This window comes from Saccopteryx leptura, chromosome 5, assembly GCF_036850995.1.
Source record: "Saccopteryx leptura isolate mSacLep1 chromosome 5, mSacLep1_pri_phased_curated, whole genome shotgun sequence".
Classification (NCBI taxonomy): Eukaryota; Metazoa; Chordata; class Mammalia; order Chiroptera; family Emballonuridae; genus Saccopteryx; species Saccopteryx leptura.
In genome coordinates, this window is record NC_089507.1 from 65,854,241 (window position 1) to 65,917,514 (window position 63,274).

Here is a 63,274-nt window from a genome sequence, read left to right on the forward strand (position 1 = left end):
CTAGGTAGCCTGCCTGAATCCTGTCACTCACAATTTTCCAGGCCTCAATTTTATCTATGAATCGAGAAATTTGAATCAAATTATCTTTAAGATTGTATTTTCGAGTTAAAATATATAAACTAGCAACCTAGCCTGACCAGGTGGTGGCGCAGTGGACAGAGCATCGGACTGGGATGCGGAGGACCCAGGTTCAAGACTCCAAGGTCGCCAGCTTGAGCGTGGGCTCATCTGGTTTGAGCAAAGCTCACCAGCTTGAGCCAAGGTCGCTGGCTTGAGCAAGGGGTTACTCAGTCTGCTGTACACACCCCCAGTCAAGGCACATATGCGAAAGCAATCAATGAACAACTAAAGTGCTGCAACGAAAACTTGATGCTTCTCATCTCTCTCAATTCCTGTATGTCTGTTCATATCTGTCCCTCTCTCTGACTCTCTCTGTCTCTGTCACAAAAAAAATAAAAATAAAAAAATTTAAAAAATGCAACCTAACACAAAATCTAATTTGATTTTTCAAAAATATCAGTTTAGACCAGAAATTGTCCTCTAAAAGAGCTATTACCTCTTTTAGAAAAAGAGGTAAATAACATTTATATATAAAATTTAATGTGGTTTTAATTTTTTCCCCTTTTTTTAGTTTAGAAATTAAATTTAATAGGGTGACATTGGTCCACAACACATAGGTTCTGGTAAATATCTCTATAACATTTGAACTGTTCTCTATGCTGTGTGCCCATCATCCAAAGCCAAATCATTGTCTGTCACCATGTGTTTGGCTCTCTTTGCTCCCCTCCTCCACACACCCTTCCTCCAGTAACCACTTCACTCTTATTTATGTCCATGAGTCTCAGTTTTATATCCCACTTATGTGTGAAATCATACCGTTCTTAGCTTTTTCTAATTTACTTATTTCACCTTGCACAATATTCTCAATGTTGTTTTAAAACAGATATCAAATAAGTTTATCACAATAATATGTTAAGAAATTTACAAATATACATAGAAGATAAGGGCTGGGAAATGAAACTACAAGTCATTGTGAGCCTTTCCTGGTCCTGCTGCTGTCAAGAGCAAGGTAAATAAGATTAAGAAGCAGTATCTTACTTTTGTACCAAATCATAAATTATGTACCAAGCTTTGGTCCCTGCGATTCCAAAAAGGGAGTCCTGAAGAAAGAGAATTTCAATAATAACAAATGGAATGGCTGAGGCTGTAGTCTTTGAAGTTAAACTTTTTTTAAAGTAAGACTCTTTAACTCTAGTGACAAAAGGTGAAAGGAACAAAATCAAAAGTTATTATTGTTTTAAGTGGAATGGACAGCTTAAACATGAACTCATTAATCAAACCCTAAGTCACCAGAGGAGCAACTGCGATTGGAAAGAGGTTTTTGTAAAGCAAAAAAAGGAAAATAGATAACATGGAAATTCTTATTTTCAAGAAATGAAACAGGCCGTGTGTGTGTGTGTGTAATTTCAAAATAATTTGAGATATACTTTAATAAAGATGTACCTGTTATTGTGTCTAGAGCAGTACTAAATATAATAGAAACGTTTTAAATATATAGACCTTTTCTTCAAGATTAAAATCTGAGAGACATATGCATTCATAGTTGACAGTTCAGAATAAGCTGCCAAGAGAACCGAGTTATTCTAGGGACATAAATCTAACCTAAACTCTTTTGGTGGCATTGTTAGGGGATAAAAACCTAATAAAAAGGTGACACTAGGCCCTATGATAGTGTTCCTTATGTTACCATATTCTCACTGAAAACTATAAAGAAGTTAAACAATAATTTCCTGTTTACTGATGACTTTACATTTCATGAATCCAAAAAGCAACCTACATGGGAAAATAAGGAACATTAGCAAAAATGCAATTTAATATCATAAAATCTTAGAACATACATAAACCATAAAGGAACGTGCAGGAGAGGATAAATGCACTTCTGACCAGTCTTTCTGGAAAGCCAACACAGTAACGTTAACTTGGAGAAGCAGCTAGCTTAATGATGAAGAATATGTATCTTGGAATTAGGCAGCCAAGGTTCAGATCTTGGCTTTGCCATGGAAAACTTGTTTAGCCTTGATAACTCTCAAGCTCCTCATTTGTAAAATGAAGATAGATATAATAGCAACCTAACAGAGTGGCTGCAAAGATTAAATCAGATAATTCGTGTAAAACACTCAACACACTGCCAGGTACGTTGCAAACACTCCTTTAAAAAAACAGCTATTATAGAACAGACCCCTGGGGCTAACTGGGGTAATACAAAGAGCAGAGTCTCAGCTTTTCCATGAGTAGTTGGGTGAGCGGGTGGAGGGCCTTCATCTTTAGGATAGGAACATCGATTTGCATACCTACAAAGAAAGAGAATTACGATATTTGCCTCATAGTGAAAACTTCAGTGGGAAACAAAATAAGAACATGTATGGAAATTTGCTTTGTAATATATAAAGTACTAAATACATGTAGATTATTATAACACTTAATTCTTTGTGCTCCTTTAAGAGATTGCCTACCTTTTTGCCTGCTTTGTTCATACATATATCTCCTGCGTTAGAACAATGACTGGCACATGGTAGTGGTTGATGAGGATTGTTGAATGAACAAATGAATATCATGTTTCTATAATTCCGAAGTTCATTAGTTTGACCTTTTATCTCCCCAAAGTCAGTATAGATGAAGAATCTGAAAACACAGTAGTCATCTACACTGTATTCGTTTTCTGTTGCTGTGTAACAAATTACCACAAACTTAGTGGCTTAACATAACATCCATTTAAGGGCTCCTGGTTCTGTAGGGCAGAAGTCTGTGTGGTGTAGCAGGTCCTCTGTTCTGTGTCTCACAGAGCAGAAGCCAAGGTGTTGTCCAGGCTGCAGTCTCCTTTGGAGCCCAGGGTAGGGAAGAATCAACTTCCAAGTTCATTCACATTGTTGGCAGATTTCAGTTCTTTGATTGTAGAACTAAGGTTCCCATGACTTTGCTGGCTGTCAGCTGATTGCTCTCAACAACTGGAGGCTGCCTACACAACTTTTCGTGTGGCCCTTCTCTAAGCAGTTAACAACATGGCAGCTGCCAAATCCTTCAAAGACAGTAGCAAATCTCCCTCACAGTGAGTTCTCATCATACTTCAAGTCGCTCTGACTTGTCTTGTTCATCCACTAAAAAGAAACTCTCTACTGTAAAGGAAAACCTTATGCTATATAAATGTCACATAATAAAGGTAGTTATAGCTTATCATTTTCAGAGATTCTACCTACACTTAAAGAGGAGGGATCTATACAAGGGTGTCACTAGATGGTGAGTCTTGGCATTTTGCCCAACACATACACTATGTTATACAAACAGAGATAGATTGTCATAATATACCTGTGAATGTTTTAAAAGCTGGTGATAGAGCATATGTCTAGGGCAGTGGTTCTCAAAGTGTACGCCAGGGCACACTGGTGCACCCTGGAAGATTTCCAGGTGTGCTCTATGGTATTCCAGAGAAATATGTGCCTGTTGGGGACCAAAAAACCAACAGGATTTTTGGAGTTTAGATTTTTGGGGGACAGAGGTGTGGGGAATTGGCTGTAAACTGACAATCTGCCCAACCCCCACCTCACTTGCCTGATTAGGTTGCAAAAGGCTGTTAAGCTGTGGTGCTGGATTGTTTACACTACCCCCCATGTTCCTGGGAAAGACTGGAGGCAAGTTTCTTCTATCCTTTGTTTAGTGTTAAGTTAAGATGTTATGTATGGTGGGGGTTTTCTACACCTAGTAAAATTCTTGGGTTGCCTTGGAAACATGATCAAAGATCTCATTGATTTGCTAATGGTCCACTTTTCCCTATAAATAAAGCAAGATGCGGTTTTGGGGCATGCTTTGTTCTTGCCAGCAGCAATTACAGGGCCCTCCCGACCCTGTATTTTCTTATTCCACATATTTTCTCAATTCTACACCGTTCCCACTCGGGACCTGGAATTACTAGCTGCGCTGGTTTGCGGCATGTGCCCAGATATAAAAATAAATATAGTTACTCTATAATACCATTTCATTATGGAAATCCCACTCTTTTTGTTAACACATAATTATTATATTTATTATTAATATATCATTATATTATTTTTAGATAAATACACCCAAATAAAATAGATTTCTCAAAAAGAAGCATGATATTGAAGAATCTGATTCTGGAAGTGAGCAAAAGTTAAATGTAAGTAAAATAGGGCTTGAAAGTTGATGGACAGAATTTAATTTATAGCATTTTTCATCACTTAACACTGAACAATATGATTGGATTAGAAACCCATTCATGGAAGCTTCAAGTGATTTTGATTTAACATTAACAGAAGAAGAAGAAATGGCAGCTATATCCACTGATTGTGAATTGATGATTAAACATAAGGAATTGTCTCTTGAAACCTTTTGGATTTCTATAAAAGAAGAATATGTGCCAATATCTAAAAAAGCTTTGAACATTTTACTACAACTTTCAACATCCTATTTATGTGAATTAGGATTTTCTACCCTCAACACAATTAAAAGTAAAAAGAGAGGAATTCTTTAATGTATTGAAGAGAAAATGAGAGTTTGCCTTTCAATATATGCCCAAACATTGAAGAAATCATTAGGACATCAGGCTCATGTTTCTCATAAACACAAGAATGATAAAACTTAACACATTCGTGCTGGGACCTGCCGAATTTACTAAATCTTACTAAGAATGTATCTATATATATATAAAAAGATAACTTTTTTGTCATTTTTTATGTTTGTTTGTTGTTGTTTTTTTACAAAGACAGAGACAGAGAGTCAGAGAGAGGAATAGACAGAAAGGAACGAAGAGAGATGAGAAGCATCGATCAGTTTTTTGTTGCAACACCTTAGTTGTTCATTGATTGCTTTCTCATATGTGCTTTGACAGTGGGGCTACAGCAGACCGAGTAACCCCTTGCTTGAGCCAGTGACCTTGGGTCCAAGCTGGTAAGCTTTGCTCAAACCAGATGAGCCCACGCTCAAGCTGGTGACTTTGGGGTCTTAAATCTGGATCCTCCACATCCCAGTCTGATGCTCTATCCACTGCACCACTGCCTGGTCAGGCAATTTTTTTTATCTTTTAACCCCTCTTTTTTATGAATTCTAAAAAGCATAACTTAAAAATGTAACAAAAAATTTTAATGTCAGAATAAATTTAATTTTGTCATATTTATTTCATTTAATTACAATAAAAGCATGCTTGGACTTTATTTTTTTCTTTAATATTTGACTTAATTATTATAACATATTTCTCAGAAACTTGTATATAGTGCACCTACAATTATTTGTAGGATTTTAAATGGGCCCCAACTTCAAAAAGTTTGAGATCCACTAGTCTAGGGTGTTACTTTTTTTTTTTTTTTTTTGCAAGAGAGAAAGACAGAAACAAGCAGAAAGGGAAAGAGAGAAGAAGCATCAACTCTTAATTACAGCACTTTAGTTGTTCATTGATTGCTTCTCAAATGTGCCTTGATGCGGGGTGGGGGGTGTCCAGCCAAACCCGTGGTTCCTTGTTCAAGAAAGCTTTGGGCTTAAGCCAGCAACCATGGGATCATGTCAATGATCCCATATTCAAGCCAGTGACCCCATGCTCAAGCCAGCGACCTCAGGATTTCAAACCTGGGACCTCAGCGACCCAGGTAAACATTCTATCCACTGCACCACCACTATCAGGTGATCCTTTATTTTTTAATTAATGTGTTTAAATATGCAAGAAGAGCATCTGACAGTCTATATACTAAGCAGTTCACAGTGGTTGTTATCCCTGAAAAGTGAGAATGAGTCTTGCACAATAAGCAGACACAGTCCTTAAAATTAAAAATAACTGAAAGAAGAATAAGAAACTGACCTTTTCCACTTTATGTTTTTTATCTTTGTAGATGCAAATTTTAATTGTTTCTCCACAATTTTATCACCAATAATGCAACAGAGTCGAGTAATATAATTTTATTTCAATGCAACTTTCTCCAAGAGTTTTAAAGCTATTTCCTTATTAATCATTCCTAAACTCTTGCAGCACAATTCCCTAGATTCTTTCTTTAAGATTCACAAGATTCTGTCTTGTTGGTCCTAAAGGCAACAAGAGCTTCTCAGCTCTCTGCATACCCCATTCTTCCACACTATGGACTCAACACCTTATTTTTATCAAGTAAGATAGGTCTCTTTTACTTTTTTCTGCCCAGGGAAGGAAAATAAAACCTCAGAAAACCCACCAGTTCTAAGAAAATCATTGTACTGTAGCCAAGCATAACTGCATGAACCATGTTTGTAGCAGTAAATTGGATTAGCTGTATATTGTACAATAAATGAGTTAGAAATCCAAGTAGTAGATGCACTGATATTTTGTTGTAAAATTCATGTGTCAAGAAGTCTTTGACAAGCAACATTTCCATACTTAAATTGAGCAATGGATTGAAACCTGAAAAAAAGCAAAGGGAATGTATTCTGCTATTGTCTCTTAAATCATGTTACCCACTGGATAGTTTTTTTCCCATGGAAAAAGCAGTCCCTCGAATATAGAGATTGTAAGCCAAGAAAACCGGCTCTAATTAAGTTAGTTATGTTGCATTATATCATGTGAACAATGTGCGTCCACAGCAATCTTTCCATGGAAAAATTAAATATAATCCAAATGTATATATACATAGGCTCTCTCATACATTGTCTGCATTTTTTCAAAAATAAAAGAGCTGAACTCTAAATACAATGGATTCTTGGCTAGGGTGAGAGATTCCAAAGAGATTTTATAACATATTAAAATTTCATATTTCTAACCGCCTCTCAAATGAACTAGAAAAACTCTGGAATTAGTGATCTTTTGTGCCTCTTACCCTGGGTATCTACTCTCGTAGTTTCCATATTAAGTGTCTCATTGTGCTTTGATATACCCCGTCTTTAGCTACCCACACAAAGCCTAGATGGCTTCACATTTCTTTTAAAAAAAACCATAGCAACATGACATAAATCAAGAGCAGTGTAAAGCAAAGAAGAGCTCGTCACCTTGAGTAACTTCCTTAGCTGCTTATTAAAGTTAGAAATAAACAACATTTTCCGATGTGTTAGCAGTGTGTGATGTCTGTCTGTGGTTACTGTATGCAGACTTTTCATTTAAAAATGTGTGCTCGCCTGACCAGGCGGTGGCACAGTGGATAGAGCATCGAACTGGGATGCCGAGGACCAAGGTTCGAGACCCCGAGGTCGCCAGCTTGAGCGCAGGCTCATCTGGTTTGGGCAAAAGCTCACCAGCTTGGACCCAAGGTCGCTGGCTCAAGCAAGGGGTTACTCGGTCTGCTGAGGGTCTGCGGTCAAGGCACATATGAGAAAGCAATCAATGAACAACTAAGGTGTCACAATGAAAAACTAATGATTGATGCTTATCATTTCTCTCTGTTTCTGTCTGTCTGTCCCTATCTATCCCTCTCTCTGACTCTCTTTCCGTCTCTGCAAAAAAAAAAAAAAATGTGTGCTCATCTTCATAAAAAAATCTTACCTAAATTCTTCAAAAAAGAGATAAAACATACATTACATTGTACATTATCATGTGGAAGTATTTTTTAAAGCCGAAAGTGCTACATACATTTTAAAAATAATCAATATTTTTCATGTGTTCTTCTGAAATATGTTGAATGTTGAGCAAAGTTGACCTTTCTAGTTTTCTAGTTAACTAATAGGTTAGGACCAGTATTCTGTCTAGTACTTGAATATGTTCACAAATACTTCCCTCAATTCTTAATTTATTATAAAGAATTGAATAAGAGGGCTTGAATAATTGTATAATGTCCTTTCATCGCATGTAATTGCTAAAAATGGATCACAAAGAAGCTGAAAGTGTAACCATAGCAAGAAAATAAGCAAACAGCAGAAATAAACCATATATTCTAATTATTAAAGTTCTATTTTTCTGGTTGAATAAAAATTGAAATATTCTATAATAACAAGTGAGTAGCACAAAATCTGTATAATAAAGATGCCACTGAATTAATTAAAATAATAGAAAATTATTATCCAGCTGCTTTAACAGTAAAAATCTAAAATCTATGTAGGTTATCATAAAAGACATTTATTTCTCATTTAAAATTCAGAGAGAAATGAGGAGAGAAAGAACTCCACGCTGTCATTCAGAGACCCAGGCTGATGAAAGGTCTGTCATCTCCAACTATTAAATGCCGAAGTTGCCCTGAGGATGAGCAGCCAGTAAAATGGTCACACCTACCTGCAAGGAAGGCTGGAAAGCAAGGTCCAGCTCTGTGCTGAGGACAGAACAAAACTGGTTTGGTGGACTGCAAGCCAGTTTCTGTTTACAAATGCACTCTTAACTCTCATCCCAAAATAATTAATTAACTAACTAATGTTCTCTTTTAGCAGGGCAATTTAGTCTGACTTTTCTAGAACTTCTATTTTTTCCAAGTTAGTCAAACCCCAATTCTTGTTCTTCTATTAGATAGTAGTGTTCATTCATGTGACATTCAATAAAAGAAGTATCAGAAACTATGAAAAATAGAGGGCAGAGCAGAAAGCTTATGCAATTCATTGCTCAGAAGTTTGTGGGCCAACTTGATTTGCTAATCCACACTTTGTGCTTCTGGAGAAGAGAAGGGGTAGTTCACAATCCACAAACCAATTTGTGTTGTTTCTGCAACACTGCAAAAGTACAATTCATGAATATGCTAATAAAAATGCAATGAGTTTTGGCACTATTTCATTACCTCAACTGGATTGGAGAGTAATAACACTATGCGTTTACATGTCTTCAAAAACTGCTGTGATAGTAGAAAAAAAATTAGTCTGCAATATTTATAATGTAACAAAAATTACAACCATGCTACAATCAAATAATGGTAATTATTTTATATTTAAATAATAGTATGCAGCACACACAGTAAGTCACTATTAAGGTCATTCACCACTTTCAATGTTTCTGTTTCCTGGCACCAGTGTCAGTATATAGTGTGAATGGGTTTACACCTCTATGCTTATTTCCAAAGATAGAAAAGAGATTAAAAAAAAATGAAAATATTTGGAAGGAATGTATTTTTGGATAAAGCAGGAATCTTCCTTAGAAGCATTTATCACTTTTCTTTGGTCATTAATGAGGGTTCTAAGAACAGAAAAGACACAGAATAATCCATTCTTACCTTTATATGACAATTACTAATGTAATAATCATGTCCTGGGACTCTGGAACTGTCCCATGAATTCAGTCTGTTAAAGAGTTTATAAATGCATTGTTTTAAGGCAGTGACCTATTCAACAGATAGAAAACTATATAGAAGCCAAAAGATTAGAAATTAACTGAAAAGTCTTCAACAGCTTCATTAAGCAACCCAAGCCACAAGGAAGCATCTGAGCATCTTTTTTTTCAAATGATATCTAGAGTGCCTAATTTGATTGTTCAGCTGAGCCAATCCCCTGAAGTATCAAAAATATGCTTGGCCTCCAACTTCCCGTGGATGTTTTTATTAGGACCTACAAGAAGTAAAAGAAGATATGGGGAATGAAAATACATAGGCCCCAGGACCTGCAATCTTCTCTGATCCCTAAGGGAAGAGCATGCTACTGGGTCCATAAACTCAGAAGAAACTTCTGATTTTCTTACCATGTTCCACAGGAAAGAAAATAAGAGTTTTCTTACCTTTGTTTAATCGAAAGAGAAGAAATATTTTTCCAGATTAGTGAGTAGTGACTTAGTTTGTTAAGAGATACATAACCACTAAATACTTACATGTACCTTATCTCAAGTAATGTCATTCATCCCTCAGTATAAGGCTAGACATCTACTTATTATATTTGGGATAAATATTCCAAAATGATGAAATTGTAAGGTTACTTATATAAATCCTCTATCCTTCTGGTGTGTCCACTCAGTTTATAATTTTCAAAAAACACTGTGGCCAATTTCAGTGACATTTTCAGAGTATCCCTGACCTAGAATATCTTCATTTTGAGGGAAATTAAATACTATTAAATAAAGAAAATTATTTCGCTTATAAAGAAGTTCACTGAGATCTAAGAAAAGGAAATCATTCACTCTAACTTTACACAAATAATGTTATATGTTTAAACTTCTATGTACTATGTTTGTGTGTGCATGTGTGTATGTATATGTATAGGCATATGTATACACACACACACATATACATACACATAATCATAGGAAAACAAAGGAAACAGCCATATTAAAAATTACCTTTGAACTGGTATACACTATGCATTCTGTGCTTACTTTGATCCCAAGCACACACCTGATTGCCTTTGGAGATGTGCTGTCATAAATAAGCTCTAGGTTGGGACTTAGTTCATGCTCAGTCACTTTTTTTTTAATTGGTAAGATAACTCGGTTATGTCAAAAATCCCCTCCAGGTCTAACGTTCTGACTCTGCCTTTGCCTATGGAGACCAGGCCTCTGTGGCCATAACACATCTCCACATCACCTTAGATTTACGCACTTTGCATAGCTGTAAACTATCTTACCTATGTTCTACCTCACAGGGATCATCTAGGGACATAAGTATTCTTGCTACATTTGTTTATCTGAAATATTTGGGTAAATATTAGATTAATCCAGGAAGCCTAGAAACTAGTTTAAAAGCCATAGAAAGAAAATAAAAACTGTACCAGAAAAGATCACTTCTATCAATATATAGACTAATTTTTCTTGTTCCTTTTTTATCTCTTTCCAAATACAGTCCATTGAACCAAAGCCTTCCATGGCTTAGTATCAAAAATGACTTCAAGAAATAAAGACAGAAGTTTAAAACTTCAAAAACTACTAAAGGTAAAAGAGTAATCTGAGGTGAAAGGCAATGTAGAAAACTTCAAGTATACAAAATGCAGGATTTTTTTAATTGATATATCTACAAAGCAAACTAAAGGATTCATTAAAAAGTCAAGAACTTTTAGTTACAGCTGGATCATAAATAAATAGCAGATTTTTATTCTAATTAAGTAACTCTTTATGAAAAGCAGAGTATAAATGTGATTTGATTTACTATGAGCACTTAGAATATTTATACTATGTACAGTGGTTAAACTCTTTTGGTATGAACCGCTTTGAGAATATAATGAAAGCTATGGACCCTCTTTCTAGAAAAATACACAGGCATGCCATTTTGCATATAAATTCAGGACCCTACTGGGCCATAGACCACAGGTTAATAACTCCTGATTTATAATATTATAGTCCTGTTTATAAAGTACCATCGCTCTTGGATCAGAAGAGTCTGAATTTGTAGGATTATTTACATAAATTTGCATACACTAGTCAATCTGTTCTATCTCTATATTTATAAGATAAATTAATTAGTCTAACCTACTATGATCAAAATCAATATTAGTGACATTATATACATAAAATCTTTTGGAACAAATTTAAGACAATCAATTTAATCAAATCTCACCACAAGGCATAGCTAGGACACCCTGGCTGAAATGAAGATCATTATCCTAAAGGCTTTCAACCAGTGAAGCCAGGCACACTCTAGCTTGGTAGTACCACAAAAATGCCACAGCCCCTTCCTAACATCACCTGTACCCGGTACAGCCTTAGAACATGATTGAGCTGCTCTTGGTAGTTTATTTACTAACCATCAAAGCTATTCTTTCATTACCTTCAGAATGTAATGGTTATTTTATGAAGACTCATTAAATTTAATGAGATACAGCCATGTTTATGGCTATCCCATAAAAGGAGTGGGGGCATGGGGACAGGACCCATCTTCCAATGACTCTGGCTTCTGTGGAGGACCAAAAATAAAATGTCAGCCATTGCACTGGACACAGAGCAAGGCGCTTCAGAATTCAGAAGCCATTCCCGAGAGTCAAAATGGCTTAGAATCATTATGACTATTGCTGTTCTTATTAAAGCCTGGCCTTATTAATAATAACAGCAAACTCACAGAAGGGGAATGGAGGGGGGAGGGATTTGGTGTGATGCTGCCACTTCTTCCGTTTTCAGTTTCTGCAACTCTTGATGGGCTTCCAAAAGCAAAATGATGGGACAGAGCATTCCGGAGTTCAGAACCCATCATCCGTAAGAGCCACTATGGGGAGGGCCCAAAGAAGAATGTGAATTTTCATGGAAAATAAGTGGGGGTTACTAGCTATGATGACTTTGTACTTTGGATCTGAAGTTGCCCCATTATTCTTTAGAGTAAGACACCACTTGCTTTAAAAAATAAGAAGTTTTAGTTAATCCATGAAACAGATATGAAGAGGAACCTTTTAAGAGGAGCAGTCTCTTTAAAAAATGGATCAAACTGTTGAACTCAACATACTAGATGCGTTTGTAAATAAACTTAATGGCATAAAAAAAACAGTGACAGCAAATGCATACAATGAAGTATTATTCAGCCATAAAAGAGAAGGAAATCCTGCCATTTCAAACAACATGGATGGACCTTCAGGTAATTATGCTAAGTGACATAAGTTAGATAGATCAGACAACTAGTATATGATCTCACTTACCACTATTTCCCCATATATAAGACATTCCCATGTATAAGACACAGCTTAATTTTGGGGCCTGAAATTTGAAAAATAAAATATATTACATAAAGTTATTGAACTCAAGTTTTATTCATCATAAAATTCATACAACTCCTCATCACTGTCAAAACTCCCATCCATTAGCTGGGCCTCATCTGTGTCTGATGACGAATCACAGTCTTCATATATTGCTTCATCCTCAGTTCCATCCATGGCATTTGAAATGCCACACTTCTTAAATGACTTGACAATGATCTCAATCTTGATATTATCTCAGGATCTTTTCACCCAGGTACAAATTTCTCCTAGAGTTGGTTTCTTCACTCTTTCTGCTGGTGTCAAATTGTCATCAGCAATGCTTCTTACGTCGTGCTGAACCATCTTTGTGGACATAGTAATTCCAATTGCCCTTTGCTCTTCAATCCATAACTTCAATTCCCTCTCTAAATCAGGCCATTTTGCTGACTTGTCTCTCATGGCCTTCTTCTGCCACGGTGTTTTCTGTAGGGTTTCTTCTTCCCATAGCCAGTCTCGGATTGATTTCTCGGTTGGACTGGGACAAAACTTACGTTCAGCAGCACGGTTTCCATTCACTTTTGCAAACTGGATCAATTTTAACTTAAATTCAGCACTGTACGAAAATCTTTTCTGAGCCATTTCTGAGCAGAATGTGGCAAAACATAACCTACTGTAATATACTGATAACAAATGCAAAACAATGAGCGCAAAGACAACAAGCACAAAAAAGCTGGAAATGCAAGTAAAAAAAATCTACCACCACTGTATTAGATGCACCCAGTTTTTAGACCCCAATTTTTTTCAGAAAAGGGTGTGTCTTATACATGTGAAAATATGGTATATGGACAATCTAAAAAAGCCAAAACAAAGAGTAGATTGGTGGTTTAGGAGCTGGGAACTGGGGGAAATAGAGAGATGTTGATTAAAGGGTACAAATTTTCCATTATATGATAAATAAATCTGGGATCTAATGTACAGGATAGTGACTATAATTAACAATACTGCATTGTTTACCTGAAAGCAAGAATAAATCTTAAATATTCATACCATCACAGCAACAAAAATGTGTGAGTTGAATGATGTAATAACTAATCATATTGCGGTAATCATATCATGATATATATGATATATATACATATATATGTATAAAGTCATCACAATGTGCACCTAAAACTTACACTATGTTATGTGTCACTTATATCTCAATAAAGCTGGGAAAAAACAGTCATGGCAATAATAACATCCTTACTTCTTGTCAAGCATTATAATGAGCACATTATATATTGTCTCAATTTATTTATGTCATGTCATAATGCCAGTAAATGCTACATTTTCATGTGCAATCTGGAGCCTGAGTACAGCCTAAAGCAGGGGTCCCCAAACTACGGCCCGCTGAGGCCATTTATCTGGCCCCCACCGCACTTCTGGAAGGGGCACCTCTTTCATTGGTGGTCAATGAGAGGAGCATAGTTCCCATTGAAATACTGGTCAGTTTGTTGATTTAAATTTACTTGTTCTTTATTTAAAATATTGTATTTGTTCCCGTTCTGTTTTTTTTACTTTAAAATAAGATATGTGCAGTGTGAATAGGGATTTGTTCATAGTTTTCTTTATAGTCCGGCCCTCCAACGGTCTGAGGGACAGTGAACTGGCCCCCTGTGTAAAAAGTTTGGGGACCCGGCCTGACCTGTGGTGGCGCAGTGGATAAAGCGTCAACCTGGAAACACTGAGGTTGCCGGTTCAAAACCCTGGCTTGCCTGGTCAAGGCACATATGGGAGTTGATGCTTCCTGCTCCTCCCCCTTCTCTCTCTCTCTCTCTCTCTCTCCTTCTCTCCCCCCTTAAAATGAATAAATAAATTAATTAAAAAAATAAACACCTTTATATAAAAAAAAGTTTGGGGACCCCTGGCCTAAAGATTGTAAGATGGGACATGGTACCTCATAAAAGCCCCATAGCAGAGGCAAAGGAGTAGTCCTAGATCCCAAATTAGAGCAAGAGAAAATCTGAGAAGTAAATCCAAATCCACTCATAGGGGCAAATTCCACCTTGTAATTTTATCACCAGATCTCACAAGGGAAAACCATCTTGTCTTAGAGGCATCCAGCCTGCCATGTGTGACCAAGCACTAAAAAGTGACTGGCCAAGAACCACTTCAGCAGAATCGGAACACATGGGATTTGGAAATAGGATTTGCTGCCACTGTGGTCCATCAGGTTAAAGTTGAAATCTTTAGCAATGAGCAGTAACTGGCAGACCATAAGTTTTTTATGGCAGCCTTTATATAGGATTTTCAGTTTTATCATATGTAATTTATGAGAATTTATTTCTATGTTAGAAACCATGATAATTCCAGATTCTGAGTGATGGGTGTACTCGTTATATTATTTTCATTTTGTCATTAACAAAGAATAACAGAAAATTCCCTGGGCTCTGAAATTAAATTGTCTGACTATCCTTGTTTGTCTTCTCTTACATTTTCTTTTCTTTTAATGCTGTCCCAGAGGGTGTCCAACTTTACAAGCACTTGAAGAAGGCCGAGGCTGTTCGGAAGGCAGAACGGGGAACTTCCATTGCTCTCTGAGCCCAGATTCATTGCACTGAAAAATCCTCCACAGTGTATAATAAATATTAAGCATCTTGAAAATACAAATATTTCTACTTTCTAATTACTTCTAAATAGAATTTTAATGAATTCTAAATATAAGTTTATGAGAAGATTGTCCTTACAATCTGTGGCCAGCAATTGTCCCAGCAAATTACATTTCAGAGGCCAGGCAGAAAAATAAACTGGATGAAAAAAAGATAGGGTAGAATGTGTATTTCTCCCTTCAAAAGATGTAGTCTAGCCTACATGGGGAAAGCAGATTAAAACCAAATGGAATAAACAGAAAACAATATAGCACTAAGGTATAGAATCTGAATAACAAATTGTCCCAGTCAACAGAAAAAGGAAAAGTAGCTCTAAATAGGATATTTATTTGAAAATTCCTAAGTATTCTTAAATCACATTGAAAGTTACCTCTTGTCAGGGTTTTGTTCTGAGTGCTCCCACATTATTTAATATGATGTAATTGATAGTCTACCAGTCAATTTAGTAAGAAAGAAGTTTCGGGGAGCAGCAGAGTCCCATAAGAAACTTTCTCACAAATATTTTTCTTCAGGAGCCTTAAGGAATTGTTCAGTAAAGAACTTTTCCAGGACACAACTCGGCATCCTGTGATCTGCTCTTACATCTCACTTAGTTGCCAGAAAGAACTTTCTAATTGTGGAGATCAGATAGGCCATTTACATTCGTTAATGTTTACTGTTATACACACTATAGGGACGGTTTTAGTTAAACAACACTAATTATCATCATACCCAACATTTGTTTATTAAAATGTTATATGAGGTAAGTACAAAAATTCATTGAGTTTAGAATCAGAGTAGCTCGAAACACTTCTTAGGCCTTTTCCTTCTATCATAGCAAACTCTGTGAAAGACAACAGCTACAAATTAAGAGAAGAAAGTGCCTGGGGTTTTAAAATGATGTATAATATGTTTCATGAAGGCAGCATGGTACAGTAGTTAAGTTCAGAGCCTGACTCTGAATCCAGACCAATGCCCCTGTCAATCTTAGCTAAGCAGGTCACCTGGGCCTCGGTGTCCTTATTTGAGAAATGGGAATCAAAACAATAATACCTACTTTACAGGGTTATTGAGAGAATTACATCAGATGACGTCAAGTATGTGAAGCTGTGTAAATTATGTTACTCAGTGCCTGGTACAAAGCAAACACCCAATAAATGACAAATATTGAAATTTGGGCAAGGAGAACTTGAAAATTATATTTACAAAAGTTACTTTTACCATTTGAAGGAGTGAGCTAGAATCTCTAAAGAAACTTTAAAACGTATGGTAAGCTCGTCTATGCTTATTTAGATGAAGTTGAGTAAAAGTCTATTTCTGTTTTAGCACAGTAATCTAATTAACCTTTGCCAACATTAAAATGACCTTGAATTGGTCTAGTGACCTCAAATGCTTCATGTTGTTGACTTTAAGCCGGCTTTTTTGGGGATGGTCAGGAATAACATCTGGTGAAATGGTCAAAAGGTCAAATTAATTTACTTTGTAATAAATAGCAAATATATTTCACATTAGCTGCTTACAAATAGGAGGAAATGCATACATTCATTTGTCAAAGCAAGAAGGTAAGGTATTAATTACATAAGGAATTTAGAATAAATCAAAAAATTCCAAAAAAAAGATCCAACATTGATTTTTGGTCTCATGCCACTTATTTTGCACCAAGAAGTGATTAAATTATTCATTTTTATATACCAAAGAAATACATTTCCAACTAACATTAAAATGAAGTAAAGATGAATCTAATTAAACAACACTGATTTATCATCATAAACATTCCTGTCTCAGGCAGAGAAATCACTGAGCTACAGTGAAAGGGAAAAGATAAATGTAGCTTATGAAATGTCAGAACTGTACAACTGTATGATTTCTAACACTCTTCCTTGTTTTTCAAATGTTTATGTTTCAGAAACCAAAACTCTAACAGCATCTTCCACTTTATCTACAAACTTTAGGATGAGTAACTCAAAAAATAGTCTATTTTTCCAACCTGGGAAAGTCTAAAGAACCACCCTGGGAAGATTTGTTTGCAAAGAAAAGCCCAACTATAAATAATATTACATTATTTAACCAAAATTCATAAGTAATACAACCACATCTGACTTTTGCACCTTTTATTGAAATATTTGTGGGTTTTTATCAGACTATTCTTATAGCAGAATATTCTTTTACATTCTTTTCATTCATGTAATTCTAAGCTGAATTTCATGGGTATAGAGTAATCATAATTACTCTTTATACAGCAGAAGTATCCATATCTTGTTATTTACATTCATCAACTTAATGTCCATTTTCATTTCCAAAGGATATCAAAAAGAAGACATGAAAGCATTCAAATATACTGTTAATATGAATGCAGTTGAGTCTTTTTTTTAATGAAATCAAGTTCAAACAGCTGCCTGCCCAGCACTGTTAAGAAAGATTTGTAAAGCATCTCCTTATTGAAAATATATCTAGCTTCTCCCTCTTCCCTGTAATAATTGTTAAGTTATTTAGTCAATATCTGGCTTCTATGTATTTTGCAGAAGCACTTTATGCCTCGAGTGATCATGAAGGGCCATCACTCCACCTTATAGTCTTTTAAGCTCAAATGTTTACCTCTGCAGCAGACTCACTCAGTTATTATTTATATCAGATATCAGTTACAAACTGATCATTCCAATCCTTCAGTTATTAATTTTCTTATTGCATCTCAGATCATGCCCTATTTTTCAAATGATATGTCAGAGCCTAAATCATTTCTTTCTGCAAAACCTCAAGGCATAAATGCCAACTATTTGTAGTGCATTATCATTTGTAATGTCCTAATTATTTTTACATAATCAATAACATCAAGTCCCTTTTCTTAGGGACTTTCTGTTTATTTACATTTTATTCTACACCCGTCAGTTTCCATCAAGAACAAAACCAATTTTCTTGTCCTGCATCTGCTCTCAAGACAACCTTAATTCACCATATATCTATTTGTGTTCACTACCTACTTAGACTCGGTTGGTTATGTTGATATAATCCTGGAGCTAAACAGGTCTTGCTCTGCAAAACAAAACTTAAGATAACTCGGAATGCTACTCCAATGATGACCATTGTGACGGGAGGTACACTTTGATTTCATTGTTGTTATTTTTGCAGAAGTCTCTGTTTATGATGTGATGCATTTGGGCCCAAGCACATTAGCTGCATTATTCATTGGGTACATTTGTCAGAACATGCATGTGTATAAAGAACTAATGATCCATATTAAATTAATGGCGCTATAAAAAAGAAAAATACTCCATACAAGCAGCTATGTCAGAAACTACAGACTTTGATAAACCATAGAAAGGACCTAATCAGATGAAGCATTGGACTGTTCTATCTCCAAAATTACATTTCTAGAAATAAACTTGTACACAATGTTGGTTTTATTAAAACAAATTAATTCAGTCATTAAGGAATCATAAGGCAAGTGTCTCATAAGTCAGGACCTCCAGTGTAACAAATTGATTAAATGACTGTGTAATAGTCTCTTTAAACAAATCTAGTGTAACAAGTTAATAGATCTGCTCAATTACCATGCTGGGGTGATGAGGATGTGGGCGACTCTCTCATTAAACCTGAGAGATTGTTCTTAGTTTTTTCCCCTTTCCTCTCTATTTTTCTGCAAGGGCTGTGTTTTGTTTCGTATTTGGGTTTATTTTTAGGCCTCTGGAAATTGATTGTTCAACAATTGAAAATAAAAAAACTAAATGTGAAGTTGCTGCCTTCTCCAGTAGATTTGTCAGCTCCTGTCTAGATGTCCCCTCACCCTCACACCTAGGCCCTGGCTGAAAGGGCGCATTCACCACCACATTCACCACCACCGCACCCACTCAGTCCTGAAAACGTGAAATAGTGAAGTCCCTCCGGGAACCAGCTAGAGTTTCCCTAGTTAAGCAAAAGTTACATACAGCAAAGGTTCTAACCAGGGAAAGGGGCTGACTGGGGGGAGGGAAAGTGGAAGGGGTAACGCTGGCAGAAGGCACCTACGTCTCTTCTGAGTGGACAGCTAAAGGAGATGTGCTTATTAGTTGTCCACAGATTGATTTCAATAGAAAGTTTTCACCCCAGGCTTCTACACACGGGAGTCATGGCCTTCCTGGCTTCCTGGGCCTCGTTCACTCCCTCTGGGTCTTCCTACAGGAAGAGCATCTCACAAAGCATTCCAGGTGGGGTGGGGCTCTCCGTTTACCTGGTAAGGACTGAGAAGTAGCCTTGAGGCGGGAAGGGGGGCGAGAATGGTTCCAACCATAAACCCTTCATTGACATTTCTCTCTGAATATTGATACCCTCCAACCGAAAGATGGAGGCCTGATACGAAGGCGTTCTGGGAGCTTTCTCTCTCCTTACTTGAAAGATGCCTATCCGGGCCTCGTTCTGGGGTTAGAACGGGGCAAAGTAACTTCCAGCCTCTTGCCTTTTCGGAGATGTTGTTGCCCATGACACTCTCTAGCCAAAGTCCCTGGGAGAAAAATCTATTACCCCATTGCCATTTTGTTAAGTGTTTGCTCCTGCGATGTGACCCTGCCACTTTATCTGTTAGTTTTTATTTTCTGAGTGCATGTTGCCCATATGTTACTCTAATAGTTGCTATAATTCTTGAGCAATGGGGCTTGTATTTTACGGGGCTGAATTAAAAAGAATGCACTTTAATAAAAACCTGAGCAATACACTAATGGCCTGACATTGATGTATTTGCATAGAGATGAATTATACGGACCTGCTTGACACGACTTTTAATAAATGATTGAGGAGGTTATTATAGGGATGCACTTCGGTGTATGTTAACAGGTTATTTTAGTGCATCTGTAGCCAAAACTGGGAGCAATACAGTCCCGAATACAGTTTCAGGGTGTTTTTAGGTCTCATATCTTGTGACATTTATTGGGATCGCTCTGTCCCCATATTACGGTCGCAAACTACATTTTATTAACCATTAGTAATGTTCACTGTGAAAGGAATGGGGGAAATAAAAAAGAAAAATGAAGCCGTCCCTTCCCCCATAAACCCCTACCCAAGTTAGCCATCAAGGTAGTCAATAATCGGCGTCTGACGCCGGGAGCCTTCACTTCGGGAGTCACAGAGGGCTGGCTCCGCTCGCTGAGCGCCGCCAGGGAAAGGGGCCGCTCTCCCGGGAACGCGCCGCGAACTGCTGCGCAGGGACGAGAAACGCCCAGACAGAAACTGTCGGCGGCTGCGGGATGACCCAGGAAACAGTCCGCCCGGGTCCGTCAGCTCACGGACCCGAACTCCCAGGCGCCCAGACGTCCAAAGCCACAGACATTCTGTAGATAAGGCATCCGAGAGGATGTAGTAAAAGACCTGCTTGCGTGTGCATCCTTTTGTCCTGTTTGAATTTCTTTCACCGTGGGCAGTAATTAGTACCTAATAAAATATAAATGCCATTTAAAATTTATTTGTAACTGAAGGCGGCCCTGCCCCCCCCCCCATCTTTAGAAAGGCTGCTCCAATGCTCTCGCTCTCGGGGCTCCCGAGCCGGGGACGCAGACAGCGCCCGGCCCGCAGCGCCCCCGCTTTGAGCTTAGTGCGCCGCCCTTCCAACCCGCTCCCGGTCAGTGACGGGGCACCGCGCACACCTTTCCCTCAGGCGGATCAGGAGGGTGGAGGAGAGACCCCACCCCGATTCTGGTGGGGGCAGGGAGAGAACAAAGGTCCGGCGGGTGGGAGCAGGACGTGGGAGTGCCGAACGCCCTCGCCGCGCGCGCTGCGGTAGCCGCGCCTTGCCCTCGGGCCGGGGGTCCTGGCGACCCCGAACCGCATTTGCGCCCGCAGGGTCCCCCCTCCCCCTGGTGCGGGGCCGGGGGTGGGGCGTCTCCGCAGCGCGACCCCCGCCGCCTTGGCTTCCCAGCCTCTGCCCGAACAGATGTTTCGTCCCTCGCGGAGATTTGTAACTGATGTTCAAGACAGCTGGCGGACCGCACTGGCAACCTGTATTTATTCTAGAACATACCTGAAGGGAGCCTCGGGGGAAGGAGGAGAGGAAGGACTGGCGGAAGAATGGGCAAAAACAGAATCGGATGTGTGAGTCTGTGTGTGAATATAAGTACACACGTGGGTACACACTTCTCTAAATGTATCATATAAAACCTTTTTTTTAAATGGTGAGGTCCAGCGTAACTGCTTGCCTTTACCGTTTCATCGTAATAACTGAGCAAAAGAGCGAGAAAGTGGAAAACTACTCCGGGGAAGCGAGCACACTGCTCCCGGCGGGCTGTGCAAGCAGCTCTGACAGCAGGGCCCACCCTTGTCCACGGATCACGAGACCCCGAGCCGGGCTCGCCCGCCACCGCGCCGCAGCGCCGCGACCCGGCAGGCCCAATGGAACGCACCCTTCCCGGCGACGGGCAGACGCGCAAGCGAACCCCCAGGCCCAGGGAAGAACAGTGACGCCCTTCGCGTTCCACGGGGAGCGCGCGTGGGTGCAGGAGGCCCCGCCCCGCCCCGCCCGCAGGGGGCGCGCTGGGCCTCGTGGGCACAGCCCGGCCTGGAGCCGCAGCTACACGAGGGCGCGCCCGGGCCACGACGGGCCACACGGTCGGCCGCCCGCATCCGAGACTCGGTCTCTGACCTCGAAGATACGGCTAAAACTCGAGGGAGTGGGGCAGAAACGGGGAGCGCGCTATGCTCGGCTCTGCCCTGGACACTCGGGTTTCGTTCCTCCGCGAAAAGGCGCCGTGGCTTGCCTCCGGGGCAGGCAGGCAGCTCTCGGGACCGCGTGCTGAGGCTGAAGTGGGCCTTCGTGAGCCCTCGGTTTTCTCGGAGGGATGCTGTCATAGCGGAGAGAGCCCGCGTCACCCGCCGCAGCCCCACCCCCGCACGGTGGCCGCGGGGAGGGGCGTCCGCAGGCCCCGCTCCGAGAGTGCCAAGCGGTCCGGCCAGAGCCTGCGGCGCCCGTGGTGGGCCCGGGGGCCCGGGCGTGAGAGAACTGGGGCCAGGTGTGGCGACCAGCGTCCTGAACCCCAAACACACTTCGTTGGCTGGAATCAGTAAGGAATTTGCCAAAAGGCAGAACCGGGACCAGAGAAGGAAACACGGTGCCACTTCCGAACTCTCGAATTTCCTTGTCGTCCCTTAAAGAACACAGAGAACGTGGTAGCGAGAGTCTAAAGTGCAAACGGTTTTCTAGAGGTTCGCTGTCCAGTGTCAGGATTTTAACTCAATCCAAACCGTGGGAGGGACGCACAGGAGAGCACACGAGAGAAGAGGTGTACCGAGTAACGGACACCTGGACAACGAAGGGAGAGGACGCAGGGGCCCCTTCCCCGTGGAGGGTTCCTCTCTTCCTCCGCCGGGGGGCGCGCTTCCTGGGCAGGCAGAACGTGCGAGGCAGGTGTCCGCAGCTGCAGGCCCTCTGGGCCTAGAGTCGTCAATAAACTAGAAAGGAAAACCCACCCTGTGGGATGTACTTACCACAGTTTCTGCCTCGCCCACGCAGCGAGTATCACCGTAAAGCCCAGCCCACAGGCGCGCCCCTGCCCTCCCGTCCTCCTCTGCAGCCCTGGACTCCAGGCCTCGGAGGGCCAGCTGGCGAGAGAAGAGAGAACCCAGCTTGAGCTTGTGTATAGGCTTCACCTGTGACGAGCTCCTTTCGGAACAAATGAGAGTGACACCAGCAAACTGAGGCAGTATTTTGTTTATTTGCTTGTTTGTTTAACATGTCTTCCAGTTTAATTAAAGTCCATTTTGTCTCTTTGACCTTTGTGATTCAAAGAGCGCATCAGTTCCCCAAACTCTGCGTCGTTTCTTTCCAGATCCTTTTTGAACAGGAAGGACCTCTGAGAGCTCTCCACCTTCAGGCCCTGCAGGGAACCACTGTCTCCGTATCTGGGCTGAAATTTCTGGAAGGCCCGAACTAGGCACAGCCTGTCCCGGCACTGGAGAGATTACTACAGCTCCTGCCTGGAGGTGGGATCGCAGCGCACATTCCAAACTTCGCCCTTAGGAACAGTTGTCCCAGTTCAGGAAGTCTTTGCGCACCAGATGCAAGCCTTCTCGCCCGCCCGGAGAAGGCCGACTTCCCTCCTTCTCTGCTGTTATACAGACCCCGCTCTTTAAAAAGAGCCACATTTGTGCCAGTAGCACAGGAGATACGCATCCGGGAAACAACCCCTTAAAAGTGAAGTGAGTTTTCTGCGGGGCTGAATAGGACCAGGTAAAACAAGAAAGTCCAGCCTCGGGCTGTGGAACTGAGACCCGAGGACCAGCACACTATTCCCGGGTAAAGGACTTCCCGATTTCGAGGGAAAGAGCACAGCGACCAGCGCTGTTTTAGGCTGCCATGCCACTGAGGGTCAGTGCGGCAGTTAATGCTGTACTGAAGAAAGGAAGCTGAAAGAGGAAGCCCTCACAAGAGGGAGACCGTGTACCCCTTTGGGGGAAAGGAGATATACTGCAGTCTCCACTCTTATATTTTATTTAAGAAGCCTGAGGTCTGGACTTTCTCATTCCTCTTGCCTTCTTGGAACCTAAATTCATGACCCTCTTTCTGGGGGGAATGTGTTTTTTAAAACATTCTTGGAAGTAGAAGTAATCAGTAGTTGCCTTTTACAGAAGCTAATTAGAAAGAGAAAACAAAAACTAGGAACTCAAACTCCCTGTTGTTCTAAGGGGAAAGAATGGGGGTGGGCTAAACAATATAGATTATGAGGTTGGCCAATGGGTAAAGAGGAAGGTGACTCCAGCCCTCTTCCACCTGCTTGCTCCAAGTTCTGTGGAAGGCGTCTCAGACCTCATACTTCCTGCAACAATCAGTTCACCATAAAAAATCTCTAAAGATGCACAAGTCTCTCCACAATCCAGACTTTTCAGGTACTGAGAGTAGCATGAGCCGGACATGGAGGAGGGGCAAGAGAAATGCTTCTAATTCTTAGAGATAGAATCCTGTAACAGCAGGAATCTCTCAGTTAAAACATGTAGGAGTTAGTTGGATTGATTTATATCATCCCAAGTTTTTGTCCCAAAGAAAATTTTGCTGGAAATCTAAGTTTGATATTGCAGACTCTGATGGCATTAAGTGAAGGAGACATGAATCTCAGCTACAATGAGTATTTTTAAGTAGCCAATAAGTCCTCCTCTTACTTATTGTTTTATGCATAATTATAACTCATGTGGCTTGGAGAGTGATATACATTACTACAAATGAGGATTATGCTGAAGATTTTATTTCAAAGTAACTATGTTGTGCGCTAATAAATAAATGTATTATAAACCCTTATTTGAGCTTCCATTTTACCCAAAGAAAATCTTTATATTGAACTTACCGTTTTGCTAATTAAGCTGTGAATATTTATTTTTACAGGAATTTATCTCTCTCTCTCTCTCTCACACACACACACACACACACACACACACACTCAGAATTAGAAGAGACTCCTGATAGCTTGGAGATCATTTCTCTGCCTCCAGGCTTGGAAAAGAAAGCAGTTGCACTAACAGTTTATCATTTTCTTTAAAACCTTCAAGAGAACAGAAGCCTCTGTAGCTTCACCTTATTGCGTATGCGCGTGTGTGTGTGCACAGGCACATGTACTTTCAAGAAATATTCCTTGAATACCTTCTATGCGCAGACACTGTACAAAGTCCTGGGGATACAACAGTAAACAAAGAGTATATGGTCCTGTGCCCTTGGAGTTTGACTATTCTGGGTTTCAGTCTTCCAAAAGTTAATACAGATGCAGCTCTGTCCAAACTGTCACCCACTCTGGCCTTTCAACTCTCTTTCTCTCTCTGAGACACTGTACTAAAAGAAGAGAGGAAGGGAGAAGGGAGGGGGGAGAAAAGTTGTAGGGGAGTGTGGGAAGGAGGCAGGCAGGCAGACTGTCCACCTGGAAACCATCACGATCCTTCCAAGCTGAGCATGGACCCTTGGCTGACAGAGTCCCCTTAGGTGTGCTGAAAGTGAGATCTCTTGAAGTCATCAACATTTGCCTTCCTCTCTCTCATGGAAGTAAGTGACAATGATTTCATATTTTCCTTTGCAGTTCCTTGATTCTTGATAATCACCTTTATCAGCATACCTAGGCAGGCACTGGGACTGCTTCTTACACCAGAGGCAGTGAAGCACAACTCAACTGTATTTGCTGTTTTTACTGATTCCATGATGCACCGACTTCTCTCTGCTTATGCTGTATTGTGAAGAGTGTGCAAAAGTGGAGTGGACAATCAGGGTAAGAGGAGCCTTCTGCCCATCGACTGCAGTTGGCAAGTAATGCCCAAGTTTACAATGGAAGGCACAAGATTAAAAGGAGCTTTCCTTTTAATAAAGAGCCAGTTCTCCTGACTTTGTTTTTCCTAAGAGCTCTCTGGTTCCCTTCCTTCCTTCATCCCAAGTAGCCAATAGCAGCTTCATCACATATCTCTCACTCCCTCTCTCTCCTGCCTTATTGCCACCTTGACTCTTGGAAACAGAGTCAGTTCCTAGTTCTCAAAAGAAAGGTAAAGGCAGCAATTCTAAACCCTGTCCTAACTCTAAACCCAGGATTCCTTCACTCCTTGGTTCCTCTTTACTTTCTCTGTGATTTTACCCCACCCTTAACTTCCTCAGCATCCAGCCAGCCAGAGTAGAGTTGGAAGTGAATCTGTGGCCATGTTCTCTGGAGAAGATAAATAACACTGGTCTGGGAAGCCAGATCCAGTTTCTTTCTATTTCCAAAATTCCTTCATGGGCAAAGAGTGTGATATGCCTAGCCAAACTATACATCCATCATACGGGATACAATCATCACCTCGCACCCTGGTGTGCCACTTTACATTTTATAAAGTCCTTTGCTTTTGAGTTTTGCAACAACTTGTAAGGTAGTAATTATTATAAAGGTAATTTTATAGATAAAGAAATGGAAGATTATCCAAGTTAAGTCACTTGCCCTTAAGAAACTAGCTCTAACGCATAAATTTTCTGACCCTTATGAAGTTAGTTCCTTTTATACCATGTGGGGCCATCCTGTTAGCATTTTTAAATGACTAAGTAATTATCAAATATGCCTTTCTCAACAGTCTTTACTTTTAACACATTACTCTTTACCCAGAGAACAGAAGTAGGTCTGTTAGATACTGTATTAGTTATCTGTGCTATGTAACAAATTACTGCCGAATGTAATGGTCTAAAACAACAAATACTGATTAGCTCACACAATTGTTGTGGGTCAAGAAGTCTGGAAAGCTTGGCTGGGTGATTCTGCCTCAGGACCACTCATAAAGTTGCAGTCAAGATATTGGTCAGGGCTGCAGCCCCGTGAAGGCTTGACTAAGACTGGAAGATCTGCTTCCAGAGTTGACTTATACTCCTTGCAAATTAGTACTGATTGTTGGCAAAGGCCTCAATTTCTCACGAAGTGGACCTTCTTATAGGGATGCTTGAGCATCCTCACAACATGGCTGCTGACTTCCCTAGAGTGAGTGATCCAAGAGAGAGAGCAAGGAGAAAGCCACAATATATTTTATGACCCAATCACACACCATCACTTCTGCTACACACTATTCACTAGAAGCAAGTCAGTAAATACAGCCACATTCAAAGAGAGGAGGGGTTAGTTTTCATTTTAGAGGAAGGAATATCAATTGGAAACATTTGAAAGCCACCACAGGTAGTTAATTAAGCATTACCTTTTATATTAAGAAATTCTTTGCCCTTTCTCTTTCCACTTACTTTTTAGAAACTTTCCTTTTTGAATGGTTATCCTGCACAAGACAGCAGGGCCTAAGCTAAGAGGAAACTTTCACAATGATATTGATGATGATGATAATGGCTAAGACTTCCATAGCTTACTATTCCAGACATTGTTCTAAGAACTTCATATATATTTTATATATTATATTCATTTAATTCTCCCAAAAACCCTATGAAATAGTTACAATTATCATCTTTATTCTACAGATGAGACTACTGAGGCACAAAGAGATAGTCATTTGACCAAGATCACACGACCAGTCAGTGATACGTCAGATAATCTGCCTCCACAGTCCTGCTCTCCACCACTGTGTGATTTCTTGATTATTGCAAAGATAAAAGATTACTCAAATTCACTCATTCACTTGGGGACATTTGGAATTGAAAGAAAAACTTAACAGACCAAATAAAGAGCACAGAGAGGGAAAAAGGAAAAACTCAGGGAGGAAAAAAGGCTTACCAAATTATTTTCATAAGTTGAGCCACTGCATCAAACACAGGGGTCAAAGTTGCCAACAATGACTAGAAGAATTACTACAAATCATGAACCCACAGACAGGAGCTCAGACTGGAAGCAAGAACAATTTTTGGATGCCCTTTATTTGAATGTGATTAGACCATCAAGTAATAACTAAGTTAATGGATTTTCAGCAATATTGCCTTTCTGTAGTCTATAGAAGTAGATTGGTCCCAAACAACTTATTGATGACTGATAATTTTTATAATGTATGTACTTCCCAAAATAAAACTATATTATAGGGCTGTGCTGGTTTTCTTCCTCAATTCAATATAGCTGTCCGTCTTGTAATAACCAAATATATAGGATAATTTTACCTCAACATTTCCGTTGGCTTTGCCAAGGTAGGCATAGGCAATAACATTAGATAAGTGATAGGTTCCTCTACAACAATAATATGCACCTATATAAATTGTGTGGTCAAGTAAATCTTTCTTTCCCTAGAATGAGGGAAGGATCCATGTTTCGATCTATCTTCATCCAAACTAGCCGTGATTCAAGGTATACTACAAATAGAAGCTTTGAATGAGGCTTTTACTTCAGCATTCTGGCCAAGCTCCAGAAGATATTAAATACCACAGATACATAATTTTGTTTATATGCCAAATCTAAATAAATACACAAACAAAATGGAAACAAGCTTGTAGATACAGAGAACAAATTGATGGCTGTCACATGGAAGAGGGGGTAAAGAGATAAGTAAAAAAGTAAAATGGATTAAGAAATACAAATTGCCAGTAATAAAACTAGTCTCAGGGATGTAAAGTACAGCATAGGGAATATAATCAATAATATTGTAATAACTATGTATGGTGTCAGATGGGTACTAAACTTATCAGGGTGATCACTTTGTAAGGTATAAAAATATCTAACCACTATCTTGTACATCTGAAACTAATATAATATTGTATGTCAACTCTAATTTTAAAGTAAATTTAAAAATAAATGAATAACTAATCAACACTACAAAGACATTATGTTCTACTTTTAAAATCTTTAAGTATGGTACTCCATGGAAGTGTCCGGTTGAGGCACAGAACCTATCTAGATATGATACATATCTAGACATTTCATCTTTTGGGTTACTGATCTATTAAAGTGGAAGGCTGGGCCGTCTGTGAGACATGTACAGGGTCCTTTCCTTCCACTCTGTGGTCCTCACCCAACCTCACTGACTTCCCTTTTCAGGAAAGAAACACACACACACACACACACACACACACAAAGAGAAATTAAAAAAAAAAAAACAGTTTACCCTTCCTTTCACCACACACACACACATTTTGGTTTTCCCCTTTTGTTTTCCATGTTGATATTTTGCTGCCTGCAAGCATTTTTAAAAGTAGTGATTGAGTGGGGGTGGGGAGAATGGGTGAAGGGGGTCAAAGGTGCAAAATGTCTGGGAATGTAATGTATAGAACTATCACTACAGTTAACAATTCTGTAGCATATATTTGAAGTTGCTAAGAGAGTAGATATTTACAGTTCTCATCACAAGGAAAAAATTTTAACTGAGATGAAGGATGTTAACTTACTGTGGTAATCATTTCACTATATATATAGCAACTCATTTGTTATCCATCTTAAACTTATGCGTTATGTCAATTATATTTCAAAACTAGAAAAAAACAAAAAATGAAAGTGGTGGTCCATCAGGTCATTTGTTTTGTTTTAAAATCATGACCCCATTAGCTGTAGACTGACTGGCAGCCTTAATCAGATGCTCATGGCTGGTTCATGCCATCAAAATTTTGAGCCAAAATGAAAAATGACTCTTACTCTCCCTTGCCTCATCTACAGTGTTTCCTCAGCTCTCCCACCATGCTAAATCTTGTAAAAACATCCTTGTTACACATATATAGAATTTAATCAAACCGACCAGGATAAAGAGACACCTAAGAAAGTATCCCCCAGCCACTTCTCCCTCGCTCCCAGTTTTATGGGGCCAGCTGCAACTGGTGGCCAGCTGGAATACTGGGTGGAAGTAAATTAACTGGAAACCTCAAGTCACTGCTGCAGTCAACTGGAAAAAAGGAGCAAATGCCAGTGTAGCACGGTCCCAGAGCCCAATCCCGACAGTTAACCGCACGACTCAGAGCACTTCAGTGCTCCGGCTGGCAACCACACAGACCCTGTCTGCCCTCTGCATATTTGCCTGTAGGGTGGAGGCCGGGCCACCAGCTTTCAGACTTCTCAGATACTTACCTAAACGTAAAGGTGGGCAGCTCAGAGAGAATGCTTCCTAAGGGAATCAGAAACAGTGTCTCAGCACATTTCTAACTTGGAATACATACACTAACCCTATGTACTGGAGAAAAAGCTCGACCTCAGAGACCCAGTTTTCTATGACTGATACTACTTACTATATTACTACTAGGAGTAGTAATACACGTAATAATTCTTATTATTTCAGGGGTGGTATTTCTAATTACATTGTGTACTTTTGCTTTCTTTTTTTAGAAAGAAGAAATAAAAAGTTGTTTGGCTTTTCAAGGCAGAAGAGAACTGAGTAGAGATTAAAAAATGAAGCAGAAAAGAACATTTCACTTTTTGCTAATTAACTAAAAAATAAAGTGAAGTTTTAGGCTGATAAGCTTGCCATTTCTCAGCTTCTTTTATGGAGAGGAGGAGAGGGAGAGAGGGGAAGAAAGGAGAAAAGAAGGAAAGAAGTAAAGAAGAAAGGAAGTTAGTTATTGTTTACAGCTAGGATTTAAATTACATCATCCCAGCACAGCAAAGGCTCTTTTGAAATAGCTGCCTCTCTATAGGACACAGACTTGAGTCTTGCTAAGAACGCAGAAATTCAGAAGTTTGACATTTATTGGGAACTTAATGGGTAAACTAGAGAAAAGTATTAGGGAAGGTTTGCATCCTTTCTTTCCACTAAACCATGCCATTAGGAAAACATTCTACAATAATTTGCTTCAGGCAATTTTAGTCCCAGTTTTCACAAGTGTATTTTTTATTTTTCAGAAAACAAAACAGATCCACACTTCCTTTACCTAACACTAGCCTGAAGAATCTACTGAATTTCTATTGATTTTTCTGTCTTTGAACACAAGCTCATTAACCTGAAACACTAAGGAGATAACTTTATTTCACTGAGCCCATAACTGAGGGTCTGAAAACAAATAGATCCTAATACAGTGATATGGCCCTCTCCCTGGGATTATACCCCTCTTATTTTTTCTTTGCAAATTCAGCTGCAGAAGCTATGACATTGCTTTCTTCATCTTACAGCTTTCACATCAGTTAGAAGAAACTTCCTTAAATTCATCTTTATTTGTAATGTTTAACAAAATCAGAGTTCCTGTCTTTCCACAAAGTTCTGCATTCTTACACGTTATAGGGAAGAGGGAAATAGTAGTATCAACAGCAGTGCTGCTGGGCCATCGAGCTTCGCTGTCTCCTCTAAGCTAAGAGAGCTAACGCTTGACTGAGGAGCTAGCTTGGATATATGGAAATGAGGTCTTCCCAAAACTCCCCCGGGGACTTCCTTGCAAAAGAAAAAGCTATCAGGGAAAAATTAGACAACACAGACATCAGAAGCAGTCTGCTAGGCAAGTCTCTCCAAGAAGCCCTATGAGCGTGTCTTCATGCCTTACCTCTTCCCAGTCCAGGAGAATGAGACGGGACTCCACTCTTCCAAATAATAACAACAATAATAATAATGACATAGCAACTATTTTACCCAAGAGACCAATATAAAATTTTTGTGGTCTTGAATATTGAGATTTCTGATGTGATCAGATTATCTGTACCCTTTCATTCAAGGCAACAGAAGTCTTCGAACTGTTTTTTAAATTTGATTTATCCTTTGAAACAAAAAGTGCATTACATTTAACTGGTCTTGCAAAGGAGGTGGTCTTTTCTCTTTACAAACCGAATTCCTTATATAAATTAATAAAGGTTAAAGATGCTAATATATCACCGTTATTAGCTTAAAGAAAACAATTTACATAGTCTGTAGTATTCTTATCATACAAAACACTTCAAATTCAATTACAGCAACTAAATGAATTTTTATGTTTCTGACCCAGAGCAGTTGTAACAATCCCCACCATCTACTTTAACACGCATTTTTATCAGAAAGGAGTTAAATACAAACTATGTGGCCCCCTCCTTCCCCAATACTTCTTTAAATCACTAATAAATAGCAACAAACGACTGTGCAATTTCAGAGAGGAACGGAGAGGCAAGTCTGGGGCCTTCTCTGGTTCCACCTCCTCTGCTTCAAGTCCTGGAGGCTGGAGGCAGGCGCGGAGCCGGGGTGGTCGCGGAAAAGCGAGGAGGGAAGAGGGGGAAATTGTGATCTTACAAACCCAAACCTGGCAGAGGAGCTTAGGAGAGTAAGTTCAAAATAAAAGAGGAACGTGTGATTTGAATAATTCTTAAAAGAGGGAGGATAGAAGGAAGGAGGAGGTCCATATTTTTATACCAAATTCAGAAAACCATTTTACATTTTAAATATTCACAATAAAGTAACTTCTAGTCAGTGTGACTCACGATTTATTTACAAAGGGCCTTCAACAGGTTACTTTAGTCCGCACAGCAGTTTGTGGGGGGAGACACGTGCCTCTTCCCCTCCGCGGCGGCGCCCGCCCGCTCAGCTCCGAGGCCCCCTGCGCACCCGGGGCAGATTCCTCGAAAACTCTCCTCTGAGCGCCCGGCCCTGCGCAGGCCGGGCCGGGACGCGGGGACGGCGGGCCGAGGCCCCGGCCGGTGCGGGAGCGGCCCGGGCACAGCGCCAGGCGGGGCGGCGGCCCCGCTGCCAGTTTCAGCTGCGTGCTTTCCGCAGAGCATGTGGTGGTCTTCTCTGCCTTATCGCCCCCGAGTCTCTCTCTCCCGTCCCCCTCAACCTCTAGGTTAGAAAAATAGATATGTACATCTCGGGAAATAGCAAAGCCCCGCAGGCAGGGCGGGGCGCCGGGCGCGCGCCCGGGAGCGCAGCGGCGGCGGCGCGCTCAGGACGAGCCCTCGGCCTCGGACGCGTGCAGCAGGAGGCCGCCGCCGCCGGACTTGTGCTTCTTCAGCAGCTGCGTGATTTTCTCGTCGTCCGAGTTGGGGTCCAGGGGCTTGTTGTAGTCGTCGTCCTCCTCCTCGTTCTCCGAAGCCCCCTTGAGCCGCTCGGTCTCAGAGTCCTGCTTCTTCTTGGCCGTGGCCATCTCCGCCGCGTGCTTCTTCCTCCACTTGGTCCGGCGGTTCTGGAACCAGACCTGAGAGTCGATGGGGGAGAAGAGGGGAAACAAAGGCGGCAGGGATTTAACGCGAGCAGATCCGGGCAGCGCTGTTTCTCCCACATCCCTTCCGCGGCCCCCGACGGTTCGCCGCCCTCCCTCAGAGCCCGCCCCCGGCTGGGCCGTCTAAGGGCGTCTCCACCGCCTCAGGTTCCCCTGAGTAACTGGCCAACCAAGTGACTGCCGTTGCCATAGCGATAGTAACACAAGAGTATTGAGGTTGTCAGTGAACGATTTCTCAGAAGAGAAAAAACTTGGAAACTTAAAATGAGTGTCCTAAAAATAAGTGCACTTTCCATACTTTCTAGTTTGAAGTGGAAAACTTCCCCCTTTTAAAGCTGCCTTATAATGACTGTGATTTTATTCGTTAGTTACTTTCTTAGATTAAGGCATTCCGAACAACCTAAGTGTGCTTACTTTTTAGTGTGATTTGTGGGAGAAGGCACAGCATTTATCCCAGTCACCTCCGCTCTCCGTGTCACTGTTGGCTATATGTCTGTTTCATTTCTCTCAGCTGAATATACAGCATCATGGTAGTTAAAAACCCCTTCCCATTTACACTTGCAATCATGTAAAGTTTTTTTTAATAGTCTAAAACAGAAGCCTCAAACCACTAATAATAACTAATATAAATTCATGAAAATATTATTTTTAGATTTTTAAAATTTTATTTATTTTACAGAGGAGAGAGAGAAGGAGAGAAGAGAGGAGTAAGAAGCATCAATTCCCATATGTGCCGTGACTAAGCAAGCCCAGGGCTTCGAACCAGCAACCTCAGTGTTGCAGGTCGACGCCTTATCCACTGCACCACCACAGGTCAGGCTAATGCATGAAAATATTTAATAGCTCTGCCAAAATCATCACAGTGGGGTGTGTGTTTGCCTGCCTGTCTGTCTGGTTTATGTTTTTCATAAAACCAAAGCCAAGGCTACAGTTTTCATCAGTTATTTTTTAAAAGTGAAACTTTGCCAGGTACATTATTTCCCATTATTAGCATGCCTAGTCTTTTAAATATTATTTTAATGTTGTCCTTCCCCGATATACATTTTATATAAAAATATTTCAAGCCTATTCACCATGTTTGACACCTTGTTCGATACACATAATTTAACTTATAGCATCAGCAATATGCAACCAGTTTCCCAAACATATTGAATTATCCCCTTTATCCCCCTCAGCCATTTTTCCATTCGTGATGTATTTTATCCAGAGAATCAAAATTTTTATTAAAGTAATTTTGACTTTCTTTATACGGCTATAATAACTCACTTCTAGCCACGCAGACATATTTACAGTGACAAATGAAGACCTCCAGATTGCTGTGGCAGGCTCTGTACCAACCACTGCAAAAATAGTTTAAACTGTGATGATATTCTAATGGTCACACACAAAATCACTCCTGAAATGCATTTTATGATGCTCATCCAAGGGGAAATACACTCTAACCAGCAGACATGGCTCACAGCTATACTTACTTAAAAAGCAACAATATGACTAATGAAAATAGACTTATATACATACATGTACTCCAAAACCCCAATATAATAAAGAGGACCAAAAGAGAATATTGGAAATATACGACACCACTAGATTTGATTTATCTAGCTAGCTTAATCCCTTTATTTTTCAAGAAAGGTTTCTAAAATTTGAATCCCTGGAAATATGCTGTACAACTCAATTATAAGCTAAGTGACATTTTAATTATAAGTTGTTGTCAAACTGTAAAATAGCTTACATTTGTTGATAAATTTATTTAAAACAATTCAATTTCACAATGAAGTAATAATCTTGTAAATTCATTTGGAAAATTACTATGCAAAAGTGATTACCTTCAGTAAACTAAAAGTAGATTCATCCAAGCTAAGTGATTAGATCCCGTGGATTTTTTTTTAAACTGGCAAGTTAATATTACAGTAGCACTATAACGCTGATCTACATTAGGAACTTACATAACAAGTGGAACCTGAATTAACAAACAAAAGCTTGAATGTCTTTACGAATAGAATAAATAGAAGCTATCTAACTGGCCTGATCTAGTCTCAGGGCTGATATTAAGGTAATGCTTTTATTCTCTAATAATGATAAGTTTTCCCAGCACGTGCTATCTAGATTAACCTAATTTCAAAGGCGGGGGAGGGGGGCTTGATTCCTTTTGTTCATCTATAGTTTGCCCGCCCGGGAGATCTCAGAGCCTTTGAACCCCACCCTCACCTCCCTTTCCCTGCCTCCTCAGACTCACAACCTAGGAGACTGTTAGATTGGGAGCTTGGGGGGAGGGAGGGTGCGATGTGGGAGGGGAGCCCATCTCTCGAGTTGCAAAGTCCACTCACCTTGACTTGACTCTCCGTCATCCCCAAAGAATAGGCCAAGCGAGCCCTCTCGGGCCCCGCCAAGTATTTCGTTTGTTCGAAAGTCTTCTCCAGGGCGAAGATCTGCTGGCCGGAGAACGTAGGTCTCGTGTGTTTTCTCTTTCCGTCTTTGTCCAACAAAATGGATCCTTGATCTGCGAGAACAGATAAACAAGGGCAGGGGGTAAATAATCGGTTACAAGCGGCTGCCCGAATAGAAACGAACTCGCAAAACAATGATTTGGTGAGAAAGAAAAGCTTATTCCGCAGCGCACTCCAGAAGTGCCGTGACGCTGCCAGACCCACCGCGCCTCTCTACCTTTGAATCAAACCTATTCTTAAAAAACTGGGTGTGTTTGAAGCAGCAGTAAATAACCCTGTGCCCAACACTTGCATTAAACAGCCAGGTCTCATCGCTAAAGTTTGCTGAAGCCCGGGCGTCACGCCCCAGTGAGTCTGGAGTGCGGGGGAAAGGCCGTTCTCGCCTCCTTCTCCGGTCGGTGCTCCGCTGGGCCTGGACCTTTAGCATGAAGATGACTAATTTTTTTTCCCTTGAACGCTTTCCTAACCTGTGTCCGCGCACAAAGGGCGCCTTGTGCTTGGCACACAAGAGAGCGAAGTAGCCCCCGAGTCTAACGCGCGGCGGCCGAGGGGGAGGAGGCCGCCTTTGTTGGGATTCCCTGCGCGGCCGTCAGAGGATACAATAGCGTCTCCCACACCCTCGCCCGCCCGCGCCTCCGGCCCCCGCTTCCCCAGGGAGCCGCGACCCCCTCCCGAAACCTCCCCGGTCACTGCCGCTCAGCCACACGAAGGCGACGGAGACTTAGAGGAAACTTCGGGAACTCGGTCAAAAGCAAAAAAATAATAATAACAGCAAGAAAACGGGGTTCGGGGCTGGGCCCCAAAGGTCACCTGAGAGACCGGGAAACTGCAGGGCGCGCTCGCTAACTACCTAGAAAATCAGAGTGACCCCGGGCAGCTCAGGAGGTTTCAAACAAGGTCCCTGCGAGACGTTGCATTTCCCTGTCCTTGTCCCGTCACCTCGTTCTCCCTCAGCTTCTTTCTCGTGTCAGGATGACGAGAGACACGGTGTTCCTCATTCTGCCCCAGGCGTCCCGGACCCCCACGGCCAAGCCAGGGGAGAGGGACGAGCGGTGGAGAGCAAACCAGAGCGATCGGCGCCCGCCCTCGCTCAGCGGCCCACAGGGTCGTCCTCACGGTCCCACCGGCCGAGTGTCCTCGGGGGCGGGGTGGGTGGGGCGCGAAGTGCGGTGGGCACATCCTGGGCCGAGACGCACGTGCAAATAAACGCACGCGCTCACTCAGGGTTGTGGGGGGCCCGCCGCTGCCGGCCCCCGCGGTTCTCAGAGATTAAGCCAGTTAGACCGGCGACGGCGGAGCGGGGCCCCGGCCCGCAGGCAGGAGCCGGGAAAGTGGGGACGCGAGCGGGCCCCGCAGCGGCCTCTCCTGCCCTGCCCACCTCTTTAACTCAGGCCCGGCCTGCAGTCCGGCCGGGCAGCGTCCACAGCCGCCGGGGCCTCGGCGGATACACCCGCCCCGCGCCGCGCTGTGTCCCGCACGGACGCGCGCACACCCGCTCCGTGAGGTGCGCCTGAGGCCGCCGGAGAGGCGGGCGCTCGAACGCACACACGGAACTCAGGGGAGTGGGACTCCCCCGCTGAACGCCTCGGCTCAGCCTACACCGCGCAATCCGGTGCGGCCAGACCACTGGGGAGGCAGGAGTGCGGGCCGACCCCGCACACAGGGGCCCTCACCCGGGAGCCGGCGTAGCGCACACAGCGGGGCGCGGCGACCGTACTCACGAGGGGTGCAGGCCAGGCGCGCGTCCCTCCAGGGCGGGCTCTGCATCACTCCCGGCCAGAAGATGGGCGTCCGGCCGGGCAGCTCGGCCAGCGGCTTGGGGTAGCGGCCCACGGCGGCCACGGCGGCGGCGCTGGGGCTGAAGTAGAGCCCGGGCGGCGGCGGCGGCGGGCTCAGGCTGCTGAAGCGGGGCAGGCCGGCCAGCAGCCCCGCCGAGGACGAGGCGGCGGCCGCGGCGGCCGCGGCAGCGGCGGCGGCGGCCGAGGCGGAAGAAGCAGAGGTGGACGAGGAAGAGGAGGAGGAAGAACCCGAGGGCGAGGCGGAGGGCAAGGCGGCCCCGGAGGCCACGGGCATGGAGGGCCGGCTCAGGATGTCGTTGATGCCGTGCGGGGTGGCGGCCGAGAGCTGCTGCGGGGGGCTGCCCAGCGAGGAGAGCCCCCCCGCAGCCGGGGGCTTCAGGCCGCCCGGGTTGTGGGCGCCCAGGGGCGGGGAGGGCGACGAGGAGGAGGACGAGGAGGACGAGGAGGAGGGCGGCCCGGCGGGCAGCGGGGGGTACGCCGCCGGGTAGAGCGGGGTCTTCATCTCGGCCATGCTGTGGAGGGCAGCCAGGGGCGGGCTGCTGAGCAGGAACGCGCTCTGCCGGGTGCCCTCCATCGCCCCCACCGCTAACATCCCACGGCCAGGCCGGAGCCCGCGGCCACGCAGCGAGGGCGCGGGTCGGTGCCCCCCGCGGGGCCGAGGGAGCGCGGGCGAGGAGTTGCTCCGCGCACCCGGAGGCGACCCGCCAACTGGGCAGCGAGCGCCGCGCCGGGGAGCTGCTCTCGGAGCTGCGCCGCAGAAACGCACAAACAGGCCCCCGGCGAGGCGGCGGCTGCCGAGACCAGCGGGCGTCCGGGGGGCTTGGCTGTCCTTTCGCTCCTACAACTCCTGGACTCGATCTCGGTCTCTTCTCCTTTCTTCACTTTTCCTCGCCGCTCAGAGCGCGCTACTTCTCATCTTCGCCCCCCGGGGAATAAGCAAAACAAACCCCAGGCCGGCCAGAGAGAGTTTGTAACAAAGTTAAGCGTCACCAAATCTCTACTTTGATGTTGGAGCACGGGGGCAGGCCGGCTTTCCTGAGAGGCGTTCAGAGGACGCCGGACGCCGCCCGAGGAGCTCCTCTGACGGGACTCGGGAAGCCTGCTCTCTCGGCCGAGAGGCGGATTCGCACTCGGCGCTGGCAGCGCGCGCGGAGGGAGCGCATCCAGCCCGCGGGAGGATCTCGCCTCCGGGCGGACTTCCACCAATCCCCGCGGCTCCCGGACGCGGCGCGCCGACCCGCCTTCACCTCTGGGCGACCGGGCACTAGAGTTGCAACATTAAAAAGAAAAAGGGCGAGGAAAGAGAAAAACAAAGCCTAAGTGTGAAAAGTCTGACGGCTTCTGCTACGGCTCGGCTCGTCCGTCCACTTCTGCAGACGGACCCGGCGCCCCCGCCCCACCCCCCGCGTCCTCTCTTCCTCTCACTCGCCGCCTTTGCCTCTCTCCTCTCGCATTTTCTTCGCGGCTTTACAGGCTTCGCTCTTCCCAGTCCTGTCCTCCGGCCAAGCCACCTCCACTCCCTCTCTCCTTTCCTCTCTCCCTTCGGACCTGACAGTTCAGATGAAGCTCTCAAAGGTAATAAAACATTTGCATCATTCCCTACCCCTCTTTAGAGGGGGGACCAAAGGGCGGGGGGACCGGGGGTCCAAAATAAGAACTTTGGGGGACGTCACTCCGAGGCACCGGGGAGGGGCGGAGCTGAGAGGCGGGGTGCGGGGCGGGGGCGTAACCACCGTCTCCAATAGTGCTCAGCCTCGGACCTGACGTCACCTCTGGGGCGCGTCCACTCGGGAGCGCCGCGCTTTTTGATTGGCCGAAGGAAGCGAGCCGTTAGGCCGCGCCCGCCTGGTCCCCGCCCCCTCCTTCTTCCATCCCTCCTGTGGGTGGGGCAAGGGGCGGGGCCTGGCGAGTAGTGCGGTTCCGCGGGGGCGCCTCAATTAATCGTGTTAAATAAAATGGGAAAGGGGAGGAGGGAGCAGAGACGAAGAGGGTATTACTTTTTAAAGATAATAATAATAATGAAAACCCAGCCCTTTTATGGAAAAACAGTTCATATTCTTCCCGCGCCTCCCGCCCTTCTCCTGCTCGCGTCACCCTACCCCCTTCCCCCACGAGCTCGCCTCGCCTCGCCTCACCTCGAGCAGAGTCTGGTCCCTTGTAAAATGAAGCTAATGGAGCAGGCAGCCGGAGCAGCCCTGGCCTAGCTTCTTCTTTTGAAGGGATTAATTAAAGGCCATCTGGGCTCTCCCAGAATTTGCAAATTAATTTGTTGCTCCTTAAACCTATAGATGTCCTTAATCTCCTTGTAGGCCGAGGGAAAGTCCTCTTCCATTTTTACCACCTCCTGCTTTCTCTTTTCTTTTTATTCCTGAGTACCCCCTCTATCGTTATCATATATAGTTTTATTAAGTCTCTGGGAACAGAATCAGCTTAATGAAAATATTTCTCTCATGTGATATTTAGAGATGAGAGCAATGAGCTTTAAAAAAAAACTTTTCTCCTTTTTTATTATTGTTATTTGTTTTGAGTTTATACGGGGGCATAATTACCAAAATAGAGTTGGAGTCTTTAGATACTGAAGTATTTGGGTACCCGGCTCCGAAACTCGAGCCCATGCCCTCAGCTGCAGCGTTGTTTTGGAAGATGAAGATGTCCTGGCTTCTGGGCTGTAGTGATGGAATTCCTAGGATTAGGAATTGGAGGGGGATTTCCTTATTACCTCCCAATCTCTTCCATCGCTGGCTGATCTTTACATCTCCACAGGGTTGAGCTGTGTGTGTGAGCCGTGTGTTAGAAAGCAAGATCTTTGCACAATTTTGGAATTTCAGGATGTTAAAGTAACACACCATTGAGGGGTAGTCACTACAGCAGTTTGGATGAGATCGCTAAGTCCAAACTTAATTCGCGAAACAGAACAAATAGCTCAGGAATAGAACTTGAGCGGCACCACACAAAGATGGTGCTTGGCTCTAAGTGCGAAAAACTTACAGGAGTCCAAGCAGGAAAAGTTGGGGGGGGGGGAGCTTCAGCCGCTTTGATAACCTCCATTTCCAAAGCACAGCCCTTTTAAGGATGGCAGCTGAAGCTGGAGTTTGTTCGCTTTTTTCTTTAGCTTTTGCCACTTTTATTATTCACTCCTGAGATGAAAGAAATGTTACTCTTATTTGGTCCCCCTCTTTCCTCCCCACCTTTCTTTATTAACTTCCAGACTGGGCTAAATCCATCACTTCAATAATCTGACCTGGGAAAGGGTGAAATCCTTCGCCTGCAGGAATTATGCTGAGTTGAGCAAGAAGAGAGTTGATAGGGACTGTCTGCATTTCGCCGTAAGAACGCTTTGCTGGGCTGGGGATCAAAACCCAGCCCCCTGCCGCTGTGGCCGGGAGGCTCTGCTGGAGAGCGGTGCGCGGTGGTCTGGGCCTGGCCCTGGTGCCGGGGCCCCTTTGCCTCTGACTTCGTTACAAACGAAACTTTTTCTCCTCCCGGGAGACTCCAACACGGCGGTGGCACACCCTCTCCCGCCTGGAGCCCGCCCTGGGCTGGCGGCGACTTCCTCACACACCCCAGGCACCGCACTCCCAAATTCTCCGTAGCAATGAAAAATAAAGGAGGCTAACAGTGATCCTCAAAGATTCCAGTCTCAAAAAGCAACCCACCTTTTAGTTCATGTAAGTATTCTGACCCAGGAAAGAATTGAACATTTTCTTTTTGTAAATTTATTATCTGTTACCAGGTGGGGGGTCAAGAGACAGAGAAAAATCAGAGAGATCGAGAGAAAGAGGGAGAGGGAAATAGAGAAAGAGACATTAAACTTAACCCAATCCCTGGTTAGCTGCCCCTTTGAGAAATACTTGCAAAACTGAGAGAGTAAGAAGTCTCCGCCGTTTGCTTTTATTCACATTGCGAAATTAAAATAGCAGCATTGTACTCACTTGTGACAATAAAAAATGCTGGGGTCTATGTACCTTAATCCCAGGGAGTAAACCCCAGGTGCCCGAGTCCCACGTGGGTCCACGTGTATCCCTGACGCGCACCGCCCGGCGCTGAGGGAAGGCCAGTGCCTCCTGCCTGGAGCTGCAGGTCACCGATCCGCTCCGTCTCCAGCTGGGAGCTGGGCGAGAGAGAGGCATCCTCGGGGGGCTGGGCTGCCCCTGGCACTCTCTCCGGCTGAGATGGTTCTCCCGTCCCCCGAGAGGCTAGAACCCCTTCGGGCCGAGTCCTGGACGAGCAGGTCCCGATGCCAAAGCAGGAGGCCGGTTTCTGGTCGCGGGCTTCCACGCGGCTCACAAACACCCTAGAGAGTCAGGATTTACTCTCCCTTCAGGAACCCTTAGCCCTCAAGCTTTTCTGTCCACGACCTGGTGAGGTTGGACATTTCCAAGCCACCCCAGGAGTGGAACGTGGAACGACACGTGGTCACGACGCCCCTGTCCCATCTCTGCACAGTACATGGGGGGGGGGGCTGTGTTTGAAAGCAAATGATTTGCATTTTAATTGAAAAATAAACGGAAGCGATTTGGCAAAGTTTGAGGCTGCAAAAAAAAAGGCTAAAATTGTAGGGGTCGGGGAGGCAACGTGCCTCTCAACTTGGAGCTTGCAAACAACCACACCTGTTTACAAGTTACTGTTTAGCCTGCGCCATCCACAGGACCACCGTGCCGTCGGTCTCGCCCTCGACTCAGAACTGCCTAGCGCGTTTGAGACTTATTTGAAGTTGAATGGACGGTCACTAAATTTGGGGTGACTCATGGAAGGAGTACAAATGAAATCTCAGCTAAAAGTACTTTAAATTCAGCGGTTTGGGATGAATGATAACTATTCTTCCTCAAATGTATTAATGTCAAATGTCGAGATACCAAAGTGTAGCCACAGAAAAGACACTTCCACGCTCGCAAAAGGGAGATATGGGTAAAGAGAATTATGTGTTTTTCAGGCCAAAAAACCTCTCTAAAATATGTTCGCTTGAATTGTCTAGATGACTTCTTTAATAATTCAGCCGATTCCTGGAGCCTGTTTGGGCACAGCCAGAGGCCCGCTAGGTTTATGTTAATGTTGTAAGAGTGGCCGAGCAGGCGGCTAAGTAGAAACTCAAGGAAGAAAAGGGAATGTCCAGAAGCTTGGAATAGCCCAGGGTCGTAGGAGAGCAGGGAAGAGAGAGAGCGAGTCTACCTCTTTGCCCCCTGTAAACGCTGGGATGTGGGAATTAGACCCTTGACTGCTGCTCCTGCTGCCCAGGAATTAAAAACAAAGAAACAAAAAAAACCCACAAAAAAAACACCCCCCCCCCAAAAAAAACCAACAAAAAAAAACGATTTGGGAAAGGTTGGGGTAGAGAGAGGCCAACAGCTGCCTCCTGGCGAAGAGAGCTGCAGGGTCCTGTAAGTCGGGCAATATAAACTAGGTGAGGGAAGCCAGTCTCTGCGGTTCTTTTACCAAAAAGGTCTCCAACCTCAAGCAGGGACATCCTCCAGTGGTCTTCAGAGAGGCCACACGGCATCCTGCCGCACCATCGCAGAACTCGTACTGAGTTTCTCTTGGGGACTGCGTGCCCACGGAAGGAAGGAGTCTGAAAGATCCGAGAAGATGAAAAATACTAGTGTTCAGAATTGTCTGCAATATCAATCAGGAATGAGAGTAAATACGAAAAAACGCCGATGACACGCTAGAGAGAAAACTGGCCTTGAATACATATAACTTCAGCAAAGCATGTATGTTTAAGCCCCCTCCTCCCAAGCGTTTTCTGCAGAGACCCATTCGCTTCCAGGGAACCCACTTGCTGTAAAGTATATTCTGGAAAAATAGGATCTGGGGTCGAATCCTGTGTTTGAAGGAACGTTACAATTTCCTTACAGAATAAAATGCCAACCCAGTTTGATCCTTCAGAATAAACAGTATCTGATGTGAATGGTCATGAAAAAACTTATCTTATACCTGGGTGTATAAATAAGGTTCATTGAACATAATTTAGGTAACTTTTTGTTTGTTTTTCCGTTGATTTGAGAGAGACAGAGACAGAGAAGCATCAACTAATTGTTTCACTTAGTAAGTGCACTTGTTTCTCCTGTCTGGGGGTAAGGAGGTCAAACCCACAACGTCTGTGTGTGGAATAACAGTTTATCCACTGAGACACCTGACCACAGCTAAGCAATTTTTAAGGAATCTGTAAACTAGATTCCTCTTTATGTCCTGCTAAAACTTGTTGCTTTTCACTTGAGTGGGTGCGAGTGTGTCACTGTTGGGTTTTTTTGGCCTCCACAAAACAAAATCTGTAACTATGTATACTGATGGATGTTAACTTGACTTCGTGTGGCAATCACTTTGCAATATATACACATATCAAATCATTATGTGGTACACCTGAAATCATTTTGTGTGTGGCCCTTACTCTTCGGTGAGAAAAGTTATTTTATTTGCTTCGCGTACAGTGCCTGGTTCTTTCAAGCTCCATTTTAAAGAAAGACTGAGCAGTTACCGCCCTCTTGTGGAAAAAACTTCTGAGTGGTTACTTAGGGAAGACAAGACAGCTGCTCTGTTGTGTTTACAAGTACATGCTGTATTTATTTTCTTAATGAGCTGATCGGCCTTGCTTTTAACATTTCTTTAATTTTAATCTGAAATACAAGGTTCATAAAGTAAACTATGGGTCTGACAGTTGTTGCTTTAATTCAGATAACAAAAGCCCTCTAAAATGAACACTTACATAGATTTTATTTTCAGGTGTACAACATAATGATTTCAGGTGTACCACATAATGATTTGATATGTGTATATATTGCAAAGTGATTGCCACACGAAGTCAAGTTAACATCCATCAGTATACATAGTTACAGATTTTGTTGTGTGATGAAAATATTTAAAATCTACTTTCTTGGCAACTTTAAAATATGCAACATAGTAGTATTAGCTATAGTCACCATGCTGTACATATGTTACTACTTATTTTTTAATTTTTATTGAATTTATTGGGGTGACACTGGTTAACAAAATTATACAGGTTTTCAGGTGCACAATTCTACAACACATCATCTGTACACTGTATTGTGTTCAGCACCCCAAGTCAAATCTCTATCCATCACCATGTATCCCCCGATACCCTCCTCCACCTCTGCTCCCCACCATCCCCCCAATCACTACACTATTGTCCTGTTCATGAATTTTTCTTTTTTCTTTTTATTATTATTTTTTTTGCTCAATCCCTCCACCCCCTTCACCCAACCTTTACCGCCAAAAGCTGTCAACTTGCTATGAGTCTGTCCCTATTTTGCTTGTCAGTTCACTTTGTTCATTAGATTCCACATGATTGAAGTCATGTGGTAGTTGTCTCTCTCTGACTGACTTGTTTTACTTAGCACAATGTCCTCCAAGTCCAACTATGTTGTTGCATAGGGTAAGATTTGCTTCTCTTTTTATGGCTGAGTAGTATTCCATTGTGTAAAGGTACTACTGTACTTCTTTCCTGATGGTCATTTGGGCTGCTCTCAAATCTTGGCTATTACAAATAACATTGCAGTGAGCATATGGGTGCATATATTCTTTTGAATCAGCGTTTCAGGTTCTTTGGATAACTTTCCAGATGCGGAATTGCTGGGGCATAAAGAAGTTTTGTTTTTAATTTTTTTGAAGTAACTCCATACTGCTTTCTACAGTGGTAGCACCAGTCTGCATTCCCATCAAGAGTGCACACGGGTTCCCTTTTCTCCACATCCTTGCCTACACTTATTTGTGGATTTATTGATAATAGCCATTCTGACAGGTATGAGGCAATACCTCATTGTGGTTTTAATTTGCATTTCTCTGATGATTAGTGACTAAGCATCTTTCCATATGTCTATTAGCCATCTGTATGTCCTCTTTGAAATAGTATCTATTCAGGTTCTTTGCCCATTTTTAATTGGATTGTTTTCTTGGTGTTGAGTTGTATAAGTTTTTTTTTTATAAATTTTGGATATTAACCCCCTTTCAGATACATCAGTGGCAAATATGTTCTCCCATTCAGTGGATTGTCTTTTCATTTTGTTGATGTTTCCTTTGCTGTGCAAAAACTTTTTAGTTTGATGTAGTCCCATTTGCTTATTTTTTTCTTTTGCTTCCTTTGCTTGGGATCTATCAGGAAAAAAAGTACTGCCATGAGAAATGTCCAAGATTTTATTGCTTATGTCTTCTAGCATTTTTATGGTTGAGTCTAATATTTAAGTCTTTGATCCATTTTGAATTTATTCTTATATATGGTGTAAGAAGGTGGTCTAGTTTTCTTTTTTTCTTTTTTGGCACATATCTGTCCAATTTTTCCAACATTATTTATTGAATAAACTATCTTTACCCCATTGTATGTTTTTGCTTCCTTTGTCAAATATTAATTGGCCATAAAGACATGAGTTTATTTCTGGGATGTCTAGTCTGTTCCATTGACCTGTATGTATGTTTTTATGCCAGTACCAGGCTGTTTTGATTACTATGGTCATGTAGTATAGTTTGATAGCAGGTAGCATGATTCCTCCAACTTTGTTCTTCTTTCCTAGATCCCTGTTGCTATTTGGGGTCTTTTGTGGTTCCATATAAATGTTTGGAATATTTGTTCTAGTTCCATGGAATGCATCATTGGTATCTTGATAGGAATAGCATTGAATCTGTAGATTGCTTTGGGTGGTACGGATATTTTAATGATGTTAATTCTTTCTATCCATGAACACAGTATATGCTTTCACTTATTCGTATCTCCTTCAACTTCTTTCTTCAGTGTCTTACAGTTTTCTGAGTACAAATCTTTTACATCCTTGGTTAAATTTATTTTAATGTATCTTATTCTATTTGAAGCAATTGTGAATGGGATTGTTTTCTTAGTTTCCCTTTCTGATAGTTCATTATTGGTACATAAAAATGCAACCTCTTTCTGGATATTTATGTTGTATCCTGCTACTTTACTGAATTCATTTATCAGTTCTAGTATTTTTTTGTTGGTGGAATTTTTAGGGTTTTCTATATATAGCATCATGTCATCTGCAAATAATGTCAGTTTTACTTCTTCCTTTCCAATTTAGATGCCTTTATTTCTTCTTCTCATTTGATTGTTGTGGCTAGGACTCCCAGTACTATGTGGAATAAGAGTGGTGATAGTAGACATCCTTGTCTTGTTCCCAATCTTAAGAGAAATGCTTCCAGTTTTTGCCCGAGTATGATGTTGGCTGTGGGTTGGTCATGTATGATCTTTGTTAAATTGAGGTACATTCCCTCTATTCTCACTTTGGTTAGAGTTTTTTTTTATCATAAATGTGTGCTGGATTTTATCAAATGCTTTTTCTATATCTACTGATATGATAGTGTAGCTTTTACCCTTCATTTTGTTTATGTAGTGTATCATATTTATTGATTTGTGGATATTGGACCAACCTTACATCCCCCAAATAAATCTTATTTGTTCATGGTGTATGATCTTTTTAATGTATTGCTGGATCCAGTTTGCTTATATTTTGTTGAGGATTTTATCATCTTTGAACGTAGAGATTTTAAATCTTCTTTACTGATTTCTTCTTTAGACTCTATTATTTGACTTAATTGTGATAAAGCAAATTTCAATTTTATTGAAATTATTTGGGTTTTCTACTTATCTTCCCTGATTATCAAAAAAAAAAATGCTGTGCTCAATATAGAACATTTGGAAAGTACAGAATTATAAAGATGCAGCACTTAATCCTACCTCCAGTAGCAAATGCTTCTGATATTTTGGAATATTTGCTTGCTATTATTGCTATTATCTCTTCAATCTTTATTATATGCTTTGTTTTAGCAGTCAAGATTATACTGAGTATATAGTAATGTAGCAATTTTAACCTTTTTCATCTCATGGCACACATAACCTAATTACTAAAATAAGGCAGCACACTAAAAAATATATTTCTTGCCAATCTTACAAAAAATAGGTATAATTTTGATTGATTATAAAAAATAATAACAATAGTAATTACCTACCCTTTTTGCTCCAAAATGACTTTTTAGAAAACCTAGTGTCTATACTTGTACATAGGATTTCTGGTACCAGGAATTAATCAATATAATGCAACCTTATTTTCTTTTTGTTTTTAATTTTTATTTATTAATTTTAGCAAAACAGGAAGGAAGAGAGACAGGAACAAGAACATAGATCTGTTCCTGTAGGGGCCCCAGCAAGGGATCAAACTGGCAACCTCTGTGCTTCAGGACAATGCTCTAACTAACTGAGCTATCCAACCAGGATGGCAACCTTATTTTGTGACATGACCAATAAGATGCAACTCCATTATATGACCTATTTACAATGATTCAAGACAAGACATTCACACCAGAGGACTATTGTTGTGTTGGCTGTTGTCATTTTTATTTGACAATCTAAGGGAAAAGAGGTCAGTGCACCTGACTAAATAGTCAGGTATTGCATGTTTTAAAAATTCTGTGTGAAAATCACCGTAATAGTGTCTAGTTAAGCACATTTTTTACCCCATTTTTATAATCTGTTTTCTTCACTTATTAAAGCAGGTACAGATCTGTCACTGAAATCTCCCAGACTTAGCCTCCTGTGAAGTAAAAGGAGCCTGCACATGTGTTAGAGGAAGCTGAGTAAGCTGGCACATGAGTAAGCTGGCTTCAGCTTACCTCAACGAGCGGTAATGTTGCAAGGAGGCACTGTTCTCTAGTGCCAGGGTTCCTGCCCTGATTCTTTCACTCACCATTAACCTCTTCTGGTCCTCAGATGTTTTACCACTAGTTCTCAGAATTTTACGGCATAATAATAGTAACAATAGCTAACACTTTATTGTTCTGAGTGCTGTACAGTATTAATTCAGCAACAACTCCGAATTAAGTAGCATAACTGTTCCCATTATAAAGATGATGAAATTAAAACACAGTGAAGTGCCCTGACCAGATGGCTTGCTTGGTTAGCACTTTGTCCCAATACACAGAGGTTGCAGGTTCAGTCCCCGATCAGGGCACATATAGGAACAGATTGATGTTTCTGTCTCTTTCTCTCTCTCCCTTCCACTCTCTCTAAATTCAATCAGTAAAAATAAAACACAGATAAGTCAAATAACTTGCTTAAGATCATACAGCTACTAAATTAACAAACTGGGATTTAAACTCAGGATAATCTGGCTCCAAAGGTCTCACTTTTGACAACTATATTAAACTACCCTTCTGATCACTGAAGGGAAAATGCATATAAAAGCAATCTGAGTATTATAAATTGAAGTAACTATAAGGTGAATCTTTGCATATTTCATTACAGAAAAATATGCATTCACATTTTCTTAAATAAGAAAAACATTGAAAAAGATTTCAAAATATTGATGGGTGAAGGAGAGAGTTGATTTAGGTCATTTCTATGGTGCTTTTCAATGTTTATATTTTATGAATCTAATAATTGACTTATAACCAGGTGTATGCAAAAGGACAACCAAAAGGCAGTTATGAGCCAGACAGGGGTTAGAACTAGGAAACCAATGAGTAAGTTTAGTAGGCTCTGAAAAAGGACACACATGAAAATATGGTTAACCGGCTGCGGTGGGTTGGCCTCCGAAGGCTCAGCTTTCTGGGAGGTGCTTTCTGCCGGCTGCATGCTGTTTCCGTACTTGGAGCAATGAAGCCGCTTGTGACCACAGCTCATTTAGGCACTGAATTTTAATTCGACATAGTTTGCATTACGTTGATTTATTACTGCCACATCGTTTTCCACAGTACCCATTTCCTCAGCATTCTAAGGCCTGTAACAAGGGATGGTTCATTCCAGAAGAACTCCCAACAAAATTTCTTAACAATTATTTATTATTTCAAAGTATTATATTACAGGCAACAGATCACAAAGATGTACTAGAAGGTGGACGCACTGCCTAGTTGCAATTTGGTGTGTGAAGAGATATATAAGCAGATGCTAAGATGTTTAAACTATTTAGAGAAAAAAAATCAAAATATGTTCCTATATTTTAGATACAAATCAAGTCCAGCAACAGAAATCATGTGTGACACTGGAGTTTTAAAAATAACTTCTATTTCTAAAATTTCTGCATTTTTGTAGAAAGAGTGCTTTCTTCGAAATCAGAAGCCCAGATTCTAGCATTCTGAGTCCAATTTTTCTCATTCTTAAAAAACTCAATTAAAACGTATGTCTAATTTAAAGTTTTGCACTAGTGTTCACAGAAACATTATTCATAATAGCCAAAAAGTGGGAGCAGCCCCAGTGTTCATCAGCTGATGGAGGGATCAATAAAATGTGGTTTATCAGTATAATATAATATGGCTTGGCAAGAAAAAGGAATGAAGTACTGATTCATGCTACACTATGGATGCACCTTGAAACCATCATACTCAATAAGGAAGCCAGTCACAAAGGACCACAGAGTGTAGGATTCCATTTATGTGAAGTGAGGAGAATAAGTAAATTCACAGACACAGAAAATAGCTTAGTGGCTCTTTGGTGATGGGATGGGATGAGGGGAGCAAGAACAGGGAATGACTGTCGTTAGTCCCAGAGGTAATTTGGGGGATACTTAAAATGTTCTAAAATTAGATTGTGATAATGGTGGCACAACTCTTTGAATATATGAAACTTTACAGTTTAAATGGGTAAATTTTATGGCATATGAAATATATCTCAATAAAACTATTTTTATAAAAGTGAATGTGAAAAAACATTGAGAGTAAAATGTTCTGTTGGGTAAGAGTCACTGTGATCTTCACTTAAAGAAATTTGCTGGCAAGGAAGTGACAGACTGTCAGCCTGTAAAGGAATAGATACCAGAGGCAAAGACATCGTAAAAAAAGACGATTAAATTAAAGCAAAATAAGGCAATATGAAAAAAATGACATCTATTTACTTATTTTTCTCTCCAAGTTTACCTTACATTTCATATGTAAGCACAATGTAATTGGCTTGTAGAAAACAGTAAGTATGCCTGACCTGTGATGGCGCAGTGCATAAAGTGTCAACCTGGAACACTAAGGTTGCTGATTCGAAACCCTGGTCAAGGCACATAGGGGAGTTGATGCTTCCTGCTCCTCCCACCCTTCTTTCTCTCTTTTTCTCTCTCCCCTCTCTAAAATGAATAAAAATAAAATCTTTTTTAGAAAAGAAAACAAGTATGCATTTCAGATGCTTTTTATTGTTTCAGACACATAAAGGCCATAAATCATGTTTTCTCTGTCCTAGAGACAAAGGTGTGCAGAGGATTCAAGTAAAAACATTTTTTGATGTCCAACTGGGTAATAATTCTACCTCTTAATCAAGATTTGGTTACCGAAAAGGAAAACATAATATAAAAATGCTATAAAGATTTAGAGGGTTTTTTTTCACCCTTTTCCATAACTCACGCTGTAAATGTGTTCATTATGACATTCAAGAAAATTGAGGTGTTGCAAGACTCTATACAGCAGAATCTCTGCCAATTATAATGAGTTATCCAAGTCTATAGGCTGCTTTATAAAGCTCTTTAATATCAAAGTACTCAATTCTGCTCTGCTTCCTCAAAAACACACTATATCTAAAGACCAGTAAAAGGTAATTAAAAATACTTAATAGCTTAATTGCACTTAGTCTTATATTTGTCCAATGTGGTCACCGGTTTGCTGGTGATATAGCTATAAAGCATTATCTTCAGCCAAGAAAATGAATAAGATATTTAATGGCTATGTGGAAACGGAAATTTTCTTGTAAAATTACAAAAATGCAAGCCAATGATACACTAAAATCTAATAAAGTTTATAATTAAAATTCTGAGCAGGAATGTTAGACACTGTATCCTTTTTCCCTAAAGGATTACGTATTGTGCCAGAATGCTTGAGTACTATGTTCATTCTTGTATAGATAAATAAACTTCATAGGCTAGTTTACAAAGCAAGTAAATGACTTTCCACCATTTCGTTATTTGTATACATTAAGGGCATGGAACAAAAAGCAAAGTCTTAGTTGCCAATTAAACAGTTTTGTCTAGATCTCTAGATAAAAATTGAAAATGCCTTACAGTGGAATATCAGGTCAGAAACTTTAATCCTGAAATAGTCAACAGGAGTAGTTTGCTTTCTATAGGGCATTATAGTGCTTTATCAATTATTCCTCTTTAAAAGTACATTTTGTCTTTGTTTAAAATTGTAAGTCCTTGAGAAGTCTCAGAAGTGTGCCTTAGCAACCATATAAGTCCAGCTGTAATGAAATCATCAGATCCTTACCTAAGAGCAAGCTTTAATGATGGAAGCAAGGTATAGGACTATGTGACTACACTGAACATTCAAGGACCAGAAAAAAGGCCCATGCTAGAGCAAGGGGACTTCACAAAAGATGGAGAAAGAATAAGGGATTGACTTTGATAAGCTTTGACTTAGAATAATAGAGTAAAAAACATAATCATGGAGCATTCAGATGCCACGTCAGCCCAGGAAGTAGAAAGTATACCCAGGAACTAAGAATACAAAGCCTTTTTGAAATTTCCCAAAGTTAATAACGAAGCATACTTGCTTTTTTGTTTCCCCCCACCTCACAGCTTAGTGGTTCTGTGTGCTAATGTTTAAGGAGAGCAAGGAAGGGTGATACGTGGGAGATTTCCTACCACTCTTGAGCAGGTCTTGGGGAGATCTTATCTTCAACAGGACATACATATGTCTGTGTGTTTCTGTGCACTAGGGGAAATGGTGTGCACTGCTGGGGGCTATTTGGCTGAGAGCTTCCATACAGAAAGAGCCTCCAAGAAAGGATATGTACACAATCACAGACAATCGCTTTTTTTTTTTAATTTTTTTTTATTCATTTTAGAGAGGAGAGAGAAAGGGAGAGAGAGAGACAGAGAGGGAGAGAGAGAGGAGAGAGAGACAGAGACAGAAGGTGGGGAGGAGCTGGAAGCATCAACTCCCATATGTGCCTTGACCAGGCAAGCCCAGGGTTTCGAACCGGCGACCTCAGCATTTCCAGGTTGATGCTTTATCCACTGCACCACCACAAGTCAGGCCACACAGACAATCTCATACTCTGCCAATGGAAAGAAAAAAATAGTCATCTTTCAATTTTAATTGCATGTACCATTACACAACCACATAGCCTTTATAAGATCTACATTAATATTTTAAATAAATACTATAATTATCCTGTGAGTAATAACATGCATATGTTAAAAGCAAATAGACCAGAATTTCCATAATCTTACTTTGGAATTCATTTATATTTTAATATACAAGGAACTCCAAAAAATGGAAGTAGCTTGAACCCTTCTCAACCTTTGATAGGCTGATTCTAAGCAATCAGATGGGTGGTTCAGTGTCTAAGAAGAAAGGCAAGTAAACTTAATTTGTAGGGCCTGCAGTAAGGAAACAGGCGACAAAGGATTGTCCTGGTCTGAGAAGGAACCCTGAGCCTCTTCACTATAAGGTTCTTATGAGGGTCCTTGGCATTATTATTTAGACACTTTATTACAAATCTACTTCTGTTTGAATTGTCCTAATATTTTCAATAAAACTACTGTTTTTCTTTGATATGTTTAAATAATTCAGAATATCAAGTCCCTCTTGACATTAAAGATGAAAATAGTCTTGATTTCAAATCAGCTAGGTGCTGAGAGATACAACAAAAACCACTAAGTCCCTTCGTAAAGGACCCTACTGATAACTTGGTTCTTACATGTGGAAAGATAATGAGCAATGCAAGGCAGAGACTAACTGATAAGTACCATGCCAGTGGCTGGGTCAACTAGAACTATGGGCGGGAGTTCATCAAGAAGAGAATGTCTGGTCAGAGAGAAAGCTGTGAGTAAACCAGAATCTAATCTAAACTGGGCCTTTTCGCTTCTGAGTGTGTATCATGTGTTTTCCCCTAAACTAGATATTCTTATGCACTTATAGTAAGCCAGAGGGAAGAAAATGAAATAGAAGAAACTGAAGGTTCTAAAGAAGGTGTGAATGACTGAATAAGAAATGTCCAGGAGGTTGAGAATAGGTGGAAAGGTAAGCCTTTTTCTGGGCTTGAAAAGAAGGCAAGATTGAGTATGAAAAAATACAGATATTTAGGGTAAGATAGTAGAAAAAGTAAGGACACTTTTGCTCAGGTAAGCTGGAATTATCTATTTGATAGAATGATTCAGGGAACAGTTGGTAATGTGAAAAGGGAGGAAATTCAATAAAGTTGCTTAGACTGATTGGTGGTGGCACAGTGGATAAAGCATTGACCAGAATGCTGAGGTCACTGGTTCAAAGCCCAAATGTGACTGGCTCTGATTGCCAGCTCATCAACAAATGGGTGGCTGGCTGAAGCAGAGGATCAGCCACACAATCCCGAAGCTCACCAGCTTGAACCCAGTGGTATCTGGCATGAAAAGCCCACAGTCACTGGCTGGAGCAAGGGAACACTGTTACAGCCCCAGTCAAGGCATGTACGAGAAGCAATCAATGCACAACTGAAGTGAAAGCAGCTACAAGTTGATGCTTCTCATCTTCTCTCTCTCTCTCTTCCTGTCTCTCAGAAAGAAAGAAAGAAAGAAAGAAAGAAAGAAAGAAAGAAAGAAAGAAAGAAAGAAAGAAAGAAAGAAAGAAAGAGGAAGGGAGGGAGGGAGGGAGGGGAGGGAGGGAGGGAGGGAGGGGAGGGAGGGAGGGAAGAAAAAGGAAAGGAAAGGAAAGGAAAGGAAAGGAAAGGAAAGGAAAGGAAAGGAAAGGAAAGGAAAGGAAAGGAAAGGAAAGGAAAGGAAAGGAAAGGAAAGGAAAGGAAAGAAGAGGGAGGGAGGAAGGGAGGGAGGAAGGGAGGGAGGGAGGGAGGGAGGGAGGGAGGGAGGGAGGGAGGGAGGGAGGGAGGTGCCAAAATAAATCCATTTGTGATTCTGTCAGGAAGAGGTGAATAAAAGGATTACTTAGTAGAGGATGGTGCTACCCAAGTGACTGCATGAACGTCTCAGGATTGGATGGCTATGACTCCAGCGGTTTCCCCAGCATCACTCACCCTGCACTGGAAGCTGGACCATTGAGTGATTCATAAATAGTGATGCTCTGAAAGCAAGGAGGCTGACTCTTGAATTCTTTTCTTTATTGGTCCACTACTTGATTCCTATCATTTTTAGGACAAAGGCGAGGGCTTGCTTTAGAAAAAAGAAAGAAAGACAGCTTTCTCTGTGCCAGCTTGGTCATGTCTCAGGCTTTACAGAGACTAGAGATAGTCCAATAAATGTGATCACTTATCTGCACCTCTTAGAAGAAGCATTTTGTAAGTAACTTTATGACTATGACTATCTCTTCTACCAGTTAAATTACAATTCCTATTTCTCATTTTTATTATGTCAGTATAGTTTAAAAGTAAAGCTGTGCCCCAAATTCAGAATTGCTGATACCTAAGTTATATTTAAAACTCAGGGGGAAAGAAAAATCTATTGGTTTATCTTAAAGAGCGTTTTTATAATGGTGAATTGAGGTAGAAATTCCTAATATTCTCTCTGACACTTAATCAAGAGTCAATTAACAGGAAAGAATATGAAACATAAAACAACAGCCTTATAACAAACTTGCGTTGCCTTAATCCCTGTACTTCATTGACACATCACATAATTTACCTGTTTCACGCCCCAAAAAATTCACTTGCAAAAGAACACTCTGGGGGCTATATTTACTGTGCTGTTTAGGATGCGGGGAATTTCTTTAAACTCAAAAGAAATAGATGTATCCATTTTGTGTGACTGAAGCAGCCTACTCTGAGCTATCTACTCACACTGTTTCTTCTTGGCCTCTGTTTCTGAGACCTGACTAAGAAGGCAGCGCCCACCACTGGGGATTCCTGTCTACAGTTTAAGAGAAATGGCAATTATATAAAAAGACATATTTTCCTGTCAATTGATTCAAATGCATAAAAAATACAGTCACCCAGATGACTATGCATGCCAAGTCACAAATGTGATTAAATTCTGAGTAAAGTGAAGCATTATTCAGGCATAAAATACAGAGCCAAGACCAGCCCTACTCCCTCTATCAGTAAGCAGAGAACTATCACTGAAAATTTCACCTGGAGCTCTTACTAGAATCTCCAAGAAGAGGCTGGTATGATTTATCGTTTTAGCCCTGACTAATGCCACAATTACTTGAAATATGGTATGCTTCTAATATTTTCCCTTAACAAAGATAAGATATAGTTTATATCATGTAACTCAGTTTAATGTTAGACTTAGAATAAATTAGTTTTACAAATGGAATTTTAAGTAAGGGTAAAAGCATTGTGGGGGAACAAAAAGCACAGAGAGTCCTGCACCAGTAGAACAAAATTTAATAAAGGCAAGTGTGCACAACACCCAGGCAATCTACTCCTAAGGTAGTCCCTCCTCAGCCACTGTGGGCGCCTGAAACAATGGGTAATACCAAACCCTATAGGTACTGGGTTCTTTTCCATAAACATTTCTATGGTAAAGTTTAATAATAAAGTAGAATAAGTATAACAATATACTGGAATAAAAGTTATGTGAATGTGGTCTCTCTCTCTCTCTCTGTCCAAATGCCTAATTGTACTATACCCACCTTTTCACATAAGGAAGCACTTTAGAGCTTCTCTTCGGCATATCTGAATTGCCAGCATCACTGCTCTTGAGCGTTGGGGCCACTATTAAATAAAATAAGAATGACTTGAACATAAGTACAGTGATAAGCATGGTAGTTGATCTAATAACTAAAGTGACAGGTTGGGAGCCTACATAGTATAGACACATAAGACAAAAGGATGAGTCACATCTGGGGAGATGGACTAAGATGTTGCAAGATTTCATCACATTACTCAGAAGGGTACATAATTTAAAATTTTAATGTCCATTTCAAATTTTCCATTTAATATTTTTGGACCTTGGTTGACGGCAGGTAACTGAAAACCACAGAAAACAAAACTAAGGATGAGTGGGAACCACCGTGCAGACCTGCATGAATGAGGACACAGCCAGAGCAGACCTGCGGACCCAACTGCCGAGATAACGCTGGGCCCGCCGCACGCGCAGAGCGCTGGCCCTGGAGTGGCAGGGAGCAAGGCAGAGTCACTCAAATTTATTTTTCCCATTTTTGAGTGAGAAGGAAAACTGCTCTGAAATCCTCCTTTGAATTTTCACTCAATCCAAAACCCAAATTCTCAGCTTTAGAAATTGTAACTGTTGATATTTTATATTGCAACCCAGGATACACACATAGATATGCATAGAGACAATGTCTTCTGTTGTCTATTTTTTTAAACAACTTTTTTAAATTGATCAATTCTAGCAAGAAGAAGGAGAGGCCCTGGCCGGTTGGCTCAGTGGTAGAGCGTCGGCCTGGCGTGCGGAAGTCCCAGGTTCGATTCCCGGCCAGGGCACACAGGAGAGGCACCCATCTGCTTCTCCACCCCTCCCCCTCTCCTTCCTCTCTGTCTCTCTCTTCCCCTCTCGCAGCAAGGCTCCATTGGAGCAAAGATGGCCCGGGCGCTGGGGATGGCTCCTTGGCCTCTGCCCCAGGCGACAGAGTGACGCCCAGGAGGGGCAGAGTATCACTCCCTGGTGGGCAGAGTGTTGCCCCCTGGTGGGCGTGCCGGGTGGATCCCGGTGGGGTGCTTGCGGGAGTCTGTCTGACTGTCTCTCCCCATTTCCAGCTTCAGAAAAATACAAAAATAAAAAATAAAATAAAAAAGGAGGAGGAGAGAGAGAGAAACATTATTTGTTGTCCCACTTATTGATGCGTTCATTGTTTGATTCTTGTATGTGCCCTGACTGGATCTTGAACCTGCAACCTTGGTGTGTGGGGATGACACTCTAACCAAACCAGCCAGGGATGATGTGCTCTGTTTTTTATTCTATTCTATCCATTTTATTCTTTTAAAGTTACAATGAAGACACACCTTAGGTTGAATTGTGTCTCCTCCAAAATTCATATATTGAAGTCCTAACCCCCAGTACTTTAGAAAGTAACCTTATTTGGAGATGGTGTCTTTATAGAGGTCATCAAGTTAAAGTGAGGTTATTAGATTGGGCCTTAACCCAATATGACTAGCATCCATATAAAAAGAGAAAATAGGCCCTGGCTAGTTTGCTCAGTGGATAGAGCCCAGCATGTGGACGTTCAGCGTTCAATCCCATCAGGGCACACAAGAGAACTATCTGCTTCTCTTTCCCTCTTTCTCCCCCTTCTTTCTTCTTCTTCTTCCATAGCTAGTGGCTCTATTGGTTCAAGTGTCAGCCCCAGGCGCTGCAGATGGTTCGGTTAATTCAAGCATTGGCCCCAGACAGGAGTTGCAGTCTGGGCACATGCCAGAGCCTGTCTCACTATCTTCCCTCCTCTCACTTTAAAAAGAGAGAGAGAAAAAAATGTGGGCTGTTTGAACCTGAGTCCCGACTTCTTGCCTTCCTCCCTGACCAACATAAGCTTCAGTACCCTCTCCAGATTCTCCACAAACTACTGCACCTGGGCTTTGCATCGTTGCCCAGCCACCAGCCTGGTGGCCAGCAGTGCAGCCAGTGTTTATATAAGCACTAGGGCTCCGAGTCCAGGATCTCCGGTGTCCCAGCCCATCAGCATGTGGGCAGCTCGAAGTCCAGGGGCCTGGTTGCAGGGATAGCTTGGGGTCTGGCGAGCATAAGGGGCATCCAGAACTAGAAGGAAATTACGCAATGCCTGAATGACCACCTGGCCTCCTACCTGGAGATGATGAGAAGAAGCCTGATAATTGGAGACTCCATGCAACACATCCAAAACACTGCCTACCACCTGCAGGAACACCTGGAGAAGAAGGGACCCTATATCAAAGACAGGGGGCATTATTTCAAGACCATGACAACCTGAGGGCTCAGATCTTTGCACAAATGCCCACAGTGTTCTGCAGATTAACAGTGCCCATCTTGCTGCTTATGACTTCAAAGTCAAGTATGAGATGGAGCTGGCCATTGCCAGTCTGTGGAGAGTGACATCAGTGGGCTCCAAAAGGTCACCAATGACACCAATATCACTCAGCTGCAGCTGGAGACAGATATCAAGGTTCTCAAGCAGGAGCTACACGTCAAGAAGAACCATGAGGAGGAACTAAACGGTCTACAAAACCAGATTGCCCACTCTGGGTTGCCCATTGAGTTGGATGCCCCCAACTCTCAGGACCTCAGCAAGATTACAGCGACCATCCAGGCCCAGTATGACAAGCTGCTCAGAAGAACTGAGAGGAACTAGACTAGGATGGCCGCAGCAGATGAGGAGAGCACCACAGCAGTCACCTCGCAGACCTCTGAGAAGAGGAGCTGCTAAGATGACACTCACGGAGCTGAGGCTCCAGTCGTGTCCTTAAAGAGTGACCTGGACTTGATGAGAACAGCCTGAGGGGGGTGGAGATGTGCAATGCCATGCGGATGGAGCAGCTCAGGGGGATCCTGCTGCATCCGGAGTCAGTGCTGGACCAGACCCGGGCAGAGGGGCAGCGCCAGGCCCAAGAGTTCAAGGCCCTGCTGAGCATCAAGGTCAAGCTGGAGGCTGAGATCACCATCTACCACTGTCTGCTGGAATAAAGGGAGAACTTCAATCTTGGTGACACCCTGGACAACAGCAACTCCATGCAACACATCCAAAACACTGCCTACCACCCGCAGGACTGTAAATGGCAAAGTGGTGTCTGAGATCAGTGACCCCAAAGTTCTGAGGCATTAAGGCAGAAGTAGGGCACCCCCTGGGGCAGGAGGCCAGTAAGAGTTCAGAGACCATTGAACATTAAAAAAATAAGAGAGAGAAGAAGAAGAACAAATGTGGACACAGAAACATGCACAGAGGGAAGACAATGTGAAGAGACACAAGGAGAAGGCCAGCTACAAGCCTGGGAGAGAGGCCTGGACCAGCTCCTTCGCTCACAGCCCTCAGAAAGAACCACACCTGCCAAGACCTTGATTACAGACTCCTGGCCCCCAGAACGGTGAGACAATCAATTTCTATTGCTTAAGCCACCCAGTTTGTGTAATTTGTTATACATCAGTCCAAGGAAAATTAATACAACACAGTAAATTGAATTCATGACCCATTGATGGGTTTTGAAGAGCAGTGTGGAAAAAATAAATCTGGTCCTCTTCAGCATCCATTGTCCTCTTCAGCATCCAATAACCAGGAACTCACTACCTTCCGAGACAGGACATCTCATCTCTGGGTATCCCCGGTAGAGTTAAAATCTGATGCTCATAACTGTCCTACAGTTCTACTGCCATCCTTTGAAGTCACACAGAGATCAAATTCCTGGCCTTGGCCAGTTGGCTCAGTGAATAGTGTTGACCCTGTGTGCAGATGACCTGGGTTTGATCCTCAGTCAGGGCACACATGAGAAGTGACCATCTGCTTCTCTCCCCCTCTCTCTTCCCCTTCTCTTTCTCTCTTCCCTTCTTGCAGCCAGTGGCTGGATTGGTCCGAGTGTTGGCCTTAGCCACTGAGGATAGCTCGGGTGATTTGAGAATCCGCCACAGACAGGGTTTGCCAGGTGGACCCTGGTCAGGGTGCATGTGGGAGTCTGTCGATCTCCCGTCCTCTCACTTAAAAAAAAATTCCTTCTCATCATGATAGTCTTTTAACCTGATATTTGTATTCTGCAGCTACCATATTTATCCAAACTATGTCCTATAAACTCTGTTTTCTTCCTAATTATTACCTCTGTGTCTTGAACAGATACAGACTCATTTATTTGCCTTCTCTCTTGCAAAATGAAATTGCCTTCCTTTCCTCTGCTGCTGGCTAACCCCCAGCCTCTTCTAAATGCTCAGCCTGTCCTCGTCTTTACAAATCATTTTCCGATCCTGACAACTCAGATCAATCTCTTCCTTTTCACATCTAATGCACTGTGCTGAATAGTAATTAAAGATGGGCACTCTGCCTTAGCCAGTTGGCTCAGTGGTAGTCTGTTGGCCCAGCATGTGGATGTCCCAGGTTCAATTCCTGGTCAGGGCACAAAGGAGAAGTACTCATCTGCTTCTCCACCCCTCCCCCTCTCCTTCCTCTCTGTCTCTCTCTTCCCCTCCTGCAGCCAAGGCTCCATTGGAGTAAAGATGGCCCAGGCACTTGAAGATGGCTCTATGACCTCTGCCTCAGGTGTTAGAATGGCTCCTGTTGCAATGGAGCAATGCTCCAGATGGGCAGAGAATCACCCCCTAGAGGGCTTGCCGGGTGGGCACATGCAGGAGTCTGTCTCTCTGCCTCCCTGCTTCTCACTTCAGAAAAATACAAAAAAAAGGGGGGGAAAATATGGGCACACATATTAATTAGTACTTTGGAAAACTGAGTTTTGACAATAGTTACTAAACTTCTTATTTAACACAGGAATATTTTTTAAGGTTTTATTTATTAATATTAGAGAGAAAGGAGGAGGGAGAGCAAGAAGCATCAATTCATAATTGCTTCACTTTAGTTGTTTGTTGCTTGCTCGTTGTATATGCCTAGACTGGGTAAGCCCAGAGTTTTGAACCAGCGACATCAGCTTTCCAGGTTGATGTTCTATCCACTGCACCACCATAGGCCAGGCTAATACAGGGATCTTGATAAAGTATCAAGTGTCAGATCCCTGGTTGACATGTCTGCATTAGTAATCTCTGGTAATCTTTGAAACTACCTTCTACCCTCTTTTCTTTGTTCAAACCAGCTTTCCCCTGAGGTAAGCAGAAGCTCTGGATTGAAAGGCCAGGAAAAAAATGTGGATTCTCATGATCAGAAAGTGGGCTGCTGGAATGTTGTAGGCCTCCCTCCCCCAAAAGCCACTCTTCCCATCGATTTTTTTCTCCTCTATCTCCTTTCTCTAGTTTTCGTCTACACTCCACCTTGTAGGAACTCTGCCATTTTTATGGTTGTAAATACCAAGGAGACTTAGATGATTCTCTTACAGACATCTCCCAAATCTTTCTTGAGATCTACACTTAGCTATCCAATAGCTGGTCTCACAGACTCCTCAAAATCCATAGGTCCGAAATCAAAACCATGACTCCTTACCTTCTCCAGTATTTTCCATCTCAGGAAATGGCCTCAACATCCACTCACATGTTGAAGCTAGAAACAAGGATACCACTGTAACTCCCTTCTCCGCAGTCAATCGGGCACAATCCATTGTGGATTCTACCTTCTTAATAGCTCTCAGTTTAGTAGCTCTTTTCATTTTGAACTCTGGTTGCTGCCTACATTCAAACTCTCAGCATGTCTCACCTGGGTTAAATGCGTCACCCTCAGTTGGCCTCTCTGCTTTGATCTCTCTCCATGCAATTCATTTCCTCCCTGCAATTTAAGTGATCTTTCCCAAATGTTAATCAATTATATATCACTTTTGTACCAGCCAGGGTCCAGCCAAGAAACAAACCACTCTGCAAAGCAGATGTAATTTCATTCTGAAAATTGGTTCCATAGGTGAGGAAAGAGCTAAGAAGTTCAAGAAAGGGTGGAGAGGCAACCCAGAGATTAGCAACGATGGAAGAAAGAGCTACTTCCACCTCAAGCAGGAAAGAACAAAGGGAAATAGAATTATTACAGGACCTCAGAGAGTCTAAGGTCATCCAGCAATGGTGGGAACTATCCAGTCTGTGCAGAGGGAGACGAAGCTATGCAGGAGATAGAGGTGCAGCAAGCAATGCTGCCTGAAGTGGAAAGAATCAAGAAGAAACACTATGATTTCCTTCCCGCCAACATCCAATTTCCCAACAGTTCTGTTTGGCCAAACCCAGACAGAAGCTAGGGCATATTGGAGCCCAGGAAATACAACCTGCAGGGATCAGACAAGGCAGTACAAGGGAAGGACTAATGAAAGGACCTGGGAACAATCACTCCCAACACTGGATGACCTCCCTCCTAGAAAGCTGACAGTGTCCCTGCCCTAAATCCTTCATACCAAGTACTATGGAAGACAAGACTCAGTGCTCTTGCTCTGGACCCCATTTGTCTCTCTGGGCCCACCTTTCACCAGGTTTTTTTTTTTTTTTTTTTTTTTTTTTTTTTTTTTTTAATTTTATTTATTCATTTTTTTAGAGAAGAGAGAGAAAGGGGGAGAGAGAGACAGAGAGGGAGAGAGAGAGGAGAGAGAGAAGGTGGGGAGGAGCTGAAAGCATCAACTCCCATATGTGCCTTGACCAGGCAGGCCCAGGGTTTCGAACTGGCAACCTCAGCATTTCCAGGTCGACACTTTATCCACTGCGCCACCACAGGTCAGGCTTTCACCAGGTTTAACAACCCTCCCTACCTTCACATTCAACTCAGTACTCCTAGCTGACTACCTACCTGCACTTCTCTGACGATGCTAAGCTCTCCTGCTCTTAAGCCTTTACACACACCACTCCCAAAAGTAGAATCCATTTTCCAGCCCTTTCTCATCTTGACACACCCAGCTCCTACCGGCACAGCAGTGTACTCATCAGCTCCTGGGAAGCCACTCCCACCCATCCATGCCCCTCCCTGGCCTGTTGGGTGCCATTTCTGTGTGTTTCCACGGTATTCTGTGGTCATCTCTGGTCCAGCATAGTATTACGCCTGGTTACTGCAATTGTCAATTTTCTGATCTTCCTAATTAGAATGTAAACTCCTTAAAGGTAAAGACAGTATCCTGTTCTCTTTCTCAGGGCAAAGCATAGTGTCTACTACATTTAGTGAATACTTGTTGAATAAATTACTAGGTTTGGTTTTAAGAGAAGTTATACTTTACTTGGTTATGATTTCATTTTTCAACCACAGGTTTATTTTTTAAATTTAGTCTTAATATTTTTAATACTGGAAAGGTTTCCCTTCTGGAGACCAGGGAGTCCCTCCAAGATATTTTTGGAATATGACTTCAAAACTGAAAACCACCTAAATATAGGAGATAAGAAAGCCAAAAAGTAAGCAACATTTTAATGTCCTCCAAACTATTGAAGAGTATCAACTTTTTTAGAGAACAAATAATATTTTATTTAACAAATAACTTTCGTTCCAAAGCATAATAGAGTAGGGTTTTCAAAGCATGGTCCAAGGAAGCTTAAGAATCCTCAAGATCTTTTCAAGAGGGTCCACAAGGTCAAAATTGTTTTCATAAAAATATTAAGACATTTTTGCCTTTTTTACTGTGCTGACATAGGCACTTATGATATAACAGCAATGGTATCATTAAACTGCTATGAGCGTAAAATGAATTTAGGTAGTGGCACCCAGCTGAACTAGCAGTCATTGGATCTAAACTAAACAATAGCAGTTTTACTTAATAAAGTCCTTGACAAAGCTTTTAAAATTATCAATATTAATAATATAAACCTTTGAGTAAAAGATTCTACATGATAAAACTCATTTGTGGTTAAGTTATAATCTTAGCTAGCTCCTCCCCGCCCCCACACATAAACACCATTTTTATTTGATAAGGCAATTGATAGACAAACAGATTTGGGCACTTGGCAAGCATTTCCTCAAATATAAACAAGGTAAGCCTTTCACTTTAAGGAAAACAATTGATAGTACCTGTTGCCAATGTTATAATGTAAGGTTTCA

The 63,274-nt window shown here is 42.2% G+C and overlaps 1 protein-coding gene and 1 pseudogene across 1 annotated transcript; one reads left to right on the forward strand and one right to left on the reverse strand.

The window, feature by feature from the left end:
* Window positions 1–30,786: 30,786 nt before the first annotated feature.
* On the reverse strand, window positions 30,787–37,573 carry NKX6-1 (NK6 homeobox 1). Its single transcript, XM_066386135.1, has 3 exons — window positions 36,770–37,573; window positions 34,929–35,101; window positions 30,787–32,577 (listed from the first exon to the last, which is right to left on the reverse strand). The coding sequence occupies exons 1-3, from the start codon at window positions 37,437–37,439 to the stop codon at window positions 32,326–32,328; spliced, it is 1,095 nt and encodes a 364-aa protein (XP_066242232.1). The 5' UTR covers window positions 37,440–37,573; the 3' UTR covers window positions 30,787–32,325.
* Window positions 37,574–49,324: 11,751 nt separating this feature from the next.
* LOC136406502 (keratin, type I cytoskeletal 18 pseudogene) lies at window positions 49,325–58,462 on the forward strand (annotated as a pseudogene).
* Window positions 58,463–63,274: the final 4,812 nt, after the last annotated feature.

What these genes read in the sequence shown, in the direction of transcription:
- NKX6-1 (XM_066386135.1), bottom strand. Translation starts at nt 37,439, where the DNA reads ATGTTAGCGGTGGGGGCGATGGAGGGCACCCGGCAGAGCGCGTTCCTG. An exon ending in GCGCCTGGCCTGCACCCCTC is followed by an intron (nt 35,102 to 36,769) that starts GTGAGTACGGTC and finishes CTGTTCTCGCAG; the next exon opens with ATCAAGGATCCATTTTGTTG. An exon ending in TGACGGAGAGTCAAGTCAAG is followed by an intron (nt 32,578 to 34,928) that starts GTGAGTGGACTT and finishes ATCGACTCTCAG; the next exon opens with GTCTGGTTCCAGAACCGCCG.